Source organism: Arachis hypogaea, chromosome 13 (genome assembly GCF_003086295.3).
Source record: "Arachis hypogaea cultivar Tifrunner chromosome 13, arahy.Tifrunner.gnm2.J5K5, whole genome shotgun sequence".
NCBI lineage: Eukaryota > Viridiplantae > Streptophyta > Magnoliopsida > Fabales > Fabaceae > Arachis > Arachis hypogaea.
Genome location: NC_092048.1, coordinates 100,424,221 through 100,496,309, shown reverse-complemented (window position 1 = coordinate 100,496,309; position 72,089 = coordinate 100,424,221). Strand labels below are relative to the sequence as shown.

General features: G+C 39.0%; 4 non-coding genes across 4 annotated transcripts; 2 read left to right on the top strand and 2 right to left on the bottom strand.

Moving 5' to 3' along the window:
• Positions 1-12,297: 12,297 nt before the first annotated feature.
• On the bottom strand, positions 12,298-12,405 carry LOC112739411 (small nucleolar RNA R71). Its single transcript, XR_003170348.1, has one exon. It is a non-coding gene; the product is annotated as a small nucleolar RNA R71 (small nucleolar RNA).
• Positions 12,406-33,089: 20,684 nt separating this feature from the next.
• On the top strand, positions 33,090-33,193 carry LOC112739831 (small nucleolar RNA R71). Its single transcript, XR_003170768.1, has one exon. It is a non-coding gene; the product is annotated as a small nucleolar RNA R71 (small nucleolar RNA).
• An 11,477-nt stretch (positions 33,194-44,670) lies between these two features.
• On the top strand, positions 44,671-44,778 carry LOC112739535 (small nucleolar RNA R71). The gene has a single exon (XR_003170469.1). It is a non-coding gene; the product is annotated as a small nucleolar RNA R71 (small nucleolar RNA).
• A 17,906-nt stretch (positions 44,779-62,684) lies between these two features.
• LOC112739307 (small nucleolar RNA R71) lies at positions 62,685-62,792 on the bottom strand. The gene has a single exon (XR_003170239.1). It is a non-coding gene; the product is annotated as a small nucleolar RNA R71 (small nucleolar RNA).
• Positions 62,793-72,089: the final 9,297 nt, after the last annotated feature.

Genomic DNA, 72,089 nt, shown 5'->3' with positions numbered 1-72,089 from the left:
TTCTCAAAAATCTATTGATCCAAGAAGCAGCAAACAAAACAAAAGAAAGAAAAGAAAATACAAAAACAAAAAGAATATGGCCTAAGGCTCTGAGCATCAATTACTAGGCAGAAAAAGAAAGAATGAAACAAAAACTCAAAGAGTTGTTATCCTAGTAAATGCTTGTGGTTGAAGTGTGTCAAGGAAAGAGGCTTGAGCAAATAAATCCTTAGGGGTGCTTTAACACCTAATACCTTAAAACCAACTGGTTTAGGAGTATTGATTGAAAGCTTATCTAAAGAGCCGCTTTGAGACATGATACTTAGAGTCGAGGCCAAAGCACAGAAACTATAAACTGCTTCAAGGTGATTACATATAATAGAGATCTCCATAATACCATTTGGATGAAAATTCTAAGACCTACGACTCCCAATATGTAAGGACTAGTGAGCACTGAAGCCCTTGCATGAGCATATGATTTAGAGTTCACCCCACTGATACTTGATCACTTCACTCACTGTACTTTACAAGTGTTCCACAATCCATCTTAATTTAAAGAATCTCTGAGCATAATTCATTTCTTGCTTGAGGACAAGCAAGCTTTAAGTTTGGTGTTGTGATGACAAGTCATCCTAGCCTGTTTTAACTAGTCTTTTTCTTTTGTTTTCATTAGAATTATGCACTTTCTTGAGCTACAAGCAAGCTAATTGAGTAGATTTTCATGTTTCCCTTGATTGAATCAACCATATATGAATTCATGCCATTTCATGAGGTTTTATGCTATATTTGTTGCATATTATGAAAGAATGAATATCTCATGATTTTGAGCATAGCTTTGATGAGTTTGGTTGATTAATGATAGGTGAAGAAAGCTTGGAGAAAGGTTGAAGCAAGAAGGAATGGCTAGGAGTGAAGAGAGGACAATGGAATAAGTGAAATTGAACCAGGAAGCAAGAAGCTGGACCTAAAGTTAGCATCAAACTTTTGCACAAACTTTTGGTTGAAAAGTTAGCCCCAACGTTAGCCCCCTAACTTTGAGGCTAACGTTGGAACATGGATTTCTCCCCTGGGCACCAAAAGTTTGCGCCAACGTCAGCCCCCTAACTTTGAGGCTAACGTTGGCACATGAATTTCTCCCCTGGGCACCAACGTTTGCGCCAACGTTAGACCCCTAACTTGGAGGCTAACGTTGGCGCATGAAAATTCAAGGAAGAGGAGCAAAAGTTTGCGCCAACGTTAGCCCCCTAACTTGGTGGCTAACGTTGGTGCCACTAGCACACAAGGCAAGGCCAACGTTAGGGTCAAAGTTAGACCCCTAACGTTGGCACCAACGTTCATACCAGCAAGTTTTGTGGGCTGCTATGAAAAGTTGGAGCCAAAGTTAGACCCCTAACTTTAGCTCCAACTTTTGGTCCAACTTTTGCTAACCTCAAAACCGGTTCAATTGGTTCACTTTGGTTCTTCTCCAAACTTCAAGAGCAATCAACCAAGGCCTCTTTCAACCCAATTCCACCAAGAGAAAGGCCCAACTCAAGGCTTGAAGATCATGGGAAGAAAGTGTATAAATAGGGTAGAATTCAAGTTCTTCGGGGAGCTTTCCTTTTGGAATTTTCATAATAGTTTTCGGAGAGCTTTTGATATTGAGTGAACTTTAATTTCTTTGTCTTAGGGAAGGAGAATTGACTTCTCTTCCTCTCAGTTTTATTGCTTTCAATTTCAATTACAATTGTCTTGAATCTTGGATTGGAGAATTGAAGAAATTCTGTTTCAATCTCAATCTTGGATCTCTGTTTCTTTACTGCTAATTGAATTTCATTTCCGGTTAATTGCTCTTCATCTATTTTCCTTGCAATTTACAATTTCCTTGCAATTGTTCTTGTTGGATCTAGGAAGTCATTGAGATCTAGACTTGGTTTTCTAGTCTCTGGGTCCTGAGATCTGAATTTCCCATTTCACTTCTCTGTTTACTGCTTTCTATGTTCATTTACTTTTCTGCTTCATATCCAGTTCAATCCCAATTCCCTTTCCCTCTTCTGTTTAATGCAATTCAACTTTTCCTTGTTTAAATTCTCCAAATCCATTCCCCAATTCCCTTTACAATTCCAGCTGTTTACATTTCTTGCACTTTAAGTTTCCGTAATTTACATTTCTTGCACTTTAAGTTTCTGCCATTTAATTTCTTGTCCTTTATGTTTCAGCACTTTAATTCCCTGTTCTCTTTACTTCCATGCAATTTAATTTCTGCACATCACAAAACACTCAACCAAATCTTGATTCGCTTGACTAAATCAACCACTAAGCTAAAATTGCTCAATCCTTCAATCCCTGTGGGATCGACCTCACTCCCGTGAGTTTTTATTACTTGATACGACCCGGTACACTTGCCGGTTAGATTTGTGTGTTTTGGGAGAGATTTATTTTTCCTCCAAAATATCTCATCAAGTTTTTGGCGCCGTTGCCGGGGATTGAATAGATTGACAATGATTAAGTGAGGTGGTGATTTAGATCAAGCACTTTTTCTTTAATTTTTGACTGACACACTAACTGTTTGAATTTTTGCCTGAGCTAATTGAAACCTCACTTTAGCAATAGAGTGAAGTTTTCTTGGTTTATCTTGCTGAATATGATTCTCATAGCTTGATAAATAAAAGAGAGAAGTGATTTTCGTTCATTAATCTCTCAAGTTTACCAACTGTTTGACACATGGTGTCAACTAATCCTCTGACTACATTCTGGCATGAGAATACCCAATTTTCATTTGGATTGTTTGTGATTGTGCAGGTCATGGAGGAAAGGAATCCTACAGCGAGAGGAGAAAAACTGAGGCATTATGATTTTCAACCTCCATGATCAAAGAATGGAGGATGTCAAGCTAGTGACAATAAAAGAGCGCTTGTTGGGAGGCAACCCAACCCGAGGTAGTTTTCTGTTCATAGCTATTTTAATAAAGAGGTTAATTAGTTTTATCTATAATGCAAGAAGCTAAGTTTGGTGTTGCACACCAAAATAATCTAAGGGAGAATGAAGGATTCTAAGTTTGGTGTCCACCAAAACCCCATTGAAACACACATTCTCACTTTCTGCATAATGTAGGCTTCAAGCATAATGGATGAACTAGTTAACCATTTTACTGTTTTTTCTTAGTTTTCAGTTCTATCACTTTTGAAAAAGAAAAAGAAATTATCACACATGGTTAACCATTGGCAAGGTACTAAGTTTGGTGTTCCCATACCAAAGTAAGTTCAAAAGGCCCGCAAATAAATCATGAAAATTAACCATTGTTTCCAAGTGCTTGGGGAACAAGCAACTTTCAATATCACTGCAGAGTATCATACAAGCTTTTGGAGATGTTTAGCATCATCAGTCAAAGAGGTGAAAGATGAACATAAAGGCCAGCAATGATGATGATGAGAAGAAGGAAAGCAAGCGAACTCCAAAAGGTTGTATTGTTAAGTGATTGTTTTACATCAAATATTGCTGTGATTGAAAGTTGGATTGAATCCTGATCTGCCCTGCCTATCTGCATAGCATAGTTTTTTTTTTTTTACCCCTGCATGCCTGCATAGCATAGTCTTTCTTTATAATTCAATAAGCAAGGTGTTTGATCATTCACAACATTCTTATCTTCAAAACTTGTTTGCACTCAATTTTCAAGAAATGCATCATATGAAAGTTCTTTGAAAAGAAGGTTGAGGAATCAAACAATTTTGAGGGAAGCATAAGGTCAGGAGAAGTGGTGGTTCTGGTTATATGATTTTGTATTGAGGTTACATGCTTGTGAAAACTTGCATAGGAGCTCATAGGCGGGACATGAAGTTCAAAGAAGTATTGTGGAGATTCTCAAAAATCTATTGATCCAAGAAGCAGCAAACAAAACAAAAGAAAGAAAAAAAAATACAAAAACAAAAAGAATATGGCCTAAGGCTCTGAGCATCAATTACTAGGCAGAAAAAGAAAGAATGAAACAAAAACTCAAAGAGTTGTTATCCTAGTAAATGCTTGTGGTTGAAGTGTGTCAAGGAAAGAGGCTTGAGCAAATAAATCCTTAGGGGTGCTTTAACACCTAATACCTTAAAACCAACTGGTTTAGGAGTATTGATTGAAAGCTTATCTAAAGAGCCGCTTTGAGACATGATACTTAGAGTCGAGGCCAAAGCACAGAAACTATAAACTGCTTCAAGGTGATTACATATAATAGAGATCTCCATAATACCATTTGGATGAAAATCCTAAGACCTACGACTCCCAATATGTAAGGACTAGTGAGCACTGAAGCCCTTGCATGAGCATATGATTTAGAGTTCACCCCACTGATACTTGATCACTTCACTCACTGTACTTTACAAGTGTTCCACAATCCATCTTAATTTAAAGAATCTCTGAGCATAATTCATTTCTTGCTTGAGGACAAGCAAGCTTTAAGTTTGGTGTTGTGATGACAAGTCATCCTAGCCTGTTTTAACTAGTCTTTTTCTTTTGTTTTCATTAGAATTATGCACTTTCTTGAGCTACAAGCAAGCTAATTGAGTAGATTTTCATGTTTCCCTTGATTGAATCAACCATATATGAATTCATGCCATTTCATGAGGTTTTATGCTATATTTGTTGCATATTATGAAAGAATGAATATCTCATGATTTTGAGCATAGCTTTGATGAGTTTGGTTGATTAATGATAGGTGAAGAAAGCTTGGAGAAAGGTTGAAGCAAGAAGGAATGGCTAGGAGTGAAGAGAGGACAATGGAATAAGTGAAATTGAACCAGGAAGCAAGAAGCTGGACCTAAAGTTAGCATCAAACTTTTGCACAAACTTTTGGTTGAAAAGTTAGCCCCAACGTTAGCCCCCTAACTTTGAGGCTAACGTTGGAACATGGATTTCTCCCCTGGGCACCAAAAGTTTGTGCCAACGTCAGCCCCCTAACTTTGAGGCTAACGTTGGCACATGAATTTCTCCCCTGGGCACCAACGTTTGCGCCAACGTTAGACCCCTAACTTGGAGGCTAACGTTGGCGCATGAAAATTCAAGGAAGAGGAGCAAAAGTTTGCGCCAACGTTAGCCCCCTAACTTGGTGGCTAACGTTGGCGCCACTAGCACACAAGGCAAGGCCAACGTTAGAGTCAAAGTTAGACCCCTAACGTTGGCACCAACGTTCATACCAGCAAGTTTTATGGGCTGCTATGAAAAGTTGGAGCCAACGTTAGACCCCTAACTTTAGCTCCAACTTTTGGTCCAACTTTTGCTAACCTCAAAACCGGTTCAATTGGTTCACTTTGGTTCTTCTCCAAACTTCAAGAGCAATCAACCAAGGCCTCTTTCAACCCAATTCCACCAAGAGAAAGGCCCAACTCAAGGCTTGAAGATCATGGGAAGAAAGTGTATAAATAGGGTAGAATTCAAGTTCTTCGGGGAGCTTTCCTTTTGAAATTTTCATAATAGTTTTCGGAGAGCTTTTGATATTGAGTGAACTTTAATTTCTTTGTCTTGGGGAAGGAGAATTCACTTCTCTTCCTCTCAGTTTTATTGCTTTCAATTTCAATTACAATTGTCTTGAATCTTGGATTGGAGAATTGAAGAAATTTTGTTTCAATCTCAATCTTGGATCTCTGTTTCTTTACTGCTAATTGAATTTCATTTCCGGTTAATTGATCTTCATCTATTTTCCTTGCAATTTACAATTTCCTTGCAATTGTTCTTGTTGGATCTAGGAAGGCATTGAGATCTAGACTTGGTTTTCTAGTCTCTGGGTCCTGAGATCTGAATTTCCCATTTCACTTCTCTGTTTACTGCTTTCTATGTTCATTTACTTTTCTGCTTCATATCCGGTTCAATCCCAATTCCCTTTCCCTCTTCTGTTTAATGCAATTCAACTTTTCCTTGTTTAAATTCTGCAAATCCATTTCCCAATTCCCTTTACAATTCCAGCTGTTTACATTTCTTGCACTTTAAGTTTCCGTAATTTACATTTCTTGCACTTTAAGTTTCTGCCATTTAATTTCTTGTCCTTTACGTTTCAGTAGTTTAATTCCCTGTTCTCTTTACTTCCATGCAATTTAATTTCTGCACATCACAAAACACTCAACCAAATCTTGATTCGCTTGACTAAATCAACCACTAAGCTAAAATTGCTCAATCCTTCAATCCTTGTGGGATCGACCTCACTCCCGTGAGTTTTTATTACTTGATACGACCCGGTACACTTGCCGGTTAGATTTGTGTGTTTTGGGAGAGATTTATTTTTCCTCCAAAATATCTCATCAAGTAGTTGTAGATGTCGGGGTGTACCCCGTTGGACTTTACAATATCACATATCCTCAAGAACGTGTTGAGATGTTGATTAGGGTCTTCTTGGGCACTTCCTCCATATGAGCAATTATTCTGAACAAGTGTGATGAGCTGAGGTTTCAGCTCAAAATTATTGGCATGAATTGTTGGCTTGAGGATGCTGCTGCCACAATTTCCTGGATTTGGGTTGATGTAGGAGCCTAAGACTCTCCTTTCTTGCCCATCATGATTTACTGGGCCTTCCCTAGCATTGTGAGCTTCTTCTTCATGGTGGTTCTCCATGTCCTCCTCTATGTTTGTTTCAAAATACTCTTCCTCTTCCTCAGTACCAACGACTCCTTTCCCTCTTGCTTCCCTCCTTAATCTAAGGAAGGTCCTCTCAGGTTCAGAATCAAAGGAAGTTGAAGCACCGCTTCTTCTACCTGTCATTCAACCAACAAGGAAAAAAGTAAGAAAGAAAATGAATGAATAAATTACTCTTGTTAGAGTGGTTGTTAGTGTGAGTGGTGCAATTAATCGAACAGTTAGAGGAGTGGGAATATGTAATAAAAAAAACTCAAAGAAGAAAGAAATATAACTCAAAATAAAAGAAAATAAAAAGGTGCTAAATAAAATAAAATAACAAAGAATTTAAATTGCTTAATCTAGCTCTCCAATCGATTTAATCACTGTCAAATTTAAGCCAATCCCCGGCAACGGCGCCATAAAACTTGATGACCGGAATTCACACCCCATTCAAAATTGGTGAATTAGTCCTTTTGGCAAGCGCACCAAAATTATCGTCAAGTAATAACCCACAGTGGAGTGGGATCGTATCCACAGAGATTGGCAAATTCGAGCAGTTTTAATCAATTGATGAATTAGTCAAGCGGATCAATAGGATTATAGAGTGCAGAATCGTAAATGACTTAAATGTAGGCTAGAATATAAAGAAAAGCAATAAAGTGTAGAAATATAAATGGCAGAAAGTAAAGGGCAGAATCATAAATGACTTGAATGTAAATGGGTATGGGGAATTGTTGAATGTAAAAATAAGCAGTAAAGAAATGGATAGATAAGAATGGGGATATTCATTGAGATTGGGAGATGTTGTCTCTATAGATTGAATCTAGCTTATATCCCCTTCAATCATGCAACTCATTGACCTCTTGGCAATCATGATTGATTGAGCCCCAATCACTTGGTGACTCAATCTCTCAGATCTTGATCAATAGCCAATTCCTTGGTCTAATTGCTCATGAAGAGAGATATGCTTGGTCCCTGATTATACCTCACACCATTATAGGTCCAAGTAGAGGGAGGATTATATGTCACATATCCAAACACCAAAACCCAGATTCTACTCTAGTGTGAGAAGGGATTTCAAGCATGGTTTCATGTTTCCTTTCCCAAGGTTCCCATGAAACCCAATTGCATTCAATCTCTTTCCCAAGATAATTGAATACTAAGCATTAAGAACGAAATTCCTTCTAGCAAATCAAAGAGAAGATGAAGAGAAGAAGGATTTCACTATCATCAATCCATCAGGTACAACAGAGCTCCCTCTCTTAATGAGAGGGAAGTTAGCTACTCATAGCTCAAAAAGTACTCAAAAGTGAAGTGTAAAAGTGGATCTAAAACTAACTGCTTAACCCCCTTCTTCAGTACTCCTTGGGGGTATTTATACTACTCCTAGTAAAATAAAATAATTACAAAAGTGAAAAAGGAAAATTACATTTTGGAGGGAAAAGAAAACACTCAATAAGTATGACTTCTCAGCTAGTGTGTGGCTGGCACTTTTCTGGCATGTCACGTGCCCTTCATTTCCAGCTTGGCGTGCCACGCCTACTCCTTCAAGTGGCACGCTCGTCCCTCTCTCAACCTTGGCATGCCACGCCTTCGAACTCAAGTGGCACACCATAGTGGACTTCTTGTGTTGGCGTGCCATGCTGATGAGCGGATAATTTATACGCTTTTTGGCATTGTTTTTAGTATGTTTTTAGTAGAATCAGGCTACTTTTAGGTATGTTTTCATTAGTTTTTATGTTAAATTCACATTTCTGAACTTTACTATGTGTTTGTGTGTTTTTCTGTGATTTCAGGTATTTTCTAGCTGAAATTGAGGGACTTGAGCAAAAATCAGATTCAGAGGTTGAAGAAGGACTGCTGATGCTGTGGATTCTGACCTCCCTGCACTCAAAATGGATTTTTTGGAGCTACAAAACTCAAAATGGCGCGCTTCCAATTGCGTTAGAAAGTAGACATCCAGGGATTTTCAGCAATGTATAATAGTCCATACTTTGCCCAAGTTTAGATGACGCAAACTGGCGTTCAACGCCAGCTCTCTGCCCAATTCTGGCGTCCAGCGCCAGAAACAAGTTGCAAAGTGAAGTTCAACGCCCAAAATGGCACAAAAGCTGGCGTTCAACTCCAAGAATGACCTCTCCACGTGTAGACTTCAAGCTCAGCCCAAGCACACACCAAGTGGGCCCCAGAAGTGGATTTATGCATCAATTACTTACTTCTGTAAACCCTAATAGCTAGTTTATTATAAATAGGACTTTTTACTATTGTATTAGACATCTTTGAACATCTTGGACCATCTTTGGATTATATTTTTATCCTTGGATGCCTGGTTCTGAGATCAGAGGGGCTGGCCATTCGGCCATGCCTGGACCTTTCACTTTTGTATTTTCAAACGGTAGAGTTTCTATACTCCATAGATTAAGGTGTGGAGCTCTGCTGTTCCTCAAAGATTAATGCAAAGTACTACTGTTTTCTATTCAATTCATCTTATTTCGCTTCTAAGATATTCATTCGCACTTCAACCTGAATGTGATGAACGTGACAATCATCATCATTCCCTATGAACGCGTGCCTGACAACCACTTCCGTTCTACATTAGATTGAATGAGTATCTCTTAGATCTCTTAATCAGAATCTTCGTGGTATAAGCTAGATTGATGGCAGCATTCATGAGAGTCCGGAAAGTCTAAACCTTGTCCGTGGTATTCCGAGTAGGACTCTGGGATTGAATGACTGTGACGAACTTCAAACTCGCAAGTGCTGGGCGTAGTGACAGACACAAAAGGATAGTAAATTCTATTCCAGTATGATCGAGAACCTCAAAGATGATTAGCCATGCAGTGACAGCGCATCAGACCATTTTCACAGAGAGGAATAAGATGCAACCATCGACAAGGGTGATGCCTCCAAACGATTTGCCGTGCTGTGACAGAGCATTTGGACCATTTTCCCGAGAGGATTGAAAGTAGCCATTGGCACCGGTGACATCCTTACAAAAAGCCAGCCATAGAAAGGAGTAAGACTGATTGGATGAAGACAGCAGGAAAGCAGAGGTTCAGAGGAACGAAAGCATCTCTATGCGCTTATCTGAAATTCTCACCAATGATTTACATAAGTATTTCTATCCTTTTTATATTATCCTTTTTCGAAAACTCCATAATTATTTTATATCCGTCTGACTGAGATTCACAAGGTGACCATAGCTTGCTTCATACCAACAATCTCCGTGGGATCAACCCTTACTCACGTAAGGTTTATTACTTGGACGACCCAGTGTACTTGCTGGTTGGTTGTATCGAAGTTGTGACAAATTATGAATTGAGATTAGAGCACCAAGCCTTTGGAGCCATTACCAGAGATCACAATTTCGTGCACCATGTTTTTGGCGCCATTGCCGGGGATTGTTCGAGTTTGGACAACTGACGGTTCATCTTGTTGCTCAGATTAGGTAATTTTCTTTTTGTTTTATTTTCAAAAAAATTTTTCAAAAATCTTTCAAAAATTTTCTCCTTTGTTTTCGAAAAAAAAAATTTAAAATAAATGTTTTCAAAAATATATTTTTCTTCAAAATTTTTAAGAATGAATTCTAGTGTTTCATGAAGCATGTTGAAGCCTGGCTGGCTGTAAAGCCATGTCTAATTCTTCTGGATAGGACATGTCAGGCGTGTCATGTCTGAGTTACATACTAAAGCTTGGCTGGCTATTAAGCCATGCCTGACCCTTTGATTGGAGCTTTAGACTAAAGAGCATAAGATTCTTGGAATTCATATTAAAAATTTTGGAATCCTTATTTTTCTTTTTTCAAAATGATTTTCAAAAAAAATTAAAAGAAAATACAAAAAAATTATAAAATCATAAAAATCAAAAATATTTTTGTGTTTCTTGTTTGAGTCTTGAGTCATGTTATAAGTTTGGTGTCAATTGCATAATCATCTTGCATTTTTCGAAAATTTTCATGCATTCATAGTGTTCTTCATGATCTTCAAGTTGTTCTTGGTAAGTCTTCTTGTTTGATCTTTGCATTTGCATGTTTTGTGTCTTTTCTTGTTTTTCATATGCATTCTTGAATTCTTAGTATCTAAGCATTAAAGAATTCTAAGTTTGGTGTCTTGCATGTTTTCTTTGCATTAAAAATTTTTCAAAAATATGTTCTTGATGTTCATCATGATCTTCATAGTGTTCTTGGTGATCATCTTGACATTCATAGCATTCTTGCATGCATTCATTATTTTGATCTAAAAATTTTCATGCATTGCATCATTTCCATGTTTTTCTCTCTCATCATTAAAAATTCAAAAATCAAAAAAATTATCTTCCCCTTTTTATTCTCATCAAATTCGAAAATTAGATTTGACTTTTTCAAAAATTTAAAAAAAAAAATCTAGTTGTTTTTATAAGTCAAATCAAATTTTCAATTTAAAAATCTTATCTTTTTCAAAAATCAAATCTTTTTCATTTTTCTTATTTATTTTCAAAAAATCTAAAAATATTTTTCAAAAATCCTTTTTTTATTTTATATCATAATTTTCGAAAATAACATCATCAATTAATGTTTTGATTCAAAAAATTTCAAGTTTGCCACTTACTTGTTAAGAAAGATTCAAACTTTAAGTTCTAGAATCATATCTTGTGATTTCTTGTGAATCAAGTCATTAATTGTGATTTTAAAAATCAAATATTTTTCAAAACTAATTTCAATCATATCTTTTCAAAAATATTTTCTTATCTCATCTTTTTCAAAATTTGATTTCAAAATATCTTTCCAAACTTCTTATCTTTTCAAAATTTGTTTCAACTAACTAACTAACTTTTTGTTTGTCTCTTATCTTTTTCAAAACTACCTAACTAATTCTCTCTCTCTAATTTTCGAAAATATCTTCCCTCTTTTTCAAAAATTCTTTTTAATTAACTAATTATTTTAAATTTTGATTTCAATTTTCGAAAATTACTAACCCTTTTCAAAAACTATTTTCGAAAATCACTAACCCTTTTTTCAAAAATAATTTTCGAAAATCCTTCTCCCTCATCTCCTTCTTATTATTTATTCATCTACTAACACTTCTCTTCATCTCACATCACTGCTCTTATCCTTACCCTTGTGTTTGGATCCTTCATTTTTCTTCACCCCTATTCCTTTTCTTCTTCTACTAACAATAAGGAACCTCTTTACTGTGACATAGAGGATTCCTCTTCTTTTCTTGTTCTCTTCTCTTTCTTATGAGCAGGAACAAGGAAAAAGGCATTCTTGTTGAAGCTGATCCAGAACCTGAAAGGACTCTGAAGAGGAAACTAAGAGAAGCTAAATTACAACAATCCAGAGACAACCTTATTGAAATTTTTGAACAGGAGGAGGAGATGGCAGCCGAAAATAATAATAATGCAAGGAGGATGCTTGGTGACTTTACTGCACCTAATTCCAATTTACATGGAAGAAGCATCTCCATTCCTGCCATTGGAGCAAACAATTTTGAGCTGAAACCTCGGCTAGTTTCTCTAATGCAGCAGAACTGCAAGTTTCATGGACTTTCATCTAAAGATCCTTTTCAGTTCTTAACTGAATTCTTGCAGATCTGTGATACTGTTAAGACTAATGGAGTAGATCCTGAAGTCTACAGGCTCATGCTTTTCCCTTTAGCTGTAAGAGACAGAGTTAGAGTGTGGTTGGAATCTCAACCCAAAGACAGCCTGAACTCTTGGGATAAGCTGGTCATGGCTTTCTTAGCCAAGTTCTTTCCTCCTCAAAAGCTGAGCAAGCTTAGAGTGGATGTTCAAACCTTCAGACAGAAAGAAGGTGAATCCCTCTATGAAGCTTGGGAAAGATACAAGCAGCTGACCAAAAAGTGTCCTTCTGACATGCTTTCAGAATGGACCATCCTGGATATATTCTATGATGGTTTATCTAAGCTATCAAAGATGTCATTGGATACTTCTGCAGGTGGATCCATTCACCTAAAGAAAACGCCTGCAGAAGCTCAAGAACTCATTGATATGGTTGCTAATAACCAGTTCATGTACACTTCTGAGAGGAATCCTGTGAGTAATGGGACACCTATGAAGAAGGGATTTCTTGAAATTGATACTCTGAATGCCATATTGGCTCAGAATAAAATATTGACTCAGCAAGTCAATATGATCTCTCAGAGTCTGAATGGAATGCAAGCTGCATCCAACAGTACTCAAGAGGCATCTTCTGAAGAAGAAGCTTATGATCCTGAGAACCCTGCAATAGCAGAGGTAAATTACTTAGGTGAACCTTATGGAAACACCTATAATCCATCATGGAGAAATCATCCAAATCTCTCATGGAAGGAACAAAAGCCTCAACAAGGCTTTAATAATGGTGGAAGAAACAGGTTTAACAATAATAAACCTTTTCCATCATCCACTCAGCAACAGACAGAGAACTCTGAACAAAATACCTCTAATTTAGCAAACTTAGTCTCTGATCTGTCCAAGGCCACTGCAAGTTTCATGAATGAAACAAGGTCTTCCATTAGAAATTTGGAACCACAAGTGCGCCAGCTGAGTAAAAGGATCACTGAAATCCCTCCTAGTACTCTCCCAAGCAATACAGAAGAAAATCCAAAAGGAGAGTGCAAGGCCATTGAATTAATCACCATGGCCAAACCTGTAAGGGAAGGAGAGGACGTGAATCCCAAGGAGGAAGACCTCCTGGGATGTCCAGTGATCAATAAGGAGCTTCCTTCTGAGGAACCAAAGGACTCTGAGGCTCAATTAGAGACCATAGAGATTCCATTGAACCTCCTTATGCCATTCATGAGCTCTGATGAGTACTCCTCTTCTGAAGAGAATGAGGATGTTACTGAAGAGCAAGCTGCCAAGTTCCTTGGTGCAATCATGAAGCTGAATGCCAAATTATTTGGCATTGAGACTTGGGAAGATGAACTTCCCTTGTTCACCAATGAACTAAGTGATCTGGATCAACTGACATTGCCTCAGAAGAAACAGGATCCTGGAAAGTTCTTAATACCTTGTACCATAGGCACTATGATCTTTAAGGCTCTGTGTGACCTTGGTTCAGGAATAAACCTCATGCCCCTCTCTGTAATAGAGAAACTGGGAATCTTTGGGGTGCAAGCCACTAAAATCTCATTAGAGATGGCAGACAATTCAAGAAAACAAGCTTATGGACAAGTAGAGGACGTGTTAGTAAAGGTTGAAGGCCTTTACATCCCTGATGATTTCATAGTCCTAGATACTGGGAAGGATGAAGATGAATTCGTCATCCTTGGAAGACCCTTCCTAGCCACAGCAAGAGCTGTGATTGATGTGGACAGAGGAGAATTGATCCTTCAAATAAATGAGGACAACCTTGTGTTTACAACTCAAGGATCTCTCTCTGCATCCATGGAGAGGAAGCATAAAAAGCTTCTCTCAAAGCAGAGTCAAACAAAGCCCCCACAGTCAAACTCTAAGTTTAGTGTTGGGAAGCCACAACCAGACTCTAAGTTTGGTGTCAAACCCCCATATCCAAACTCTAAGTTTGGTGTTGGGAGGTCTCAACAAAGCTCTGCACATCTGTGAGGCTCCATGAGAGCCCACTGTCAAGCTATTGACATTAAAGAAGCGCTTGTTGGGAGGCAACCCAATGTTTATTTATCTAATTTTCACTGTTTTTCATGTTTTATTAGGTTCATGATCATGTGGAGTCACAAAATAAATAAAAAAATTGAAAACGGAATCAAAAACAGCAAAAGAAAAATCACACCCTGGAGGAAGACCTTACTAGCATTTAAACGCCAGTAAGAAGCATGTTTAGGGCGTTCAACGCCAGAACAGAACATGGTTCTGGCACTGAACGCCAGAAATGGGCAGCATCTGGGCGTTTGAATGCCAGAAATGCACCCTGGAGAAGAGCTGGCGCTGAACACCCAGAACGAGCATGGTTCTGGCGTTCAACGCCAGAAATGGGCAACAAATGGGCGTTCAACGCCCAAAACAAGCACCAATCTGGCGCTGAACGCCCAGAGTTGTGTGCAAGGGCATTTTGCATGCCTAGTTTGGTGCAAGGTTGTAAATCCTTGAACACCTCAGGATCTGTTGACCCCACAGGATCCCCACCTACCTCCACTCACTTCTTCTCACCCTCTTTCACACAATCCCATAAACACCCTTCCCCAAAACTCTTCACCAATCACCTCAATCTCTCTTCCCTATCACCACTTCACCACTCACATCCATCCACTCTTCTCCATAAACCTACCTCATAAACTCCACCTACCTTCAAAATTCAAAATCAATTTCCCACCCAACCCACCCTAAATGGCCGAACCTAACACCCTCTCCCCCCACTATATAAAGCCGTCCATTCTTCTTCATTTTTACACAACACAACCCTCTCTTCTCTTCTTGGCCGAAACACAACCCCTTCTCCCTCTCCTCCATTTTCTTCTTCTTCTTCATCTATTCTTTCTTCTCTTGCTTGAGGGCGAGCAAAATTCTAAGTTTGGTGTGGTAAAAGCATAAGCTTTTTGTTTTTCCATTACCATTGATGGCACCTAAGACCGGAGAATCCTCTAGAAAAGGAAAAGGGAAGACAAAAGCTTCCACCTTCGAGTCATGGGAGATGGAAAGATTCATCTCCAAAGCTCATCAAGACCACTTCTATGATGTTGTGGCCAAGAAGAAGGTGATCCCTGAGGTCCCTTTCAAACTCAAGAGAAATGAGTATCCGGAGATCCGACATGAAATCCAAAGAAGAGGTTGGGAAGTTCTAACAAACCCCATCCAACAAGTCGGCATCCTAATGGTTCAAGAGTTTTATGCCAATGCATGGATCACTAGGAACCATGATCAAAGTAAGAACCCGAATCCAAAGAATTATGTTACAATGGTTCGGGGGAAATACTTAGATTTTAGTCCGGAGAATGTGAGGTTGGCGTTTAACTTGCCTGTGATGCAAGGAGATGAGCGCCCCTACACTAGAAGGGTCAACTTTAATCAAAGGTTGGACCAAGTCTTCATGGACATATGCGTGGAAGGAGCTCAATGGAAGATTGACTCCAAAGGCAAGCCGGTTCAACTGAGAAGACTGGACCTCAAGCCTGTGGCTAGAGGATGGTTAGAGTTCATCCAACGCTCCATCATCCCCACTAGCAACCGATCTGAAGTTACTGTGGATCGGGCCATCATGATCCATAGCATCATGATTAGAGAGGAAGTAGAAGTTCATGAAGTCATCTCCCTTGAACTCTACAAAATAGCCGAAAAGCCCTCCCCTGGGGCAAGGCTAGCTTTTCCTCATCTTATTTGCCATCTATGTTACTCAGCTGGAGCTTTCATAGAAGGAGATATTCACATTGAGGAAGAGAAGCCCATCACTAAGAAAAAGATGGAGCATGCAAGAGAGCCCATTCATGGAGCTCAAGAGGCGCAGGAAGCTCATCACCATGAGATCCCGGAAATGCCTCAAATGCATTTTCCTCCACAAAACTATTGGGAGCAAATCAACACCTCCCTAGGAGAATTAAGTTCCAACATGGGACAACTAAGGGTGGAACATCAAGAGCACTCCATCATCCTTCATGAAATTAGAGAAGATCAAAAAGCAATGAGGGAGGAGCAACAAAGACAAGGAAGAGACATAGAAGAGCTCAAGGACAACATTGGTTCCTCAAGAAGAAAACGCCACCATCACTGAGGTGGACTCATTCCTTGTTCTTACATTCTCTGTTTTTGTTTTCTCTATGTTAAAGTGCGTATCTATGTTTGTGTCTTCATTACATGATCATTAGTAGTTAGTAACTTTGTCTTAAAGTTATGAATGTCCTATAAATCCATCACCTCTCTTAAATGAAAAATGTTTTAATTCAAAAGAACAAGAAGTACATGAGTTTCGAATTTATCCTTGAACTTAGTTTAATTATATTGATGTGGTGACAATGCTTCTTGTTTTCTGAATGAATGCTTGAACAGTGCATATATGTTTTGAAGTTGTTGTTTTAGAATGTAAAATATGTTGGCACTTGAAAGAATGATGACAAGGAGACATGTTATTTGATAATCTAAAAAATTATAAAAAATGATTCTTGAAGCAAGAAAAAGCAGCAAAGAACAAAGCTTGCAGAAAAAAAATAGCGAAAAAAAAATAGAAAAAGAAAAAGCAAGCAGAAAAAGCCAAAGCTCTTAAAACCAAGAGGCAATAGCAAAAAGCCAGTAACCCTTAAAACCAAAAGGCAAGGGCAAATAAAAAGGATCCCAAGGCTTTGAGCATCAGTGGATAGGAGGGCCTAAAGGAATAAAATCCCGGCTTAACCAGCTAAACCAAGCTGTCCCTTACCATGTGCTTGTGGCGTGAAGGTGTCAAGTGAAAACTTGAGACTGAGCGGTTAAAGTCAAGGTCCAAAGCAAAAAAAGAGTGTGCTTAAGAATTCTGGACACCTCTAATTGGGGACTTTAGCAAAGCTGAGTCACAATCTGAAAAGGTTCACCCAATTATGTGTCTGTGGCATTTATGTATCCGGTGGTAATACTGGAAAACAAAGTGCTTAGGGCCACGGCCAAGACTCATAAAATAGCTGTGTTCAAGAATCATCATACTGAACTAGGAGAATCTATAACACTATCTGAACTCTGAGTTCCTATAGATGCCAATCATTCTGAACCTCAATGGATAAAGTGAGATGCCAAAACTATTTAAGAGGCAAAAAGCTACAAGTCCCGCTCATCTGATTGGAGCTATGTTTCATTGATAGTTTGGAATTTATAGTATATTCTCTTCTTTTTATCCTACTTGATTTTCAGTTGCTTGGGGGCAAGCAACAATTTAAGTTTGGTGTTGTGATGAGCGGATAATTTATACGCTTTTTGGCATTGTTTTTAGTATATTTTTTGTAGAATCAGGCTACTTTTAGGGATATTTTCATTAGTTTTTATGTTAAATTCACATTTTTGGACTTTACTATGAGTTTGTGTATTTTTCTGTGATTTCAAGTATTTTCTGGCTGAAATTGAGGGACTTGAGTAAAAATCAGATTCAGAGGTTGAAGAAGGACTGCTGATGTTGTTGGATTCTGACCTCCCTGCACTCAAAATGGATTTTCTGGAGCTACAGAACTCAAAATGGCACGCTTCCAATTTCGTTGGAAAGTAGACATCCAGGGCTTTCCAGAAATGTATAATAGTTCATACTTTGCCCAAGTTTAGACGACACAAACTGGCGTTCAACGCCAGCTCTCTGCCCAATTCTGGCATCCAGCGCCAGAAACAAGTTGCAAAGTGGAGTTCAACGCCCAAAATGGCACAAAAACTGGCGCTCAACTCCAAGAATGACCTCTCCACGTGTAGACTTCAAGCTCAGCCCAAGCACACACCAAGTGGGCCCCGGAAGTGGATTTATGCATCAATTACTTACTTCTGTAAACCCTAATAGCTAGTTTATTATAAATAGGACTTTTTACTATTGTATTAGACATCATTGAACATCTTGGACCATCTTTGGATTATATTTTGATCCTTGGATGCCTAGTTCTGAGATCAGAGGGGCTGGCCATTCGGCCATGCCTGGAACTTTCACCTGTGTATTTTCAAACGGTAGAGTTTCGACACTCCATAGATTAAGGTGTGGAGCTCTGCTGTTCCTCAAAGATTAAAACAAAGTACTACTATTTTCTATTCAATTCATCTTATTTCGCTTCTAAGATATTCATTCGCACTTCAACCTGAATGTGATGAACGTGACAATCATCATCATTCCCTATGAACGCGTGCCTGACAACCACTTCCGTTCTACATTAGATTGAATGAGTATCTCTTAGATCTCTTAATCAGAATCTTCGTGGTATAAGCTAGATTGATGGCGGCATTCATGAGAGTCTAGAAAGTCTAAACCTTGTCCGTGGTATTCCGAGTAGGACTCTGGGATTGAATGACTATGACGAACTTCAAACTCGCAAGTGCTGGGCGTAGTGACAGACGAAAAAAGATAGTAAATTCTATTCCAGTATGATTGAGAACCTCAAAGATGATTAGCCATGCAGTGACAGCGCATCAGACCATTTTCACAGAGAGGAATAGGATGCAACCATCGACAAGGGTGATGCCTCCAGACGATTAGCCGTGCTGTGACAGAGCATTTGGACCATTTTCCCGAGAGGATTGAAAGTAGCCATTGGCACCGGTGACATCCTTACAAAAAGCCAGCCATAGAAAGGAGTAAGACTGATTGGATGAAGACAGCAGGAAAACAGAGGTTCAGAGGAACAAAAGCATCTCTATGCGCTTATCTGAAATTCTCACCAATGATTTACATAAGTATTTCTATCCTTTTTATATTATCCTTTTTCGAAAACTCCATAATTATTTTATATCCGCCTGACTGAGATTTACAAGGTGACCATAGCTTGCTTCAAACCAACAATCTCCGTGGGATCGACCCTTACTCACGTAAGGTTTATTACTTGGACGACTCAGTGCACTTGCTGGTTAGTTGTATCGAAGTTGTGACAAATTATGAATTGAGATTAGAGCACCAAGCCTTTGGAGCCATTACCAGAGATCACAATTTCGTGCACCACACGCCTTCGAACTCAAGTGGCACGCCCCTTGCCTTTCTCACTTCTCTTTGCCTCTGGAAACTTGTACTGGCTTGCCACGCCCAAGGTCTGGCATGCCACGCCCTTGCTTTATGCTTGGCTAGGCTTCTCTGGAAAGTTGAACTAGCATGGCACACCCAGGGTCTGGCGTGCCACGCCCCTTTTGTGAGTGAGTGGTTCCTCTGTTTGGCGTGCCACACCACGAGCTCAAGTGGCACGCCCCAATGCTTCTCTCTGAATGACACTGGCGTGCCATGCCTGGTTGCTCAAGTGGTATGCCTAAGTGAAGAATGGTGAGTGGCGTGCCACGCCCTCGATACAAAGTGGCACGCCCCATGTAATTGGCCACCTTCATCCTCTCTGGAAACTTATACCAGCGTGCCACGCCTAAAGGCTGGCGTGCCACGCCCATGATCTTGTCTTGGTTCCAGTAGTTGGCGTGCCACGCCTCAATCTTCAAGTGGCACGCCATAGTGAAATGCTAAGGTTGGCGTGCCATGCCTTCGATACCAAGTGGCACGCCCAGTCCTTGCTTTTGGTCCTTTGTGCATTGGCGTGCCACGCCTGGTTGCTCAAGTGGCATGCCCAGTCTTCAATTGCCTTCAGCCCCTTCTCTGGATTGTTGTACCAGCATGCCACGCCATGCTGCTCAAGTGGCACGCTCATGGATTTGTGAACTCTTCAAGCTTGGCGTGCCACGCCTGGGTTCTCAAGTGGCACACCCAAGTGACTTCTTGGGGCTGGCGTGCCACGCCTTCGACACCAAGTGGCACGCCATAGTGAAGGTTCTTCTTGTAATGGTGAGTTGGCGTGCCACGCCCCTTTGCTCAAGTAGCATGCCCATAGTAATTGATGGGCCAGGCGTGCCACGCCCTTTTTGTGTCCTCCATTGTAGCTCTCTGGAATTTTGTATTAGCGTGCCACGCCTAGTCTCAGGTGTGCCACGCCCACATGCATGCTTGGACTTCTTCTCTAAACTTTAGTACTGGCGTGCCACGCCCAGCTCCTGGCGTGCCACGCCAGTGCATTTTTGTGGCGTTTGCTTCAAGTGGCATGCCAGTTTCACACGCCCAGCTTCTTGTTTATCTTCTACCCAATTTTTTATGCTTTTCTCACCTGAAATTCAACACAACTCATCTCAAAGTAGTGTACCATAATATTCATCAAATAATGCATGAATTGTACTTATCAAATGAGATTTATGCTCTTTTATGGTCTTCTTTATGCAAGAAAGAAGGGTAGATGATGCAAGTCATCATTACCTCTAGAAAGCACAAGAAACCTTAGCCCTCCACTCTTTCTCCCTACTATGACTATGCAAAGAACCCTCTAAATGATGAGTACAAAGCAAACCAGCAACTGCCGCCTACAGAAGCGTATAGGTTTCCTAACCTATATTGTGAGCTTTGCTTTTCGACATACCGGAAGAAGAATCTGAATATAGAGAAGAAACTGGTCCTCCCGACTGACGTGAGATGAACCATTACGACACGTATTCAGGGGATGGGCATGGGCTTTATTGATAGGGAGCTAGGCAGGGTGAACTCCTCCTGGGTGAAGGAATTTTACTGTAACTTCTTTAGACACACCCTTGAGTCAGTTCACCTGCGAGGTGGGCAAGTATTGGTTACAGAGGCACCATCACAGACATAGGCCACCCCGGAGGCACAGCAGCCCCCTAAGGAGCCACAGCCTAAGACCCATCCAGATGCGACAGTTGACCCTCACACCGTGTCTGAGCAGTAGCATCGAGGACGATGCTCCATTTTAAGTGTGGGGAGGTCACCGTCGTCGCCATCGGTGGAGTTGCCGTTTTGGATGATAAGTTCGGACATTTATCACTTGTTTTATGTCGTTTTTAGTATACTGCACTTTTTGGATTGTTGTACATATTTGTTAGTTTGACACTTTTATTTGACACTTTTATTCTAGTTGTTACATTTTGCACCTTAGTTAGTAGATATTTCATACTTTTAGTTAGATTTGCTTTATGTAGTTGTAAGCAAGTGAGATTTGAGCCTAATGATGTGGTTACATCTTATAATCACTTATTTTCCTTCTTGTGTGCAATTGTTCTCTTTTTATGATTGTGATCCTTGATTTGCTTAATTCTTTATGTCCATTATTCCTTGTATTCATGCATTTATATGATTAAGGCCATTGTTTCATTAGCTCACTTACCCAAAAAGTCTACCTTTTACATTCCATTGTTAACCAATTTTGAACCTATGCTTAACCCAATTGTTCTTTATTTTAGCACATTACAAGCCTAAAGCGGAAAACAATAAAAGTCCCTTGTTTGGATCTTTGATTGGCTTAGGATAGTGAGAGTGTTCATTGTTCAAGTTTGGGGAAATTTGGGACATTAGTTGGGATAAAAGGGTGCTTTGTATTTTTATATTTGGGAATTGGGTACATACTCATGTATTAATCAAATGTTAAACCTTATGCATTGATGTTCTTGTATATAGTTTTGAAAGAAAGAAAAATGAGAAAAACAAAAAAAAAGAATATATGTAAAAGAAAAGAAAAATAAATAGAAAAAAGAAAGAAAGAAAAGAAGAAAGAGAAAGAAATATAAAAAGGGGGGAAAATGTCCCAAAGTAAAGATCAATAAGAATCAACGCATAAGAGTTGTGGGTAGTTAGGTTAGAACTTAATTGTATAGGTATTCATAGGTTAGGTTGGAAAGTCTAGGTTAATCAAAGACTCAAAATCTAGCCCACTTAACCATATATGACCATACCTTTACAACCATAAGAAAGACCTCATGATAATTGTATGCATGTATTGAATAATTGTTGATTGTTAGATGAAGAACAAATCTTGAAAAGCATGATTAGGGGGGAATTGAGTGAATCAACCCCTAAACGCTTGAGTGACTAGAGCAAATACACACCCGGTGAGGGTTCGATTGCTCAATTACATATTTTCACCATAATCATCTTTATTCATGCAAGTTTGTAAATCATTTTTGATTATTCAGTACAATTGTGGGTTGGATTTTGATTTTCATTACTTTAGCCCTTGTGCTTGCATATATCTCTTGGAGGTTGATTTGTTTTGACCAAGCATTTGCATTCATGTAGGTAGTTGTATTTAGATAGGTTGCACATAGTTTAGTTGCATTAAATAAATGCCACACCCTTTACTTCATTCTAGGTATAGCATGAGGACATGCTATGATTTAAGTGTGGGGAGGTTGATAAACCCCATTTTCAGGGTTTATCTTGTGTTGAATTTAGAACATTTTATCAACCTTTCCTCACATTTATTCAATGAAATAGCATGGTTTTGTGATCCTTCCTTAAATTTTGCTTAATTGTGAAAACATACTTTTAGACCTTTAATTTGATGATTTTTTTTTCACCTTTGATTCCACTAGATGCCTTGATTTGTTTGTCGAGTGATTTCAGGTTGAAAAGGCTAGGAATAGATCAAAGGAGTGAAGAGAAAAGTATGCAAAGTAGAGAAATCATGAAAAGCCAAAGATTCGGAGTACATTCATCCACGCGCACGCGCACTGGACGCGCACGCGTGGATCACGAAAACTTCAGGGACACGCACGCGTGCTGTACGCGTACACGTTGGTGGCCGCACGTGATTTTTAAGAGGAAAACGTGCCCAGCGAATTCTAAGAAGCTGTGGGGCCCAGTCTGTAACCAACTTTGGCGCCAAAATGCCAAAAAGACCAAGGATTGAAGAGCAAAGGGGGATTCGATCATTCTACACACATTAGGATTAGTTTTAGTTAGTTTTAGAGAGAGAAGCTCTCACTTCTCTCTAGGAATTAGGATTAGGTTTAGTTCAATAATTTTAGATCTAGGTTTTAGTTCATGCTTTCATCTACTTCTACTTCTCAATTCTTTGTTGTTACATGTTGTTCTTCTATTCTTTTGATTGTAATTTCTTCTACTTTGTTTCTACACTTTGTTGTTGATCTACTCTTATTTCTTTTATTTTCTTTCAATTCAATTTTGAGGTAATTCATGTCAATAATGTTCTTTTTTATTGTTGTTGTCAATTCTTTGTAATAGTTGTTGTTAGATTTCATTCTTGTTATCAATTTACTATGCTTTTCTTTTTTGCCTTCCAAGTGTTTGTCAAAATGCTTGAGAAGATATTAGAGTAGAATTTTATGTTCTTGGCTTGGGAAGGTAATTTAGGAATTTTTGAGTTGCTAATGTCCAAGTGGTTGATAGTTGATAGCCATTGACTCTAGTTCTCATTAATTCAATTAGTGAATAGCTAGGACTTATGGACTTGGATTGATATAGCTCATTTGACTTTCCTTTATTTGTTAGAGGATGACTTAGTGGGATTGATCCTTGCAAATATCATATTGTGGTTAGTGATAAGGATAGAGATCCTTGACCACCAAACCTTGTCAAGACCTCTTTGTCAATTGATTTCCTTTATCATTTACTTTTCTTGTTTCCTAATCAAAACCCCAAAATATACATGTCCATGACCAATAACAAGAACATTACCCTGCAATTTCTTTGAGAGACGACCCGAGGTTTAAATACTTTGGTTTATAATTTTAGGGGTTTGTACTTGTGACAAACAAATTTTTGTATGAAGGGATTAGTGTTGGTTTAGAAACTATACTTCGACGAGATTTCATTTGTGAAATTCTAAACCGTCAAAAATCAATTCATCAGTGCCACACCCTTTTTAGGAGAGGAATTGGCATGCCACGCCCATAGACACGCCCAGCTTATGATGCTGAAAGAATGGTCTTTTTCACCTTCATATTTAATGACCACTATAAAGTGTTATATATCTTTGGAAAGCTCTAGTTGTCAGCTTTCCAAATCCACCAAAATCACATCATTTGAACCTCTACAACTCAAGTTATGTTCCTTTGAAGATGAAGAGGTCAGGCTGATAACTCTGCAGGGACGTGTTGTGCTCCTTTGTGTTTTCGGGGTCAATATCTTCCTCAATTCCAGGGCCCACCATAAAGTATTATATATGGTTGGAAAGTTTTGAATGTCTATATTATAATGGCACTAGAATCAATGCATTTAGAGTTGTGTAGCTCAAATATATTATAATGGCATATACCCCAGCGTGCCACGCCAATGCTTGGCGTGCCACGCCCATAGTGCAGGACAAAATCACTTCTCTAGAACTCAAGCCTGGCGTGCCACACCCAAAGCACAAAGTGGCACAAGTCCACGCGTCACCCGTACTTTCTGCATTCCACGCGTACGCGTGGACGATGCTTACGTGTCGCTTGTCCCTCCTACCACCCACGTGCACGCGTGGACGGTGCTTACGCGTTGATCCACCATCCTACCTAATGATGCCTACGCGTCGCCGAAGCGCACGCATCGCCCTCCGCGCCCTGTTTTCCTGTTCTGCCCTGTTTCTTTTCTCTTCTTCTCTTCTTTTCTTTCTCCTTTCTTCTTTCTCCTTTCTTCTTCTTTCCTTTTCTTTTCTTCTTCTTTCTTTCTACCTTTCTTCTTCTCTCTTCTTCCTTTCTTACTTTTCTCTTTTCCCTCTCTTCAAAAAAAATTTTCACTTTTTATTTTTCTTATTTTCATTTTCTTTTATATGTTGCATTTGCATACTATCATTCATTGCATTTTAATTTTGTTTTTATAGCTTGTTCTTATTTTCTTTTCTAAATTTCTTATTTTAATAATGGTGTTGAATTCTCCTACTCAATTGTTGAGAATTTCTTGGTTAGTTTTGGTGCTTCTTGACTTGTTTGGTATTGTTGGGTGATGAAATTTTTAAGTCAATACTCAACCTTTGATGACTCTTGTGTTCTTTGTGCATTGATATGAACTCATAATGTCTTTCATGACCCACTCTTTCTTGTTTGAACTTGATGCTCAACATGCTCTTCATGGCTACGATTTAGGAAATTGCACGATCGGCAAAATTCCTTCCGGCAAGTGCACCGGTTATCGTCAAGTAAAAACTCACAATAGAGTGAGGTCGAATCCCACAAGGATTGGTTGAATGAGCAATTCGGATTAGAAGTGTGTTCTAGTTGAGCGGAATCAAGATTGAGATGAGTATTGCGGAATGTAAAATTGGCGGGAAAAGTAAATGACAAGAAATTGAAATGGCGGAATCTTAAATTGCATAAATTAAAGGGCAGAAACTAAATTGCTGAAATTAAAAGGGGAATGGGGATGATTGCATGAATTGAGTGGCAGAATGTAAAGAGAAGATGGAAATCAGAAATGGGGAATTCATTGGGTTATAGGAGATATTGAGATCTCCGAATCAAAACATGTTTATCTCTTCCTCAACCAATGCGTTCATTGAATTTTGCTTGGCAATCTTATATGATTGGATCCCAATCCCTTGGCTCACCAATGCTCTCTAAAAACAAACAAATTCCCAATCCCTTGGTTTAAATGTTCATAAGAAGAGATGATGCTTGATCACTGATTATACCACACAATTTCATGAACCATAATTTGGTAGGATTACATGTCACAATATCCATCCAAACCCCAATCCAATTCACTGTGAGAAAGCTTCTCTAGCATGAATCCTCCATTCCTTTCCCAAGGCTCCGAAGGATTCCAAGTATGGGTAGTTTCTTTCCCAAGACAACTACTCAATGGAATTAGATTGAGAAGCTTTCTAACAAAATTCAAGAGAAAAGATTGAAGAAGAAGATAAACTATTATTGATTCATTGAATTACAATAGAGCTCCCTAACCCAATGAAAGGGGGTTTAGTGAATCATAGCTCTGAATTCCATTACAAAGAAAAGGAAAACTAGCTAAAAGTGAAAGTAAAAGTCCCCTCTAACTTAACTTCTATCCTATTTATACACTTTCTATATTGAGCTTCAGTTGTGCTTCTTGGGCTTTGAGGCCTCTCCTTGCTTTCCTTTTGCCTTGGGTTTATGATCCATAATCTTGATGAGGTTGTTGATCCAAATCCTGTAACATTTATTGAGCCAACTTAGTGATAATCAAATAATGACACATGACTCAATAAATTGAGATTTCAAACACATCAATCCTTCAGGCCCAATCCCATAAACCATGATATTCAATTGGGTTTCATACCAAAGTAAGTTTAAGTTAATATTTGTGCTCAAAGACTAACTTAAATCACAATATTTTTGGCCCAGAAACCTTTTCCAAGAGTGGCGTTTAAGTTGTAGTTTAAGCTTAAACTGCAGCTTAAACGCTAGACACTTCCAGTGAGGCCTTTTGTAGAAGCACGTTTAAGCTTCAGTTTAAGGTTAAACTGAAGCTTAAACGTGGAAATGGAAGAAGGTAGCCCTGGAGAGTCATGTAGTCGAACACGTTTAAGATTCAGTTTAAGGTTAAACTGAAGCTTAAACGTGGAAATAGGAAGGGCAGCCCTGGAGGTCGAACACGTTTAACCTCCAGTTTAAGGTCAAACTGGAGGTTAAACGTGGAAAAGGGTGGAGGCATACTGGAGGTCGAACACGTTTAACCTCCAGTTTGAGGTCAAACTGGAGGTTAAACGTGGAAGCTTAGAATGGTAGCCCTGGAGGTGTCGAACACGTTTACCCTCCAGTTTGAGGTCAAACTGGAGGTTAAACGTGGAAATGGAGAGAGCAACCCTGGAGGAGAAAAGCTGTCGAACACGTTTAAGCTCCAGTTTGAGGTCAAACTGGAGCTTAAACGTGGAATGGCTCCCTGGTACTCTTCCTGGTTCTGGCGTTTAACCTCCAGTTTGAGGTCAAACTGGAGGTTAAACGTGGAACTCCTCCCTGAGTGGCATTATCATTCTGGCGTTTAACCTCCAGTTTAAGGTCAAACTGGAGGTTAAACTTCAATTCCAGCATTTCTTATCCTTCATGATTTTGACGTTTAAGCTCCAGTTTAGGCTTAAACTGGAACTTAAACTCCACATGTGATATTCAAGCTTCCTTCATTGATTTTGTTGCTTCCTTGCTTAGCCTCTTCTTCCCTGAAATCATTCAAACAATTGCATCAAAGTCTTGCAAAATTTCATGAGAAATCTTCCATTCATAGCATTTAAGTATTATAACTAAAACTCATGGAATATGCATCAAAATCATGTTGTTTGGATGGTTCATTGCTTTGTTCTTCATTTAACCATTTTTGGTTACTTTAAGCTCAAGAAAATGCATAAAACAACTAAAACTAACAGAAAAATGCTAGTGAAACTAGCCTATGATGCCTTGGCATCACAACACCAAACTTAATACTTGCTTGTCCCTAAGCAAGTCCTGAGTTATTTGAGAAGAAAGTATGAAACAGAAAGCAATTACATTGGCTATATTAGCAAGCATTTGAAGTTCATCAGAAGGGTTTTATGCAGAAAGTTGCAGCATCACTTTTTCATACTTATCAGGTAGGATTATCACTTTTTCATTGCATCCATCAAACATTGCTATGGCCTCTTGTTATTCTTATGTCCTTGGCACTTTTCTCTTCTTTGTTTTCTTTTCTTTTTTTTTTAGAGCTCCTTTGCTCCTTGTTTGCTTAGTGTCATGTGTTGCACAAGCCTTTGGCATTTTCTTTTTCTTATCAGTGCACTACACATATCCACTTTAGGCATTTTAGTTCACATTTCTTCTTGAGACATTGGTGCCCAGCACCTCTTTGTGTGACTAAATGTTTTGTATTTAGGTTGCTCTTGATAATGGACTTTTGGTTGATAATCCCGGGTTAGTTAACCCAAGTTACCAAGTGTTGAAACACTCCTCAGAACCTATTCATCCAAGCATATCCTTAATACATAAACACCACAGGCATTTGTCTCAGAAGTTCAAACCATTGGTACCTAGCTTATTTTCTCAATTTTTTTTTTTGCTTTTTGGTTGCCCTTTGGCTTTTTCTTCTTCTTTTTCTTTCTTTTTCATGGCCAAAGACATTTATTCATCAAGATCCATAGACAATTTTTACTTTCTACATAAAAAATGATAATTCTACACTCTAATTCTAGTGATCTGACTAAACAATCAAGCATGCATACCACCACTTAATTCTACTTGATTTGTCACTAATTTAGCCAAGTTACTTTTGTTCAAACTTTTCTTTTATTTTTGGAAACAGAACAAGCATGGCAAGCACTCGTTTAAGAAGGTGAAGTTATATCCAAACATCTAGGCATTCACTTTATTCAAAGCAATAAACAGACACTCATACTAAAAAAAACAAACGACTCAAAAAAAAAAGAGACTCCACATAACACTTAAATGACTTATGATGAAAACAAGTTCATAAAGACAATTCACCAATTATCATTTGATTATTAAGGAACGAGACCACCTCTTATTTATTGCTTGGTTCTTCTTAATTCTTGGGATCCTGCTTCTTCTTGCTTCCTGCCTCTTTTTGACCACTTGTGCTTCCTTTGTCTTTTCTTATGAGCTTTTTCCAGAATCCAGCCTTTTTCATCGTTTCTTCCACTCATTTTTCAAGGATCATTGCCTTGTTTATTTCTCCTTCTTTCCTCCCTTTGAAATACTCATCATAAGCTGGGAATGCTGGGTCCATCTTGTGTAGATGTTCCCCTATGTAGTTAAGCTTGATTTGCGAACTGATGTTGTAATCAGCTTGGACTGAGTATCTTGCATTCTGTAAAGTGGTGGCTTCCTTGATTGCCAAGACATTGGCATCTTGGTGTTGGCATATGTGGCTGAAGGATTCCTGTAAGTGTAAATTTTGTTCCCTTTGCAGATCGAAGAATCTTGATTCAAAGTTCCTTTGTATATCCATCATTTTTAGGTGAAAGTCCTCTTGTCTCTCCTGAGACCTCATGTATTGTTGAGACATTCCTTCCATGATTTCCTCCATTCTGCTCATATCCATGGGGTCTCTGGGAATTCTTTGTCTTCTTTCTGGAATTGCTTGCTCTTCTTGCTCTTCTTCTCTGTCTTCTCCTTCTTGTCCTTCTTGTTCTGCTTCTTGCTCGGGTTCCACTTGTTGCCCTTCTTCATTTCTTCTTCTTGTGTGTCTTGGAGGGGTTGGGCCAAGAGTCATTCTGTGCGCAGTTATGGCCAATCCAGGATATAACCAATTAGGTCTTTCATCCTCAAGTGGTACTTGGGCATCGATGCATAGTCTAATGATAGTGCTAGGGAAGTGGAGCCAGGATTCAGGGTCACTTTTCTCACTAAACTCTTGTATCTGTTCAGCAATGAGTTTATGAACTTTGATCTCCCCTCCAACCATAATGCAATGCAGCAAGATGGCTCTTTTAGGGACTATTTCTGAAGAGTTTGCAGTGGGTAGGATGGATCTCCTAACTATTGCATACCACCCTTTAGCTTCAGGTGTTAGGTCTCCCCTTCTCAAGACTCTTGGAGCCCCTCTTGTTTTTCTCACCCATTCAGCTCTGATGGCACAAAGGTCTTCAGCAATAGTTGTATAGTCAGGTTCTCCTATCATCCTTTCTTTATAACTTGCTTGGCTGAAATGTATGTTTTTCAGGCCAAGAGTTTTCATGATTGCTTTGGGACTGAAGTCAACTTCCACCCCTCTCACATAGCTTTTGTATGTGGGTTTCTTGGTTTGATCCTCCCTTACTGCATTTGCATAAAACTCTTTCACCAAGTTGATGTTGATTTTAGTGATTGGCTTAGTCAGGAGCTCCCACTTCCTCTTTTTGATCTTTTCCCAAACACCTGGGAACTCATCCTTTTCAAGGTCAAAGGGAACCTCAGCTAGTACCGTTTTAGGTCTCATCCATTCGGCTTGAATCTCATGGAAAACTGATCTGTATCTCCATGCATCGAATTCCCTGTTTTCCTCCATTGGCTGCTTGTCTTTTCTTCTTTTGTGGCTAGATGAAGCTGCCATTGGTTCTTTAGTTTTGGTAAGTGACAAGCTAAAGTTGACAAGGTGAAGCAAGAAGTGTTGTTGGAAGTGTGGTAAGGTTGTTTTCGGCAAGAGATAGTTATGCTATGATGAAGGAAAATGTGTATGAAGGAGAATTGGTGGTGTGGGACTCGTTCCCCAAGTGGTTCTTTATAGTGCCCATGAGTGAAAAATGGACGGCTAGGGTGGTTTGTGAAGGGTGGCTTGATGGTAAATATAGGAATTGTGGAGAAGGACGATTTGCTTTTCATTTTCTTGGAAGTATTCTGGGTGCATTAGGTTGTACATGTAGCTTTCTTTTCTTGCAGAACTTCCTTTTCCCATGTGTTAGTTTCAAAGATTTGTGAATTTTCTTTTTGACCAAGCACGTACCTCCCTTTGTCTTTTTCCTCCATTTTTGTCTTTTCTTTTGTACCTGCACAAACAAACAAATTTGCTATCATTTTTCGGTCCATGTGAATTATGAATAGTATTTGCACATGTAAATCAATGCTTGTCTTTATGAGCTTATAGCCGTGACTTCTACATGTATGCACACTTATTATTTGGACACCAAACTTAGTGTTTGGTCAAGTCTCCTGATGACATGAAATCCATATTGGTTGTCCTTAATGAGTGTGCATAATTCTAATAAATCATAGTCACCTTGGCTCTTTGATTCTAAACAAAGTTACTACCCTAAGTAATTGAAACCAAAGTATTAAAACATGTGAATGGTATACTTGTCATGAATTTTGAAATCCAGAGGAACTTCTTGCTTTTCATAAACTGTGTTCAAAAAGAACACCAAACTTAATGTTTGGTTGTGCACCTTGAATGAAAGATGGAATTTAATTTGAGTAAGATTTGGGAGTGCCATCAGGCACACCAAACTTAGAGACCAATTGTAATTTACATGCAAGGTTTAGTGCACTTAATCAATAGTTGTCCTGAGGATTCAAGTTCATGCATAAGAAACCATGCTTTATTAGATGTAAAGCAAAGCACTAAAGATTAAGGATACTAAAAACATGGGTTGCCTCCCATGAAGCGCTTCTTTAACGTCACTAGCTTGACGGTTGTCCCTTGTTAGGGTGGATTGTAGTGCTTGACGTCTTCTCCTCTCACTATGAAAACGTCCCCACTTGATTCATTCATGACCTCTAAATGTTCCATAGAAAGAACTTTCCTGATTGCGAACACTTGAGGGAGCTGGGAAGGAATGGTTTTGAGGCCAGGTGGGATTGGCAGATAATGACTTGATATCACTTTATCTCCCGGAGAAAAACCTTCAGTGGGAATTTTCTTGTTTCTCCACCCTCTTGGCAATCTCCCTATCACTCTTCCCTTTCTCTTGAGGATTTCTTCATTGACCCTTATGTCAGGAGGATCCTTCTGATCTGTTTCCACTGATTCTTGTGGCTTTAACTCTTGCAGCTCTTGTTTGCCTTCCAAGAACTGTTTTAGAGTTTCAGTTGCTAGATTACTTTCCTCCAGACACAGATGGCTACTATCATCCTTAAGCTTTTCAGGTTCTGGTTCAGGCTCAGATGCAGTTTTGAAAACTTTAAAAATGAGCTGTTCATCATGTATTCTCAGAATTAGCTCTCCTTGTTCTACATCTATGAGCGCTCTAGTTGTGGCTAGAAATGGTCTGCCCAGAATTATAGGGTGTAAGTAGCTCTCCTCCATGTCCACAATGACAAAGTCTGTGGGGAAATAATAATCCCCCACTTTCACCAGCACATTTTCAACTACCCCTTCAGCTTGCTTCTGAGTTTTGTCAGCCAGTTGTATGATTACATCAGTGGATCTCACCTCATTCAGTTGTAGCCTCTTCATAAGAGTTAGAGGCATCACATTTATGCTAGCTCCTAGATCACAGAATCCTCTGTCAATTTTTGTTTCCCCTATGATGCAAGGGATATGAAAACTTCCTGGGTCCGTTTTCTTAGAGAGTGTGTCCTTCTTGATGAGAGCACTGCATTCTTTGTTCATTGTTACCGTTTGTCCTCCCTTCAAAACTCTTTTCTTGCTTAACAATTCCTTTAAATACTTGATGTGTGTGGGCATTTGATGAAGAATCTCAAGAAAGGGAATATTGACATGAAGAGAGTTAAATGTCTCTAGAAACCTTGAATAGGTTTTCCTTTTTTCACCTCCTCCTAACCTCTCAGGAAATGGTGCTTTTGGTTGGTATATTTCCATCATGCCTTTTTGCAGTTCCTTGGCTTGCTCAGTTCCACCTTCCTGCTTAACTTCTTCCACACCTTCCTTCAAGATTTCTGGTTCCTGCTCTGAGGGCCTGATTCCTTCTTCTTCTGAGACCTCCTTCAATATGGTGATGGCCTTGCATTCTTCCCATCTTACTCTCTTTTGTTCCCCTTTAGGATTCTTTTCTGTGTCACTAGGGAACACTGCAGTTGATTTGGGTGCCTGTTGAGATAGCTCTCCTACTTGAGATTCCATCCTCTTGAGTTTTTCACCATGGTTTCTTAAGGTAGTTCTCACATCATCCCTGAAGCTCTTCAATTCAATTATGTCTTGACTCATGGTTGCCATCATTCCTTCTATCCGGTTTAATTAATCTTGAAATTGTTGGTTCGGATTAGGTTGGGTAGGTTGATTATTTTGGCCATGATATGGTGGTTGGGAGTAGGTGTTTTGTGTGGCTTGGTATGATCTTTGGTTGGAGTTTTGGTATGTGGAATTGTTATGTTGGTTGTGGTTGTAAGGTTTGTGGTTTTGTGGTTGGGTTTGTTGGTTTCCCCACCCAAAGTTTGGGTGGTTTCTCCAGCCTGGGTTGTAAGTGTTGGAATGTGGATCATATGATTGCCTTTGTTGGTTTCCCACATAGTTAGCCTCATCCCAATCACCTCCTTCAATGCTTACTTCCTCTTGATCTTGTGTGTGTATTGCAGCCACTTGCTTTGTTTCTAATTGCCTGGTAAGCTCTGCTAGTTGCTTGGCAAACACCTTGTTTTGGGCTAGAATTGTATCAACATGGTTCAGCTCCATGACTCCCTTAGTGTTGTGCCTCTCTGATGCATAGTAGTACTCATTCTCAGCCACTGTCTCGATCACTTCAATGGCTTCTTCCACAGTCTTTTTCCTGTTCAATGAACCTCCTGATGAATGGTCTACAGCCTTCCTTGATTCATAAGAGAGCCCATCATAGAAGATGTGCAATTGCACCCAATCATGGAACATGTTTGGCGGGCATTTCCTTGTCAAGTCCTTGAATCTCTCCCATGCCTCGTAGAGAGTTTCACCATCTTGTTGTCTAAAAGTCTGAACCTCAGATCGAAGCCTATTGACCTTTTGTGGAGGGTAGAAACGTGCCAGAAACTTGCTTTCCACCTCATCCCATGTTGTTAGACTCCCCCTTGGGAATGATTCCAGCCACTTAGCTGCTTTGTCCCTAAGTGAAAATGGGAACAAAAGCAGTTTATAGGCATCTTCCTGGACTCCATTGGACTTCACAGTGTCATAAATTCTCAGGAATTTTGTGAGATGTTGGTTTGGGTCTTCATTAGCACTTCCTCCAAAGGAACAATGATTCTCCACTAGTGATATTAGCTGTGGCTTGAGCTCAAAATTGTTGGCCTGAATGGGTGGTTTCTGGATGCTACTACCACAATTCCCAGAGGTTGGGTTTATGTATGAACTAAGAACCCTCCTCTCAGGAATGGCATCGTTTCCATCAGCTCTCTCATGGTTGTGAACTTCTCTATCCATGTTGAGATCTAAAGCTTCCTCAAAATTGTCCTCAGATTCTCCTTCAGATTCCTCTTCTCCCACTACTCTCTTCCCTCTTGCTTCCCTTCTAAGTCTATGAAGGGTCCTCTCTGGTTCGGTATATGGAGGAGTTGATGTCTCTCCTCTCCTACCTGTCATACAAGAACACAGCTCAAACACAAACAAGTGAAATACTCTTGGTTAATGGAAGAGTATGGTTAGATCAATTGAGGAATTAATTCAAACAGTTAGTGAGTCAGTGAGTTAGTTGCATGAATTTAAAGGCATAAAGAAGGAAAGCATATAACCGAGTGCAGAAATTAAAATTCAACAAGTATCTTGGACAGAATTAACAAAGCAAGAGAAAATTGCTCAATCTAGTTAGCTTCCAATTTGAGAATTGTCAATCGAAAACCAATCCCCGGCAACGGCGCCATAAACTTGATGCGCATAAACTAGTTATGCTACGATTTAGGAAATTGCACGATCGGCAAAATTCCTTCCGGCAAGTGCACCGGTTATCGTCAAGTAAAAACTCACAATAGAGTGAGGTCGAATCCCACAAGGATTGGTTGAATGAGCAATTCGGATTAGAAGTGTGTTCTAGTTGAGCAGAATCAAGATTGAGATGAGTATTGCAGAATGTAAAATTGGCGGGAAAAGTAAATGACAAGAAATTGAAATGGCGGAATCTTAAATTGCATAAATTAAAGAGCAGAAACTAAATTGCTGAAATTAAAAGGGGAATGGGGATGATTGCATGAATTGAGTGGCAGAATGTAAAGAGAAGATGGAAATCAGAAATGGGGAATTCATTGGGTTATAGGAGATATTGAGATCTCCGAATCAAAACATGTTTATCTCTTCCTCAACCAATGCGTTCATTGAATTTTGCTTGGCAATCTTATATGATTGGATCCCAATCCCTTGGCTCACCAATGCTCTCTAAAAACAAACAAATTCCCAATCCCTTGGTTTAAATGTTCATAAGAAGAGATGATGCTTGATCACTGATTATACCACACAATTTCATGAACCACAATTTGGTAGGATTACATGTCACAATATCCATCCAAACCCCAATCCAATTCACTGTGAGAAAGCTTCTCTAGCATGAATCCTCCATTCCTTTCCCAAGGCTCCGAAGGATTCCAAGTATGGGTAGTTTCTTTCCCAAGACAACTACTCAATGGAATTAGATTGAGAAGCTTTCTAACAAAATTCAAGAGAAAAGATTGAAGAAGAAGATAAACTATTATTGATTCATTGAATTACAATAGAGCTCCCTAACCCAATGAAAGGGGGTTTAGTGAATCATAGCTCTGAATTCCATTACAAAGAAAAGGAAAACTAGCTAAAAGTGAAAGTAAAAGTCCCCTCTAACTTAACTTCTATCCTATTTATACACTTTCTATATTGAGCTTCAGTTGTGCTTCTTGGGCTTTGAGGCCTCTCCTTGCTTTCCTTTTGCCTTGGGTTTATGATCCATAATCTTGATGAGGTTGTTGATCCAAATCCTGTAACATTTATTGAGCCAACTTAGTGATAATCAAATAATGACACATGACTCAATAAATTGAGATTTCAAACTCATCAATCCTTCAGGCCCAATCCCATAAACCATGATATTCAATTGGGTTTCATACCAAAGTAAGTTTAAGTTAATATTTGTGCTCAAAGACTAACTTAAATCACAATATTTTTGGCCCAGAAACCTTTTCCAAGAGTGGCGTTTAAGTTGTAGTTTAAGCTTAAACTGCAGCTTAAACGCCAGACACTTCCAGTGAGGCCTTTTGTAGAAGCACGTTTAAGCTTCAGTTTAAGGTTAAACTGAAGCTTAAACGTGGAAATGGAAGAAGGTAGCCCTGGAGAGTCATGTAGTCGAACACGTTTAAGCTTCAGTTTAAGGTTAAACTGAAGCTTAAACGTGGAAATAGGAAGGGCAGCCCTGGAGGTCGAACACGTTTAACCTCCAGTTTGAGGTCAAACTGGAGGTTAAACGTGGAAAAGGGTGGAGGCATACTGGAGGTCGAACACGTTTAACCTCCAGTTTGAGGTCAAACTGGAGGTTAAACGTGGAAGCTTAGAATGGTAGCCCTGGAGGTGTCGAACACGTTTAACCTCCAGTTTGAGGTCAAACTGGAGGTTAAACGTGGAAATGGAGAGAGCAACCCTGGAGGAGAAAAGCTGCCGAACACGTTTAAGCTCCAGTTTGAGGTCAAACTGGAGCTTAAACGTGGAATGGCTCCCTGGTTCTGGCGTTTAACCTCCAGTTTGAGGTCAAACTGGAGGTTAAACGTGGAACTCCTCCCTGAGTGGCATTATCATTCTGGCGTTTAACCTCCAGTTTAAGGTCAAACTGGAGGTTAAACTTCAATTCCAGCATTTCTTATCCTTCATGATTTTGACGTTTAAGCTCCAGTTTAGGCTTAAACTGGAACTTAAACTCCACATGTGATATTCAAGCTTCCTTCATTGATTTTGTTGCTTCCTTGCTTAGCCTCTTCTTCCCTGAAATCATTCAAACAATTGCATCAAAGTCTTGCAAAATTTCATGAGAAATCTTCCATTCATAGCATTTAAGTATTATAACTAAAACTCATGGAATATGCATCAAAATCATGTTGTTTGGATGGTTCATTGCTTTGTTCTTCATTTAACCATTTTTGGTTACTTTAAGCTCAAGAAAATGCATAAAACAACTAAAACTAACAGAAAAATGCTAGTGAAACTAGCCTATGATGCCTTGGCATCAATACTCATTCAATCTGATGTAGAACGGAGGTGGTTGTCAGACACACGTTCATGGATTGAGGAAGGTGATGAGTGTCACGGATCATCACCTTCTCTATAATTAAGCGCAAATGAAAATCTTAGATAGGAACACGCATGTTTGAATGGAAAACAGAAATAGTTGCATTAATTCATCAAAACACAACAGAGCTCCTCACCCCCAACAAGGGAGTTTAGAGACTCATGCCGTCAGAGATTACAAAGTTCAGATCTAAAAATGTCATGAGATAAAAATTAAATCTCTAAAAGTTGTTTAAATACTAAACTAGTAACCTATGTTTACAGAAAATGAGTAAACTATGATAGATAGTGCAGAAATCCACTTCTGGGGCCCACTTGGTGTGTGCTGGGGTTGAGACTAAAGCTTCTCACGTGCCTGGGCTGTTTTGGGCGTTCAACGCCAGGCTGTAACCTATTTCTGGTGTTGAACTCCAACTTGTAACGTGTTTCTGGCGCTGGACGCCAGACTGCAACATGGAACTGGCGTTGAACGCCAGTTTACGTCATCTATCCTTGAGCAAAGTATGGACTATTATATATTGCTGGAAAGCCCTAGATGTATACTTTCCAACGCAATTGGAAGCGCGTCAATTAGACTCCTGTAGCTCCAGAAATTCCATTCCGAGTGCAGAGAGGTCAGGATCCAACAGCATCAGCAGTCCTTTTTCAGCTTGAATCAGATTTTTGCCCAGCTCCCTCAATTTCAGCCAGAAAATACCTGAAATTACAAAAAAACACACAAACTCATAGTAAAGTCCAGAAATATGAATTTTTCCTAGAAACTAATGAAAATAAACTAAAAACTAACTAAAACCTACTAAAACTATATGAAATTAACCCTAAAAAGCGTATAAAATATCCGCTCATCACAACACCAAACTTGAATTGTTGCTTGTCCCCAAGCAACTAGACAAATAAAATAGAATACAAATGAGTCAAGAAATAATAATATCTCAGAGTTTTTGAGTGAAGCTCAGATTCTAATTAAATGAGCGGGGCTAGTAGCTTTTTGCTTCCGAACAGTTTTGGCATCTCACTTTATCCATTGAAGCTCAGAATGATTGGCATCTATAGGAACTTAGAATTCAGATAGTGTTATTGATTCTCCTAGTTTAGTATGTTGACTCTTGAACACAGCTACTTTTATGAGTCTTGGCCGTGGCCCTAAGCACTTTGTTTTCCAGTATTACCACCGGATACATAAATGCCACAGACACATAATTGGGTGAACCTTTTCAGATTGTGACTCAGCTTTGCTAAAGTCCCCAATTAGAGGTGTCCAGGGTTCTTAAGCACACTCTTCTTTTTGCTTTGGACCTTGACTTTAACCGCTCAGTCTCAAGTTTTCACTTGACACCTTCACGCCACAAGCACATGGTTAGGGACAGTTTGGTTTAGCCGCTTAGACCAGGATTTGATTCCCTTAGGCCCTCCTATCCACTGATGCTCAAAGCCTTGGATCCTTTTTATTATCCTTGCCTTTTGGTTTTAAGGGTTATTGGCTTTTTCTGCTTGCTTTTTTTTTTTTGCAAGCTTTGTATTCACTGCTTTTTCTTGCTTCAAGAATCATTTTTATGATTTTTTAGATTACTAATAACATGTCTCATGTTTATCATTCTTTCAAGAGCCAACATATTTAACATTCAAGAACATCGAATTCCAAAGACATATGCACTGTTCAAGCATTCATTCAGAAGGCAGAAAGCATTGCCACCACATGTAATTAATCAGAATTTCTTGTATTAAAAACTCGAAAAATATTGCCTCCTTATCCTAAAGAAAATCTTCTATTTTATTCATGTTTAATGATGATGAGAAAAATAAATTATAGCTTAATTGGAGATAAAATAACTACGAATTACCACTATAACTACTAAGGTAGAACTCAAATAAGAACAATTATCACAGAGTTAAGGCTAAGATTAGGGCTCAACAACCTTGAGTTTAGGATGTGGTTGTTCCTCTAGTCTGTGGAGTGCTTGGTCCTTCAAGAGATAACTTCTGACGCTTCAGTTCCTTTAAGTCACGCCCCTGCTCTTCTTGTTCCCTGAGCAGTTTGCAGAGCATACTGTTTTGATTTTGCTGTTCTTCCTTTATTTGGTCCATAGATTCTTGCAACTTGGTAACAGATGCTTCAAGTTGTTCCCAATATTCAAATTGAGGGACTTCTAGGAGGAATTCTTGCACCCTCTTCTTGATGGGGTCATCCTGCATTTGTTGTTTTTCCATTGTGATTTTAGTGATCGGTTGCTCCACTGAGATATACTCTGTTATTCCCATCTTTACTCCAGCATCTTTGCAGAGCATAGAGATTAAGCTTGGATAAGCCAACCTGGCATCCTTGGAGTTCTTGTTAGCAAGTATGTAAAATTCAGATGGGATCAGTTGATGAACTTCTACTTCTTTTCCCAACATAATGCAATGGATCATCACTGCTCTTTTAACAGTGATTTCAGAACGGTTGCTTGTGGGCAATATAGAACGCCCAATGAAGTCCAGCCAACCTCTGGCGACTGGTTTGAGATCTTCTCTCTTGAGTTGATTTGGGACACCCTTGCTGTTGGTGGTCCACCTGGCTCCAGGGATGCATATATCCTCTAGAATCTTATCCAGGCCCTTGTTTGTTCTCATCATTCTCCTATTGAAGGAGTCTGGGTCATCTTTCAGCTGAGGTAGTGGTGCACAAAATTGTGATCACATTAATGTAGTACTCTTTGTTATTGTATGGAATCATTACTATGGCTCTTTACTATGTGTGGACACAACTCCGTTCAACTAACCAGCAAGTGTACTGGGTCGTCCAAGTAATAAACCTTACGTGAGTAAGGGTCGATCCCACAGAGATTGTTGGCTTGAAGCAAGCTATGGTCACCTTGCAAATCTCAGTCAGGCGGATTTAAACATGATATTTTATTAGATTAAAATAAACAATAAAAGGGATAGAGATACTTATGTAGATTCATTGGCAGGGATTTCAGACAAGCGAATGGAGATGCTTTTCGTTCCTCTGAACCTCTGCTTTCTTGCTATCTTCATCCAATCAGTCTTACTCCTTTCCATGGCTGGCTTTATGTGATACATCACCACTGTCAATGGCTACTTTCGGTCATCTCTCGGGAAAATGATCCAATGCCCTGTCACGGCACGGCTAATCGTCTGGAGGCATCACCGTTGTCAATGGCTTCATCTTATCCTCTCAGTGAATAATATGCTCACGCACCCTGTCACGGCACGGCTATTCATCTGTCGGATCTCGATCATGCAGGAATAGGATTTACTATCCTTTTGCGTCTGTCACTAACGCCCTGCAATCGCGAGTTAGGAGCTCGTCACAGTCATTCAATCATTGAATCCTACTCGGAATACCACGGACAAGGTTTAGACTTTCCAAATTCTCTTGAATGCCGCCATCATTCTAGCTTACGCCACGAAGATTCTGGTTAGGAGATCTAAGAGATACTCATTCTAGCTTAATTCATGTAGAACAGAAGTGTTTGTCAAGCACGCGTTCATAAGGGAGAAGGATGATGAGCGTCACACATAATCATCACCTTCATCACGTTCTTGGGTGCGAATGGATATCTTAGAAGAGAAATAAGAAGAATTGAATAGAAAACAGTAGTACTTGCATTAATCTTTGAGGAACAGCAGAGCTCCACACCTTAATCTATGGAGTGTAGAAACTCTACCGTATGAAAATACATAAGTGAAGGTCCAGGCATGGCCGAGATGGCCAGCCCCCTAAACGAGATCAATAGTCTCCTAAGATGAACAATGGAATAAAACTGAGACCAAAGATGCCTAATACAATAGTAAGAGGTCCTATTTATAATAAACTAGTCACTAGGGTTTACATGAGTAAGTAATTGATGCATAAATCCACTTCCGGGGCCCACTTAGTGTGTGTTTGGGCCGAGATTATGTGTAGCACGTGCAGAGGCCATTTGTGGAGTTGAACGCCAGTTTCTGTGCCAGTTTGGGCGTTCAACTCTGGTTTTGGATCCTTTTCTAGCGCTGGACGCCAGATTTGGGCAGAAAGCTGGCGTTGAACGCCAGTTTACGTCGTCAATTCTTGGCCAAAGTATGGACTATTATATATTGCTGGAAAGCCCTGGATGTCTACTTTCCAACGCAATTGGAAGCGCGCCATTTCGAGTTCTGTAGCTCCAGAAAATCCACTTTGAGTGCAGGGAGGTCAGAATCCAACAGCATCAGCAGTCCTTTTTCAACCTCTGAATCTGATTTCTGCTCAAGTCCCTCAATTTCAGCCAGAAAATACCTGAAATCACAGAAAAACACACAAACTCATAGTAAAGTCCAGAAATGTGAATTTAACACAAAATCTATTAAAAACATCCCTAAAAGTAACTAGATTCTACTAAAAATATACTAAAAACAATGCCAAAAAGCGTATAAATTATCCGCTCATCACAACACCAAACTTAAATTGTTGCTTGTCCCCAAGCAACTGAAAATCAAAATAGGATAAAAAGAATAGAATATACTATAAATTCCAAACTATCAATGAAACATAGCTCCAATCAAATGAGCGGGACTTATAGCTTTTTGCCTCTTGAATAGTTTTGGCATCTCACTTTATCCATTGAGGTTCAGAATGATTGGCATCTATAGGAACTCAGAGTTCAGATAGTGTTATTGATTCTCCTAGTTCAGTATGATGATTCTTGAACACAGCTATTTTATGAGTCTTGGCCGTGGCCCTAAGCACTTTGTTTTCCAGTATTACCACCGGATACATAAATGCCACAGACACATAATTGGGTGAACCTTTTCAGATTGTGACTCAGCTTTGCTAAAGTCCCCAATTAGAGGTGTCCAGGGTTCTTAAGCACACTCTTCTTTTACTTTGGACCTTGACTTTAACCGCTCAGTCTCAAGTTTTCACTTGACACCTACACGCCACAAGCACATGGTTAGGGACAGCTTGGTTTAGCCGCTTAGACCAGGATTTTATTCCTTTAGGCCCTCCTATCCACTGATGCTCAAAGCCTTGGGATCCTTTTTATTTGCCCTTGCCTTTTGGTTTTAAGGGTTATTGGCTTTTTCTGCTTGCTTTTTCTTTCTATTTTTTTTCTTCTACATTTTTTTTTCGCCTATTTTTTTTTCTTTCTTTCTTTTTTTTTTCTGCAAGCTTTGTTCTTTCCTGCTTTTTCTTGCTTCAAGAATCATTTTTATGATTTTTCAGATTATCAAATAACATGTCTCCTAGTCATCATTCTTTCAAGAGCCAACATATTTAACATTCTTAAACAACAACTTCATAAGACATATGCACTGTTCAAGCATACATTCAGAAAACAAGAAGCATTGTCACCACATCAATATAATTAAACTAAGTTCAAGGATAAATTCGAAACTCATGTACTTCTTGTTCTTTTGAATTAAAACATTTTTCATTTAAGAGAGGTGATGGATTCATAGGACATTCATATCTTTAAGACAAAGTTACTAACTACTAATGATCATGTAGTGAAGGCACAAACATAGATAAGCACATAACATAGAAAACGACAAACAGAGAAAGTAAGAACAAGGAATGAGTCCACCTTAGTGATGTTCTTGAGCTCTTCTGTGTCTCTTCCTTGTCTTTGCTGCTCCTCCTTCATTGCTTTTAGATCTTCTCTGATTTCATGAAGGATGATGGAGTGCTCTTGATGTTCCACCCTTAGTTGCTTCCAATAATTGTGTGGAAGAAAATGTATCCCCTGAGGTATCTCAGGGATCTCTTGATTTGCAGTCAAATGTTCTACCACTGAGCTATAGACCCTTGATGGAAGCTTTTGTCTTCCCTTTCCTCTTTCTAGAGGTTTCTCTGGCCTTAGGTGCCATCAATGGTTATGGAAAAAACAAAAAAAGCTATGCTTTTACCACACCAAACTTAGAATGTTGCTCGCCCTCGAGCAAAAGAAGAAAGACTGAAGAATAAGAAGAAGATATGGAGGAGATGGATGGGAGTGTGTGTTCGGCCATAAGGGTGGGATTGGGTGGGAGAGAGATGTTGAATTTTGAAGGTAGTGGTTGTATGGGTGTGAGTGGTAAATGGAAGACAGAAGGGATGAGTGTTTATTGGAAATAGAGGATGATTGAGAAGAGAGAAGAGAGTGAGTGAAGGTAGGTGGGGATCCTGTGGGGTCCACAAATCTTGGGGTGTCAAGGCATTTACATCCCTGCACCAATTTAGGCATGCAAAATGCCCTTGCACACAACTCTGGGCGTTCAACGCCCCTTTGCTGCCATTTCTGGCGTTGAACGCCAGAACCATGCTTGTTCTGGGCGTTCAGCGCCAGGATGCTCCCATTCTGGGCGTTCAGCGCCAGAACTATGCTTTGTTCTGGCGTTTGAACGCCAGACAGATGCTCCTCCAGGGTGTGATTTTTCTTCTGCTGTTTTTGATTCCGTTTTTGAATTTTTTGTTTATTTTGTGACTCCACATGATCATGAACCTAAGAAAACATGAAAACAATAAAAATAAGAATTAGATAAACATTGGGTTGCCTCCCAACAAGCGCTTCTTTAATGTCAATAGCTTGACAGTGGGCTCTCATGGAGCCTCACAGATGTGCAAAGCTTTGTTGAGACTCTCCAACACCAAACTTAGAGTTTGGATATGGGAGTTCAACACCAAACTTAGAGTTTGGTTGTGGCCTCCCAACACCAAACTTAGAGTTTGACTGTGGGGGCTCTGGTTGACTCTGCTTTGAGAGAAGCTTTTCCTGCTTCCTCTCCATGGTTGCAGAGGGAGATCCTTGAGTTTTGAATACAAGGGAGTTCTCATTCCATTGAAGGACTATTTCACCTCTGTCAACATCAATCACAGCTCTTGCTGTGGCCAGGAAAGGTCTTCCTAGGATGATGGATTCATCCTCTTCCTTTCCAGTATCCAGGACTATGAAATCAGTAGGTATGTAAAGGCCCTCAACCTTTACTAATACATCTTCTACTTGTCCATAAGCCTGTCTTCTTGAGCTGTCTACCATCTCTAGTGAGATTTTAGTAGCTTGCACTCCATAGATTCCCAGTTTCTCTATTACAGAGAGGGGCATGAGGTTTATTCCTGAACCAAGATCACACAGAGCCTTAAAGATCATGGTGCCTATGGTACAGGGTATTATGAACTTTCCAGGATCCTGTCTCTTCTGAGGCAATGTCAGTTGATCCAGATCACTTAGTTCATTGATGAACAAGGGAGGTTCAACTTCCCAAGCATCAATGCCAAACAATTTGGCATTCAGCTTCATGATTGCACCAAGAAACTTGGCAGTTTGCTCTTCAGTGACATCCTCATTCTCTTCAGAAGAGGAATACTCATCCGAGCTCATGAAGGGCATAAGGAGGTTCAATGGGATCTCTATAGTCTCTAGATGAGTCTCAGAGTCCTTTGATTCCCCAGAGGGAAGCTCCTTATTGATCACTAGACGTCCCAGGAGGTCTTCCTCCTTGGGATTCACGTCCTCTCCTCTCCTCACAGGTTCGGCCATGGCGCTTATGTCAATGGCCTTGCACTCTCCTTTTGGGTTCTCTTCTGTATTGCTTGGGAGAGTACTAGGAGGGATTTCAGTGATCCTTTTACTCAGCTGGCCCACTTGTGCTTCCAGATTTCTAATGGAAGACCTTGTTTCATTCATGAAACTTACAGTGGCCTTAGATAGATCAGAGACTAGATTTGCTAAATTAGAAGCATTTTGTTCGGAGTTCTCTGTCTGTTGCTGAGTTGATGATGGAAAAGGCTTGCTATTGCTAAACCTGTTTCTTCCACCATTATTAAAGCCTTGTTGAGGCTTTTGATCCTTCCATGAGAAATTTGGATGATTTCGCCATGTTGAGTTATAGGTGTTTCCATAAGGTTCACCTAAGTAATTTACCTCTGCTGTTGCAGGGTTCTCAGGATCATAGGCTTCTTCTTCAGGAGAAGCCTCTTGAGTACTGTTGGATGCAGCTTGCATTCCATGCAGACTCTTTGAAATCATATTGACTTGCTGAGTCAATATTTTGTTCTGAGCCAATATGGCATTCAGAGTATCAACTTCAAGAACTCCCTTCTTCATAGGCGTCCCATTACTCACAGGATTCCTTTCAGAAGTGTACATGAACTGGTTATTAGCAACCATGTCAATGAGTTCTTGAGCTTCTGCAGGCGTTTTCTTTAGGTGAATGGATCCACCTGCAGAAGTGTCCAGTGACATCTTTGATAGCTCAGATAAACCATCATAGAATATATCCAGGATGGTCCATTCTGAAAGCATGTCAGAAGGACACTTTTTGGTCAACTGTTTGTATCTTTCCCAAGCTTCATAGAGAGATTCACCTTCTTTCTGTCTGAAGGTTTGAACATCAGCTCTAAGCTTGCTCAGCTTTTGAGGAGGAAAGTACTTGGCTAAGAAAGCCGTGACCAGCTTATCCCTAGAGTTCAGGCTGTCTTTAGGTTGAGAATCCAACCATAATCTAGCTCTGTCTCTTACAGCAAAAGGGAAAAGCATGAGCCTGTAGACTTCAGGATCTACTCCATTAGTCTTAACAGTATCACATATCTGCAAGAATTCAGTTAAGAACTGAAAAGGATCTTCAGATGGAAGTCCATGAAACTTGCAGTTCTGCTGCATCAGAGAAACTAATTGAGGTTTCAGCTCAAAGTTGTTTGCTCCAATGGCAGGAATGGAGATGCTTCTTCCATGTAAATTGGAATTAGGTGCAGTAAAGTCACCAAGCATCCTCCTTGTATTATTATTATTTTCGGCTGCCATCTCCTCTGCCTGTTCGAAAATTTCTGAAAGGTTATCTCTGGATTGTTGTATTTTAGCTTCTCTTAATTTTCTCTTCAGAGTTCTTTCAGGTTCTGGATCTGCTTCCACAAGAATGTTCTTATCCTTGCTCCTGCTCATATGACAAGGAAGAATGGCCAGAAAAATGATAATAATAGAGATCCTTTATACCACAGTATAGGGATCCCTTTGTAAGTAGAAGAAGAGGGGGAGATAAAGGATGTGATGTAAAGGAAGAAACACAACTGTGAGGAGGCTTTGAGATGTGAGATGAGATGTTAGGATATGAATGAATAAGTAGAATGAGATGGGGGAAGGAAAATTTTCGAAAATTATTTTGAAAAAGAGTTAGTGATTTTTGAAAAATAGTTTTTGAAAATTGTTAGTATTTTTTTTCAAAATTTTTTTTAATTTTAAAAATAAAAACAATTAGTTAATTAAAAAGAAATTTTTGAAAAAGGGAGAGATATTTTCGAAAATTGAGAGAGAGAGAGTTAGTTAGGTGGTTTTGAAAAAGATAAGAAACAAACAACAAGTTAGTTAGTTAGTTGAAACAAATTTTGAAAAGATAGGAAGTTAGGAAGTTAGAAAAGATATTTTGAAAAGATATTTTTGAAAAAGAAGGAAGATATTTTCGAAAATGATAGAGAGAGGGTTAGTTAGGAGGTTTTGAAAAAGTTAAGAAACAAACAAAAAGTTGGTTAGTTAGTTGAAACAAATTTTGAAAAGATAAGAGGTTAGGAAGTTAGAAAAGATATTTTGAAAAGATATTTTTTTTGAAAAAGATAAGATAAGAAGATATTTTGAAAAGATATGATAGGAATTAGTTTTGAAAAAGATTTGATTTTTAAAATCACAATTAATGACTTGATTCATAAGAAATCACAAGATATGATTTTAGAACTTAAAGTTTGAATCTTTCTTAACAAGCAAGTAACAAACTTCAAATTTTTGAATCAAATCATTAATTGATTAGTTATTTTCGAAAATTTTATATAAAAGTAAGAAAAAGATTTTTGAAAAATATTTTTGGAATTTTCGAAAATAGCTAAGAATTTTGAAAAAGATTTGATTTTTGAAAAAGATTTTGAAAAAGATAAGATTTTCAAATTGAAAATTTGATTTGACTCATGAGAAACAACTTGATTTTAAAAATTTTTGAAAAAGTCAACTCAATTTTTCGAATTTGATGAGAGAAAAAGGGAAAGATATTTTTTTTGATTTTTTGAATTTTTATGATGCAAGGGAAAAACAAGAAAATTGATATAATGCATGAAATTTTTAGATCAAAACAATGAATGCATGCATGAATGATATGAGTGTCAAGATGAATACCAAGAACACTTTGAATGTCAAGATGAACATCAAGAACATAATTTTGAAAAATTTTTAATGCAAAGAAAACATGCAAGACACCAAACTTAGAATTCTTTAATGCTTAGACACTAAGAATTCAAGAATGCATATGATAAACATGAAAAGACACAAAACAAAAAATCATCAAGATCAAACAAGAAGACTTACCAAGAACAACTTGAAGATCATGAAGAACACTATGAATGCATGATATTTTCGAAAAAATGCAAGATGCATATGCAATTGACACCAAACTTATGATATGACTCAAGACTCAAACAAGAAACACAGAATATTTTTGATTTTTATGATTTTCTAATTTTTTTGGATTTTCTTTTAATTTTTTCGAAAATTATTGTGAGAAGTAAGAATAAGGATTTCAAAATTTTTAATATGAATTCCAGGAATCTTGCCATGTTAGTCTTAAAGCTCCAATCAAAGGGTCAGGCATGGCTTAATAGCTAGCCAAGCTTTAATAAAAATATGAGTGTAATTCAGACATGACAAGCCTAACATACCCTATCCAAAAGGATTGGGCATGACTCCACTGAAGTGATTAGCCAATCCCAAAGCAGTTTGGGTATGGCTTTACAGCCAGATAGGCTTCAGCATGCTTCATGAAACACTAGAATTCATTCTTAAAAATTTTGAAGCCATAGAATAATTTATTTTTGAAAACATTATTTTTAGTAAATTTTTTTTTTCGAAAACAAAGGAAAATATTTTTTGAAAGATTTTTGAAAACAAAACAAAAAGAAAATTACCTAATCTGAGCAACAGGATGAACCGTCAGTTGTCCAAACTCAAACAATCCCCGGCAACGGCGCCAAAAACTTGGTGCTGTTGCCGGATCAAAAGGGAATCTGGCACTGATGTTACCGGACCAAAAGCTTGCCGAAAACTCAAACAATCCCCGGCAACGGCGCCAAAAACTTGGTGGACGAAATTGTGATCACATTAATGTAGTACTCTTTGTTATTGTATGGAATCATTATTATGGCTCTTTACTATGTGTGGACACAACTCCGTTCAACTACAGCAAGTGTACTGGGTCGTCCAAGTAATAAACCTTACGTGAGTAAGGGTCGATCCCACAGAGATTGTTGGCTTGAAGCAAGCTATGGTCACCTTGCAAATCTCAGTCAGGCGGATTTAAACATGATATTTTATTAGATTAAAATAAACAATAAAAGGGATAGAGATACTTATGTAGATTCATTGGCAGGGATTTCAGACAAGCGAATGGAGATGCTTTTCGTTCCTCTGAACCTCTGCTTTCTTGCTATCTTCATCCAATCAGTCTTACTCCTTTCCATGGCTGGCTTTATGTGATACATCACCACTGTCAATGGCTACTTTCGGTCATCTCTCGGGAAAATGATCCAATGCCCTGTCACGGCACGGCTAATCGTCTGGAGGCATCACCGTTGTCAATGGCTTCATCTTATCCTCTCAGTGAATAATATGCTCACGCACCCTGTCACGGCACGGCTATTCATCTGTCGGTTCTCGATCATGCTGGAATAGGATTTACTATCCTTTTGCGTCTGTCACTAACGCCCTGCAATCGCGAGTTAGGAGCTCGTCACAGTCATTCAATCATTGAATCCTACTCGGAATACCACGGACAAGGTTTAGACTTTTCGGATTCTCTTGAATGCCGCCATCATTCTAGCTTACGCCACGAAGATTCTGGTTAGGAGATCTAAGAGATACTCATTCTAGCTTAATTCATGTAGAACAGAAGTGTTTGTCAGGCACGCGTTCATAAGGGAGAAGGATGATGAGCGTCACACATAATCATCACCTTCATCACGTTCTTAGGTGCGAATGGATATCTTAGAAGAGAAATAAGAAGAATTGAATAGAAAACAGTAGTACTTGCATTAATCTTTGAGGAACAGCAGAGCTCCACACCTTAATCTATGGAGTGTAGAAACTCTACCGTATGAAAATACATAAGTGAAGGTCCAGGCATGGCCGAGATGGCCAGCCCCCTAAACGAGATCAATAGTCTCCTAAGATGAACAATGGAATAAAACTGAGACCAAAGATGCCTAATACAATAGTAAGAGGTCCTATTTATAATAAACTAGTCACTAGGGTTTACATGAGTAAGTAATTGATGCATAAATCCACTTCCGGGGCCCACTTGGTGTGTGTTTGGGCCGAGATTACATGTAGCACGTGCAGAGGCCATTTGTGGAGTTGAACGCCAGTTTCTGTGCCAGTTTGGGCGTTCAACTCTGGTTTTGGATCCTTTTCTGGCGCTGGACGCCAGATTTGGGCAGAAAGCTGGCGTTGAACGCCAGTTTACGTCGTCAATTCTTGGCCAAAGTATGGACTATTATATATTTCTGAAAATCCCTGGATGTCTACTTTCCAACGCAATTGGAAGCGCGCCATTTCGAGTTCTGTAGCTCCAGAAAATCCACTTTGAGTGCAGGGAGGTCAGAATCCAACAGCATCAGCAGTCCTTTTTCAACCTCTGAATCTGATTTCTGCTCAAGTCCCTCAATTTCAGCCAGAAAATACCTGAAATCACAGAAAAACACAAAAACTCATAGTAAAGTCCAGAAATGTGAATTTAACACAAAATCTATTAAAAACATCCCTAAAAGTAACTAGATTCTACTAAAAATATACTAAAAACAATGCCAAAAAGCGTATAAATTATCCGCTCATCAGGTAGCTTAAAGATCTCCCTGATTTTGTCAGGGTGGATGTGAACAATCTTTCCTCTGACCAAAGTTCGATAGTCATAGAAGGCAGTTCCAGATATTCTCTGCCTGTCTGTTTGCCACAGATTAGCGTAGAATTCCTGAACCGTATTCCTTCCCACTTTCGTTTCAGGATTAGCTAGGACTTCCCAGTTCCTGTTTCGAATCTGCTCTTGGATCTCCGGATATTCATCTTCTTTTAGATCGAACTTGACTTCCGGGATCACTGATCTTAGACCCATTATTTTGTAGTAATGGTCTGAATGTTATTTGGTTAAGAACCTCCCTTGATTCCAAAGTGGTTTTGGAATGCTCTCTTTCTTGCCTCTTGGAGTCGGTTGTTTTCCTTTAGGAGCCATGATCTTAGTGGGTATGGCTTAGTGATCACGGATAAACACACCAAACTTAGAGGTTTGCTTGTCCTCAAGCAAAATAAAAGAAAGGAGATGGGTAGAAGGAGAGCTTGTGTTGAATGGTGGATGAGAGGAGGGAGGCCGAATGTGTTTTTAAAAGGGAAGGGGGGTGGGTTTTCAAAAATAAGGAGAAAGATAAGATAGAAGATATGATTTAAAAGGAAATAAGTATGATAAGAAAAGATATAATTTAAAATTGAAGAGATATGAAAGATATTTGAAAAAGATAAATTTGGATTTTTGAAAAAGATAATATGGAGATTTGAAAAAGATATTGATTAGTTGAAAAGATTTTAGAATGAACAGAGATAGATTTGTTTTGAAAATTTGAAAAAGAGTTGAATTGGATTGAAAAAAGGATTTGTGCTTATGGATTAAGATACATTTGATTTTTAAAGTAGGGTTTTTAGAAATTAGGGATTTTAGAAATCAGGGTTTGTAACATGTTTATGCAAGAAATCATGAATTGAAACATGAAATTTGAAATTAAAATGAAAAATATGAAGTAAAAACGAAATTACCTCCTCCCCACCATCCTGGCGTTAAACGCCCAAACGTTGCATGTTTTGGGTGTTTAACACCCAATTGCTGCTTCTCCTGGGCGTTCAACGCCCAGCTGTTGCTTCTTTCTGGCGTTGAACGCCAGGAACTCCTTTGTCACTGGGCGTTTTTCTGAACGCCCAGGACGCTGTAAATCTGGCGTTAAACGCCCAGAAGGAGCTTCTTTCTGGCGTTCAATGCCCAGAAGATGCTTCTTTCTGGCGTTTAATGCCCAGATAGCTATCCTTACTGGCGTTTAACGCCCAGTGGATGCTTCTTTTGGGCGTTGAACGCCCAATTGTTTACTGACGTTTTCTTGCTAGTGAGCTCTTTTTCTCTGTTTTGTGTGCTGAATCCTTCTGTAACCCTGTAAACTTATGCAATTGACTCTTTACCTTAGTATCAATGAACTTTATGTAAACAAATAAAATCAAGAATAGGGCAAAATGCTTAGAGGAAGTGATGCCAATGGCTGGGTTGCCTCCCAGCAAGCGCTTCTTTATTGTCTTTAGCTGGACCTTGCTGAGCTTTTTAATCTAGCCTCAGCCTTGAGCATTCTTGCGAAACATTACTTTCAAGATAATGCTTGATTCTCTGTCCATTAACAATGAACTTCCTATCAGAGTCAATGTCTTGAAGCTCCACATAACCATATGGTGATACACTTGTAATCACATATGGTCCCCTCCACCGGGACTTCAGTTTCCCGGGGAATAGCCTGAGCCTAGAGTTAAACAACAGAACCTTTTGTCCTGGTTCAAAGATTCTAGAAGATAGCTTTCTGTCATGCCATCTTTTTTATTTCTCTTTATAAAGCTTGGCATTTTCGAAAGCAATGAATCTGAATTCCTCTAGCTCATTCAGCTGGAGCAATCTTTTTTCTCCAGCTAGTTTGGCATCAAAGTTTAGGAATCTGGTTGCCCAGTAGGCCTTATGTTCCAGTTCCACGGGCAGGTGACAAGCCTTACCATACACAAGTTGGTACGGAGAGGTCCCTATAGGAGTCTTGAATGCTGTTCTGTAAGCCCATAGAGCATCATCCAAGCTTCGTGCCCAATCCTTTCTACGGGTAATTACAGTCCATTCCAGGATTCTTTTTAGTTCTCTGTTAGAAACTTCAGCTTGCGCATTTGTCTGTGGATGATATGGAGTCACCACCTTGTGGCGAATCCCATACCGAACCAGGGCGAAGTAAAGCTGTTTGTTGCAGAAGTGAGTGCCCCATCACTGATTAGTACCCTAGGGACACCAAATCTGCTGAATATATGTTTCTGGAGGAACTTCAGTACTATTTTAGTATCATTGGTAGGTGTGGCAATGGCCTCTGCCCATTTTGATACATAGTCAACTGCCACTAGAATATAAGTGTTTGAGTATGATGGTGGGAAAGGCCCCATGAAATCAATTCCCCATACATCAAACAACTCAATCTCCAAGATTCCTTGTTGAGGCATGGCGTAACTATGAGGCAAATTACCAGCTCTCTGGCAACTGTCACAGTTACGTACAAACTCTCGGGAATCTCTGTAGAGTGTAGACCAGTAGAAACCATATTGGAGGACCTTGGTGGATGTTCGCTCACCTCTGAAATGGCCTCTATATTGTGATCCATGGCAATGCCATAGGATCCTCTATGCTTCTTCTCTAGGCACACACCTACGGATTATTCCGTCTGCACATCTCTTAAAGAGATAGGGTTCATCCCACAAGTAGTACTTTGCATCAGAAATTAATTTTTTCTTTTGTTGCCTGCTGTATGCCTTGGGTATGAACCTTGCAGCTTTATAGTTTGCAATGTCTGCAAACCATGGTATTTCCTGAATGGCGAACAAATGCTCATCCGGAAAGGTTTCAGAGATCTCAATAGAGGGGGAGGACGCCCCTTCCACTGGTTCTATCCGGGACAGATGATTAGCCACTTGGTTTTCTGTCCCTTTTCTGTCTCTTATTTCTATATCAAACTCTTGCAGAAGCAATACCCATCTTATAAGCCTGGGTTTCGAATCCTGCTTTGTAAGTAGATATTTAAGAGCAGCATAGTCAGTGTACACAATCACTTTTGATCCTACTAAGTATGATCTAAACTTGTCAATGGCATAGACCACTGCAAGCAATTCCTTTTCTGTGGTTGTGTAATTTTTCTAGGCATCATTTAGAACACGGCTAGCATAATAAAAGACATGCAGGAGTTTGTCATGCCTCTGCCCCAGTACTGCACCAATGGCATGATCACTGGCATCACACATTAATTCGAATGGTAATGTCTAGTCTGATGCAGAGATAACTGGTGCTGTGACCAACTTAGCTTTCAGAGTTTCAAACGCCTGCAGGCACTCTGTGTCAAACAAAAATGGCGTGTCAGCAGCTAGCAGGTTGCTTAGAGGCTTTGCAATTTTTGAAAAATCCTTTATAAACCTCCTATAGAATCCTGCATGCCCCAAAAAACTTCTGATTGCCTTAACATTGGCAGGTGGTGGTAATTTTTCAATTACCTCTATTTTAGCTTGATCCACCTCTATTCCCTTGTTTGAAATTTTATGCCCAAGGACAATCCCTTCAGTCACCATAAAGTGACATTTTTCCCAGTTTAAAACCAGGTTGGTCTCTTGGCATCTTTTCAAAACCAGTGTCAGGTGATCAAGACAGGAGCTGAATGAGTCTCCATATACTGAGAAGTCATCCATGAAGACTTCCAGAAATTTTTCTACCATATTAGAGAAAATAGAGAGCATGCATCTCTAAAAGGTTGCAGGCGCATTACACAGCCCAAAAGGCATCCTTCTGTAAGCAAATACTCCAGATGGACATGTGAATGCTGTTTTCTCTTGATCCTGGGGATTTATTGCAATTTGGTTTTAGCCTGGATAGTCATCCAAAAAGCAGTAATAATTATGACCTGCTAGTCTTTCTAGCATTTGGTCTATGAATGGTAAAGGAAAATGATCCTTTCTGGTGGCTGTATTGAGCCTTCTGTAATCAATACACATGCGCCACCCTGTAACTGTTCTTGTAGGAACCAGTTCATTTTTTCATTATGAATCACTGTCATGCCTCCCTTTTTAGGGACAACTTGAACAGGACTCACCCAGGGGCTATCAGAAATAGGATAAATAATCACAGCCTCTAGTAATTTAGTGACCTCTTTCTGCACCACTTCCTTCATGGCTGGATTTAGCCGCCTCTGTGGTTGAACCACTGGCTTAGCATCATCCTCCAATAGGATTTTGTGCATGCGTCTAGCTGGGCTTATGCCCCTAATGTCACTTATGGACCACCCAAGAGCTGTCTTGTGTGTCCTTAGCACTTGGATTAGTGCTTCCTCTTCCTGTGAATTTAAAGCAGAGCTTATGATCACTGAAAAAGTGTTACCTTCTCCCAGAAATGCATATTTCAGGGATGGTGGTAATGGTTTGAGCTCGGGTTTAGGAGGTTTTTCCTCTCCCTGAGGAAATTTTAGAGGCTCTTTCAATTCCTCTGAATCCTCTAGATCAGGCGGAACATCCTTAAAAATGTTTTCCAGCTCTGATTCGAGACTCTCAGCCATGTTGATCTCCTCCACCAGAGAGTCAATAAGATCAACTTTCATGCAGTCTTTTGGTGTGTCTGGATGCTGCATGGCATTGACAGCATTCAACTTAAACTTATCCTCATTGACTCTCAGGGTTATTTCCCCCTGTTAGACGTCAATGAGAGTTCGTCTGGTTGCTAGGAAAGGTCTTCCTAGAATGAGAGTAGCACTCGTGTGCTCCTCCATTTCCAGCACAACAAAGTCAGTGGGAAAGGCGAATGGCCCAACCCTGACAATCATGTCCTCAATCACGCCTGATGGGTATTTAATGGAGCCATCAACAAGTTGGAGACATATCCGGGTTGGTTTAACTTCTTCAGTTAAACCAAGCTTTCTGATGGTGGATGCAGGTATTAAGTTGATGCTTTCCCCAAGATCACATAAGGCTGTCTTGGTGCAGTTACCCTCTAATATGCATGGTATCAGAAAGCTTCCGGGATCTTTAAGCTTTTCAGGAGAGCTTTTCAGAATGACTGCACTGCATTCTTCAGTGAGGAGAACTCTTTCAGTTTCTCTCCAATCCTTCTTATGACTTAAAATTTCTTTCATGAACTTGGCATAAGAAGGTATTTGCTCAAGTGCCTCTGCAAACAGAATCTTTATTTCAAGAGTCCTGAGATAATCTGCAAAGCGAGCAAATTGCTTATCCTGCTCCTCGTGGTGGAGTTTTTGAGGATAAGGTATCTTGGCTTTTATATTCTTCAACCTTGGTTGCTGCAGGTTTATTTCCTACAGAAGTGGTTGAAGAGGCCTTTTTGGAGGGGTTGTCATCAGCACTTGTGTGTGTCTGATCCCTCACTGGCATATGAGTGCCAGGGTTGGAAGCTGGAGTGACGTTAGACGCCAAATCCTCATATGCTCCTGGCGTCTGAACGCCAGAACTGTGCTTCCTTTGGGCATTCAACGATCAGTTCCTTGCTTGTTTCTGGCATTGAACGCCAGTCCTGAGCATGGTTTGGGCGTTCAGCGCCAGTCTTCCACCCAATCTCTGGCGTTTTAGCGCCATAATTATTTCTTTCCGGGCTCTTACTGTTCTCAGATGGATTTTGGATAGTTTGCTCATTTCTTGGCTTCCTGCTACCTTGAGGTGGGGTATTTAATGTCTTCCCACTTCTTAATTGAACTGCTTGGCATTCTTCTGTTATTTGTTTTGACAGCTGCTGCTTTGTTTGCTTTAATTGTACTTCCATATTTACATTAGCCATCCTTGTCTCTTGTAGTCTCTCCTTGAATTCGGCTAACTGCTTTGTTAGAAAATCCAATTGCTGATTGAATTCAGCAGCTTGTTCTACAGGACTGAGTTCAGCAGTTACTCTTTCATGGAAGGGTCACTGCTTAGGTACAGATGCTAATTTCTGGCAACTATATCAATGAGCTCTTGAGCTTCTTCAATTGTCTTTCTCATGTGGATAGATCCACCAGCTGAGTAATCTAGAGAAAGCTGAGCCCTTTCTGTAATCCCATAATAGAAGATGTCTAACTGAACCCACTCTGAAAACATTTCAGAGGGGCATTTTCTTAGCATCTCTCTGTATCTCTCCCAGGCATCATAAAGAGATTCATTATCTCCTTGTTTAAAGCCTTGGATGTCGAGCCTTAGCTGTGTCATCCGTTTTGGAGGAAAGTATTGATTCAGGAATTTTTCTGTCAGCTATTTCCATGTCTTTATGCTAGTCTTAGGTTGTTTATTTAACCACTTCTTAGCTTGGCCTTTTACAGCAAATGGGAACAGTAATAATTTGTATACATCCTGATCTACTTCCTTATCATGTACTGTGTCAGCAATTTGTAAAAACTGTGCCAGAAACTCTGTAGGTTCTTCCTGTGGAAGACCGGAATACTGGCAACTTTGCTGCACCATGATAATGAGCTGAGGATTCAACTCAAAGCTACTGACTCCAATGGAGGGTATACTGATACTACTCCCATATGAAGCAGTAGTGGGGTTAGCATATGACCCCAGAGTCCTTCTGGACTGTTCATTTCCACTTAGATCCATGATGGAGAAAGGGAGATGATGTAAAATAAAAAAATATATTTTTATTTATTTATTTAAAAAATAAAATAAAATAAATAAAAATAGGTGAAGATTTTTGAAAAATGGAGAGAGAAAAAAAATGGTTAGGAAGTTTTGAAAAAGATAAGATTGAAAGGATTTGATTGGAAAAGATATGATTTGAAAAAAAGATTTTAAATTTTGAAAAAAAATCTGAATTTTAAAAGTAAATTTCGAAAATTTGCTTTAAAATAGAGAGAAAAGATATTTTTGAATTTAAAGAGGAAAGAGAAAAACAATAAGATATCACAAGATTTAAAATTTTTAGATCTAATGCTCCTTGTTTTCGAAAATTTTGAAGGGAAAACACCAAAGAACACCAAACTTAAAAATTTTAAGATCAAGACATAAGGAAAAACTCAAGAACACTTTGAAGACTCACAAGAACACAAGAACATGAAGAAAGAACACCAAACTTAAAATTTTTAGAAAACCAAGGAACACCAAACTTAAAATTTTTAGAAAATCAAACTAAACTTTTCGAAAATTATAGAAAGATTAACAAGAAAACACCAAACTTAAAGTTTGGCACAAGATCAAGAAAAATTATTTTTGAAAAAGATTTTTAATAGAACCGGTGCCCAATCATCAAGAACATAAACCAATGCTCTAGCCAATTGAGCTGTAAATGTAACACTTGTTTTGAAGAAGTATTTTTTAAAAACTAAGAAAAAATATTTTTTTTGAAAACTAATGTTTTGAAAAGGCACATGAAAAACAAGAAAAGAAACAGAACAAGAAAAACTAATAAAGAAAAATAATATTTTTGAAAAATTTTTGAAAAGAATATAAAAGACTCTGACCCAAAAGACAAAATTTTCCTAATCTAAGCAACAGGATTCACCGTCAGTTGCTCAAACTCAAACAATCCCCAGCAACGGCGCCAAAAACTTGGTGCACGAAATTGGAAATCACAATTCTTCACAAATTCGCACAACTAACCAGCAAGTGCACTGGGTCATCCAAGTAATACCTTACGTGAGTAAGGGTCGATCCCACGAAGATTGTTGGCTTGAAGCAAGCTATGATTATCTTGTAACTCTTAGTCAGGATATAATATCAATAATAATTTTTTAGTTTGAATTGTAAAAAGTAAAAGGGCAGAACACAAATAATACTTGTTATGCAGTAATGGAGAATATGTTGGAGTTTTGGAGATGCTTTGTCCTTTGAATCTCTGCTTTCTCCCTATCTTCTTCTTCACGCACGCACGTCCCTCCTATAGTAAGCTGTATGTTGGTGGATCACCGTTGTCAATGGCTACCATCCTTCCTCTCAGTGAAAATGGTCCAGATACGCTGTCACCGCATGGCTAATCATCTGTAGGTTCTCGATCATATCGGAATAGGATTTGCTATCCTTTTGCGTCTGTCACTACGCCCAGCACTCGCGAGTTTGAAGCTCGTCACAGTCATCCAATCCCAGAATCCTACTCGGAATACCACAGACAAGGTTTAGACTTTCCAGATTCTCAAGGATGCTGCCAATGGATTCTAGCTTATACCACGGAGATTCTGATTAAGGAATCTAAGAGATACTTATTCAATCTGATGTAGAACGGAGGTGGTTGTCAAACACACGTTCATGGATTGAGGAAGGTGATGAGTGTCACGGATCATCACCTTCTCTATAATTAAGCGCAAATGAATATCTTAGATAGAAACACGCATGTTTGAATGGAAAACAGAAATAGTTGCATTAATTCATCAAAACACAGCAGAGCTCCTCACCCCCAACAAGGGAGTTTAGAGACTCATGCCGTCAGAGATTACAAAGTTCAGATCTAAAAATGTCATGAGATAAAAATTAAATCTCTAAAAGTTGTTTAAATACTAAACTAGTAACCTAGGTTTACAGAAAATGAGTAAACTATGATAGATAGTGCATAAATCCACTTCTGGGACCCACTTGGTGTGTGCTGGGGCTGAGACTAAAGCTTCTCACGTGCCTGGGCTATTTTGGGCATTCAACGCCAGGCTGTAACCTGTTTCTGGCATTGAACTCCAACTTGTAACGTGTTTCTGGCGCTGGACGCCAGACTGCAACATGGAACTGGCGTCGAACGCTAGTTTACATCGTCTATCCTTGAGCAAAGTATAGACTATTATATATTTCTGGAAAGCCCTGGATGGCTACTTTCCAACGCAATTAGAAGCGCGTCAATTGGACTCCTGTAGATCCAGAAATTCCATTCCGAGTGCAGAGAGGTCAGGATCCAACAGCCTCAGAAGTCCTTTTTCATCCTGAATCAGATTTTTGCCCAGCTCCCTCAATTTCAGCCAGAAAATACCTGAAATTACAGAAAAACACACAAACTCATATTAAAGTCCAGAAATATGAATTTTGCCTAGAAACTAATGAAAATAAACTAAAAACTAACTAAAACCTACTAAAACTATATGAAATTAACCCCAAAAAGCGTATAAAATATCCGCTCATCACACTCACATGTGTAGCTACCATGTAATTGAGAATCATACTCTTATTTGGTAGTATCCCCCGCCTATGTTCTATTTCTCTGATATCTTTGTTGTAGGCTTAATTTTTCTTTCTTTTTCTTTCCTTTTGGGTTGGCCACCAAAAGAGGAAAAGGAAAATCTTCAAAATGGGGTAACAAATAAGTCCCTCCGCACAATCTTTTGAAGAAACTAATCAGTTGTAGCAACCCATCCACCTTGCTCTTCTTTACAAGCTCCGATGACGGTGCAATCTTCAAGTGTGGGGAGGTGATGAGCGGATAATTTATACGCTTTTTGGCATTGTTTTTAGTATGTTTTTAGTAGGATCTAGTTACTTTTAGGTATGTTTTTATTAGTTTTTATGTTAAATTCAAATTTCTGCACTTTACAATGAGTTTGTGTGTTTTTCTATGATTTCAGGTATTTTCTGGCTGAAATTGAGGGACTTGAGCAAAAATCAGATTCAGAGGTTGAAGAAGGACTGCTGATGCTGTTGGATTCTGACCTCCCTGCACTCAAAGTAGATTTTCTCGAGCTACAAAACTCCAAATGGCGCGCTCTCAACGGCGTTGGAAAGTAGACATCCAGGGCTTTCCAATAATATATAATAGTCCATACTTTGCCCGAGTTTAGACGACGCAAAAGGGCATTGAACGCCAGTTCTACACTGTAGTCTAGAGTTAAAAGCCAAAAACACGTCACAAACCAGAGTTGAACGCCAAAAACACGTTACAACTTGGCGTTCAACTCCAAAAGAAGCCTCTGCACGTGTAAACTTCAAGCTCAGCCCAAGCACACACCAAGTGGGCCCCGGAAGTGGATTTATGCATCAATTACTTACTTCTGTAAACCCTAGTAGCTAGTCTAGTATATATAGAACTTTTTACTATTATATTTACATATTCGGATCATTTTAAGTCTTGGTTACTCCGGTTTCCCTCTGGGGCCGAGACCAATGAACTCCATTATCACTTATGTATTTTCAACGGTAGAGTTTCTGCACTCCATAGATTAAGGTGTGGAGCTCTACTGTTCCTCATGATTTAATACAAAGTACTACTATTTTCTACTCAATTCAACTTATTCCGCTTCTAAGATATCCATTCGTACCCAAAAACATGATGAATGTGATGATTATGTGACGCTCATCATCATTCTCACTTATGAACGCGTGCCTGACAAACACTTCCGTTCTACATGCAAACAAGCTAGAATGAGTATCTCTTAGATGTCTAATACAGAGGACCGAGTCCGAGATATTAGAATCTTCGTGGTATAAGTTAGAACCCATGGATGGCCATTCCTGAGATCCGGAAAGTCTAAACCTTGTCTGTGGTATTCCGAGTAGGATCTGGGAAGGGATGATTGTAACGAACTTCAAACTCGCGAGTGCTGGGCGTAGTGACAGACGCAAAAGGAGGGTAAATCCTGTTCTAGTATGATCGAGAACCTCCAGATGATTAGCCGTGCCGTGACAGAGCATTTGAACCTTTTTCACAGAGAGGATGGGATGTAGCCATTGACAACCGTGATGCCTTACAGAAAGCTTGCCATGGAAAGGAGTAGGACTGGTTGGATGAAGACAGCAGGAAAGCAGAGGTTCAGAGGAACGAAAGCATCTCTATACGCTTATCTGAAATTCTCACCAATGAATTACATAAGTATTTTTATCTTTATTTTCTGTTTATTTATTATTATTATTCGAAAACTCCATAACCATTTGATATCCGCCTGACTGAGATTTACAAGATGACCATAGCTTGCTTCATACCAACAATCTCCGTGAGATCGACCCTTACTCACGTAAGGTTTTATTACTTGGACAACCCAATGCACTTGCTGGTTAGTTGTATCGAAGTTGTGACAAATTATGAATTAAGATTAGAGCACCAAGTTTTTGGAGCCATTACCAGGGATCACAATTTCGTGCACCAAGTTTTTGGCGCCGTTGCCGGGGATTGTTCGAGTTTGGAGAACTAACGGTTCATCTTGTTGCTCAGATTAGGTAATTTTCTTTTTGTTTTATTTTCAAAAAAAAAATTTGCTTTCAAAAATCTTTCAAAAAAAAAATTTTTCCCTTTGTTTTCGAAAATTATTTTAAAATTTTTAAGAATGAATTCTAGAGTTTCATGGTAACATGTTGAAACCTGGCTGGCTGTAAAGCCATATCCAAATTCTCTTGGATTGAGGCTTCCACTTGTCAACATAAAAGGCATGTATATGGAGTTGGATGAAGTATCAGCTGTTGCATGCCTGATTTATATCCTAAAGCTAGCTGGCTATTAAGCCATGTCTAACCCTTGGATTGAAGCTTTAGGCCAACATTAAAAGATTCCTGGGATTCTTATTAAAAATTTTGAATTTCTTATTTTCTTTTTCCATATGTTTTTTGAAAAAAAAAATAATTAAAAGAAAATACAAGAAAAAAATCATAAAATCATAAAAACCAAAAATATTTTGTATTTCTTGTTTAAGTCTAGAGTCAATTTTTAAGTTTGGTGTCAATTGCATTTTTTTTCTAAAAATTTATGCATTTTTTCGAAAATTCATGCATTCATAGTGTTCTTCATGATCTTCAAGTTGTTCTTGGCCAGTCTTCTTGTTTGATCTTCATATTTTCTTGTTTTGTATCTTTTCTTGTTTTTCATATGCATTTTCAATTTGTTAGTGTCTGAAGTTTGCAAATTTCTAAGTTTGGTGTCTTGCATATTTTCTTTGCATCAAAAATTTTTCAAAAATATGTTCTTGATGTTCATCATGATCTTCAAAGTGTTCTTGGTGTTCATCTTGACATTCATAGTGTTCTTGCATGCATTCATTGTTTTGATCTAAAAATTCTCATGCATTGAGTCTTTTTCATGTTTTTCTCTTTCTTCATTAAAAATTCAAAAATAAAAAAATATATATCTTCCCCTTTTTCTTCTCATAAATTCGAAAATTTGAGTTGACTTTTTCAAAACTTTTTTAAATTTAGTTGTTTCTTATGAGTCAAATCAAATTTTCAATTTAAAAATCTTATCTTTTTCAAAATCTTTTTCAAAAATTAAATCTTTTTCATTTTTCTTATTTATTTTCAAAAATTATAAAAATATTTTTCAAAAATATTTTTCTTAATTTTATATCATATTTTTGAAAATATCATCAACAATTAATGTTTTGATTCAAAAATTTCAAGTTTGTTACTTACTTGTTAAGAAAGATTCAAACTTTAAGTTCTAGAATCATATCTTATGATTTCTTATGAATCAAGTCATTAATTGTGATTTTAAAAATCAAATCTTTTTCAAAACTAATTTCAATCATATCTTTTCAAAAATATCTTTTTATCTTATCTTTTTCAAAATCATATCTTTTTAATCATACCTTTTCATATCATATCTTTTTCAAATATCTTTTCTAACTTCTTATCTTCTTATCTTTTAAAAATTGATTTTCAAAATTTGTTTCAACTAACTAATTAACTTTTTGTTTGTTTCTTATCTCTTTCAAAACTACCTAACTAACTATCCCTCTCTAATTTTCGAAAATACCTCCCTCTTTTTCAAAAATTCTTTTTAATTAATTAATTGTTTAAATTTTAATTTTAATTTTAATTATCCTTTAATTTTCGAAAATCATTAACTCTTTTTCAAAATTTAATTTTCGAAATTCTCTCTTTCATACCCTTCTATTTATTTATTCATCTACTAACACTTCTCTTCACCCAAAATTCGAACCCCTTCCTCTCCTCTGAGTTCGAATTCTTCTCTTCTACATTCTTATTCTTCTTTTCTTCTACTCACACAAGGGAACCTCTATACCGTGGTAAAGAGGATCCCTGGTATCTTTAGTCCTCTTCTTTTTCACATGAGCAGGAGCAAGGACAAGAACATTCTTGTTGAAGCAGACCCTGAACCTGAAAGGACTCTGAAGAGGAAACTGAGAGAAGCTAAAATACAACAATCCAGAGACAATCTTACAGGAATTTTCGAACAGGAAGAGGAGATAGCAGCCAAAAATAATAATAATGCAAGGAAAATGCTTGGTGACTTTACTGCACCTAATTCCAATTTACATGGAAGAAGCATCTCAATTCCTGCCATTGGAGCAAACAACTTTGAGCTGAAACCTCAATTAGTTTCTCTGATGCAGCAGAACTGCAAGTTTCATGGACTTCCATCTGAAGATCCTTTTCAGTTCTTAACTGAATTCTTGCAGATCTGTGATACTGTTAAGACCAATGGGGTTGATCCTGAGGTCTACAGGCTTATGCTTTTCCCGTTTGCTGTAAGAGACAGAGCTAGAGTATGGTTGGACTCTCAACCTAAAGATAGCCTGAACTCTTGGGATAAGCTGGTCACGGCTTTCTTAGCCAAGTTCTTTCCTCCTCAAAAGCTTAGTAAGCTTAGAGTGGATGTTCAGACCTTCGGACAGAAAGAAGGTGAATCCCTCTATGAAGCTTGGGAGAGATACAAGCAACTGACAAAAAAGTGTCCTTCTGACATGCTTTCAGAATGGACCATCCTGGATATATTCTATGATGGTCTGTCTGAGCTATCAAAGATGTCACTGGACCATTCTGCAGGTGGATCCATTCACCTAAAGAAAACGCCTGCAGAAGCTCAAGAACTTATTGACATGGTTGCAAATAACCAGTTCATGTACACTTTTGAAAGGAATCCTGTGAGTAATGGGACGCCTCAGAAGAAGGGAGTTCTTGAAATTGATACTCTGAATGCCATATTGGCTCAGAATAAAATATTGACTCAGCAAGTCAATATGATTTCTCAGAGTCTGAATGGAATGCAAGCTGCATCTAACAGTACTCAAGAGGCATCTTCTGAAGAAAAGGCTTATGATCCTGAGAACCCTGCAATAGCAGAGGTAAATTACATGGGTGAACCTTATGGAAACACCTATAACCCCTCATGGAGAAACCACCCAAATTTCTCATGGAAGGATCAACAAAAGCCTCAACAAGGCTTTAATAATGGTGGAAGAAACAGGTTTAACAGTAGTAAACCTTTTCCATCATCCACTCAGCAACAGACAGAGAATTTTGAGCAGAATCCATCTAGCTTAGCAAATTTAGTCTCTAATCTATCTAAGGCCACTCTAAGTTTCATGAATGAAACAAGGTCCTCCTTTAGAAATTTGGAGGCACAAGTAGGCTAGCTGAGTAAAAAGATCACTGAAACCCCTCCTAGTACTCTCCCAAGTAATACAGAAGAGAATCCAAAGAGAGACTGCATGGCCATTGATATAACCATCATGGCCGAATCCAAGAAGGAAGGGAAGGACATGAATCCCAAGGAGGAAGACCTCCTGGGACGTCCAGTGATCAACAAGGAGTTTCCCTCTGAGGAACCAAAGGAATCTGAGACTCATCTAGAGACCATAGAGATTCCATTGAACCTCCTTATGCCCTTCATGAGCTCTGATGAGTATTCTTCTTCTGAAGAGAATGAGGATGTTACTGCAGAGCAAGTTACCAAGTACCTTGGTGCAATCATGAAGCTGAATGCCAAATTATTTGGTAATGAGACTTGGGAAGATGAACCTCCCTTACTCATCAATGAACTGAGTGATCTGGATCAACTGACATTGCCTCAGAAGAAACAGGATCCTGGAAAGTTCCTAATACCTTGTACCATAGGCACCATGACCTTTGAGAAGGCTTTATGTGACCTTGGGTCAGGATAAACCTCATGCCCCTCTCTGTAATGGAGAAACTGGGAATCTTTGAGGTGCAAGCTGCCAGAATCTCATTAGAGATGGCAGACAACTCAAGAAAACAGGCTTATGGTCAAGTAGAGGACGTGTTAGTAAAAGTTGAAGGCCTTTACATCCCTGCTGATTTCATAATCCTAGATACTGGGAAGGATGAGGATGAATCCATCATCCTTGGAAGACCCTTCCTAGCCACAGCAAGAGCTGTGATTGATGTGGACAGAGGAGAATTGATTCTTCAACTAAATGAGGACAACCTTGTGTTTAAAACTCAAAGATCTCTCTCTACAACCATGGAGAAGAAGCATGAAAAGCTTCTTTCACTACAGAGTCAACTAAAGCCCCCACAGTCAAACTCTAAGTTTGGTGTTGGGAGGCCACAACCAAACTCTAAGTTTGGTGTTGAACTCCCATATGCAAACTCTGAGTTTGGTGTTGGGAGTCCATAAAATTGACCTGATCACCTGTGTGGCTCCGTGAGAGCCCACTGTCAAGCTATTGACATTAAAGAAGCGCTTGTTGGGAGGCAACCCAATTTTTATTTATCTAATTTTATTTTTATTTTATTATTCTTTCATGTTTTATTAAGTTCATGATTATGTGCAGTCACAAAATAAATAGAAAAACTAAAAACAGAATCAAAAACAGCAGAAGAAAAATCACACCCTGGAGGAAGGACTTACTGGCGTTTAAACGCCAATAAGGAGCATCTGGCTGGCGTTCAACGCCAGAACAGAGCATAGAGCTGGCACTGAACGCCAAAAACAAGCATAGAACTGGCGTTCAACACCAGAAACATGCTACATCTGGGCGTTGAACACCCAGAACAAGCATCAATTCAGCGTTTAAATGCAAGAATTGCATGCAAAGGCGTTTTACATGCCTAATTGGTGCAGGGATGTAAATCCTTGACACCTCAGGATCTGTGGACCCCACAGGATCATCTCAGCATCTGTAGACCCCACAGGATCCCCACATACCTCCACTCACCGTACCTCCTCATAATCCTATATCACCCTTTCCCAAGAACCCTTCACCAATCACCTCCAATTCCCCTCCAAAACCATCATACACCCACCTACACCCACCCACTCAAAATTCAAACCATCACTCCCTCCTTTTCACACATCATAACCACCCAATCCCACCCATATAGCCGAATACACACATTCCTCTATCTCCTCCATATCTTCTTCTTCTTCTATTCTTTCTTCTTTTGCTCGAGGGCGAGCAACATTCTAAGTTTGGTGTGGTAAAAGCATAGCTTTTTTTTTGTTTTTCCATAACCATTGATGGCACCTAAGGCCAGGAAAACCTCTAGAAAGAGGAAAGGGAAGACAAAAGCTTCCACCTTCGAGTCATAGGAGATGGAGAGATTCATCTCAAGGGTCTATAGCTCAGTGGTAGAACATTTGACTGCAAATCAAGAGATCCCTGAGATACCTCAGGGAATACATTTTCCTCCACACAATTATTGGGGACAACTAAGGATGGAACATCAAGATCACTCCATCATCCTCCATGAAATTAGAGAAGATCAAAGAGCAATGAGGGAGGAGCAACAAAGACAAGGAAGAGACATAGAAGAGTTCAAGGACATCATTGGTTCCTCAAGAAGGAAATGCCACCATCACTAAAGTGGACTCATTCCTTGTTCTCAAATTTTCTATTTTTCGTTTTCTTTATGTTAAGTGCTTATCTAGGTTAGTGTCTTATTACATGATCATTAGTATTTAGTGACTTTGTCTTAAAGTTATGAATGTCCTATGAATCCATCACCTCTCTTAAATGAAAAATATTTTAATTCAAAAGAACAAGAAGTACATGAGTTTCGAATTTATCCTTGAACTTAGTTTAATTATTTTGATGTGGTGACAATACTTTTTGTTTTCTGAATGAATTCTTGAACAGTGCATATGTCTTTTGAATTTGATGTTTAGGAATGTTAAATATGTTGGCTCTTGAAAGAATGATAACAAGGAGACATGTTATTTGATAATCTGAAAAATCATAAAAATGATTCTTGAAGCAAGAAAAAGCAGCAAAGAACAAAGCTTGCGAAAAAAAAAGGAGAAAAATGGCGAAAAAAATATAGAAAGAAAAAGAAAAAGCAAGCAGAAAAAGCCAAAACCTCTTAAAACCAAAAGGCAAGAGCAAAAAGCCAATAACCCTTAAAACCAAAAGGCAAGGGTAAATAAAAATGATCCAAGACTTTGAGCATCAGTGGATAGGAGGGCCTAAAGGAATAAAATCCTGGCCTAAGCGGCTAAACTAAGCTGTCCCTAACCATGTGCTTGTGGCGTGAAGGTGTCAAGTGAAAACTTGAGACTGAGCCGTCAAAGTCAAGGTCCAAAGCAAAAAAAGAGTGTGCTTAAGAACCCTGGACACCTCTAATTGGGGACTTTAGCAAAGCTGAGTCACAATCTGAAAAGGTTCACCCAGTTATGTGTCTGTGGCATTTATGTATCCGGTGGTAATATTGGAAAACAAAGTGCTTAGGGCCACGGCCAAGACTCATAAAGTAGCTGTGTTCAAGAATCAACATACTGAACTAGGAGGATCAATAACACTATCCGAACTCTGAGTTCCTATAGATGCCAATCATTCTAAACCTCAATGGATAAAGTGAGATGCCAAAACTATTCAAGAGGCAAAAAGCTACAAGTCCCGCTCATCTGATTGGAGCTATGTTTCATTGATAGTTTGGAATTTATAGTATATTCTCTTATTTTTATCCTATTTGATTTTCAGTTGCTTGGGGACAAGTAACAATTTAAATATGGTGTTGTGATGAGCGGATAATTTTTACGCTTTTTGGCATTGTTTTTAGTATGTTTTTAGTAGGATCTAGTTACTTTTAGGGATGTTTTTATTAGTTTTTATGTTAAATTCACATTTCTGGACTTTACTATGATTTTGTGTGTTTTTCTATGATTTTAGGTATTTTCTGGCTGAAATTGAGGGACTTGAGCAAAAATCAGATTCAGAGGTTGAAGAAGGACTGCTGATGCTGTTGGATTCTGACCTCCCTACACTCAAAGTGGATTTTCCAGAGCTACAAGACTCCAAATGGCACGCTCTTAACGGTGATGGAAAGTAGATATCCAGGGATTTCCAGCAATATATAATAGTCCATACTTTGCCCGAGTTTAGACAACGCAAAAGGGCGTTGAACGCCAGTTCTACGCTGCAGTCTGGAGTTAAACGCCAGAAACACGTCACAAACCAGAGTTGAACGCCAAAAACACGTTACAACTTGGCGTTCAACTCCAAAAGAAGCCTCTGCACGTGTAAACTTCAAGCTCAGCCCAAGCACACACCAAGTGAGCCCCGAAAGTGGATTTATGCATCAATTACTTACTTCTGTAAACCCTAGTAGCTAGTCTAGTATATATAGAACTTTTTACTGTTGTATTTACATCTTCGGATCATTTTGAGTCTTGCTTACTCCGCTTCCCCTCTGGGGCCGACACCAATGAACTCCATTATCACTTATGTATTTTCAACGGTAGAGTTTCTGCACTCCCTAGATTAAGGTGTGGAGCTCTGCTGTTCCTCATGATTTAATGCAAAGTACTACTGTTTTCTACTCAATTCAACTTATTCCGCTTCTAAGATATCCATTCGTACCCAAGAACATGATGAATGTGATGATTATGTGACGTGCATCATCATTCTCACTTATGAACACGTGCCTGACAAACACTTCCGTTCTACATGCAAACAAGCTAGAATGAGTATCTCTTAGATGTCTAATACAGAGGACCGAGTCCGAGATATTAGAATCTTCGTAGTATAAGTTAGAACCCATGGATGGCCATTCCTGAGATCTGGAAAGTCTAAACCTTATCTGTGGTATTCTGAGTAGGATCTGGGAAGGGATGGTTGTGACGAACTTCAAACTCGCGAGTGCTGGGCGTAGTGACAGACGCAAAAGGAGGGTGAATCCTATTCCAGTATGATCGAGAACCTCCAGATGATTATCCGTGCCGTGACAGAGCATTTGGGCCTTTTTCACAGAGAGGATGGGATGTAGCCATTGACAACCGTGATGCCTTACAGAAAGCTTGCCATGGAAAGGAGTAGGACTGGTTGGATGAAGACAGCAGGAAAGCAGAGGTTCAGAGGAACGAAAGCATCTCTATACGCTTATCTGAAATTCTCACCAATGAATTACATAAGTATTTCTATCTTTATTTTCGGTTTATTTATTATTATTATTCGAAAACTCCATAACCATTTGATATCCGCCTGACTGAGATTTACAAGATGACCATAGCTTGCTTCATACCAACAATCTCCGTGGGATCGACCCTTACTCACGTAAGGTTTTATTACTTGGACGACCCAATGCACTTGCTGGTTAGTTGTATCAAAGTTGTGACAAATTATGAATTAAGATTAGAGCACCAAGTTTTTAGAGCCATTACCAGGGATCACAATTTTGTGCACCAGGAGGTCGTCTGACCGATCTCTATGGATAACAATTTTCTTTTTCAACACCAATTCTTAATTTTCTTCGTAGTTAGTTGTTGCATTGCATGTTAGGGTGCATGTCAGTTAGAATTTGTACATATTCTACCACCTCTTTCTTGTTTGGACTACTTGGATAGGGTGATGATTTCTTTTTGGAGAAACTGTTTTTAGGGCACCCTGCCAATTTGAAAAAATTTTTTTGTTGAACTTGCTTGATGAATTTATTTTGGAACATGGTTTTTGAGCTAAGAACACAAGCACGTGAGTTTTGAGCCTAATTGTGTGGTTACATCTCATAACCACTTATTTTCATTATTGTGTGCATTATTCTCTTTCTATGATTGTAATCTTTGATTTGTTTGATTCTTTATGTCCATTATTTCATGTATAAATGCATTTATATAACTGAAGCCGTCATTTCATTTAGCTCACTTACCCAAATAGCCTACCTTTCATCAACCATTGTTAGCCAATTTTGAGCCTATTTAATCCCTTTTCTTCTTAATGTCAGCACATCACTACCCTGATGCACGGAAAACTTGTCTCATAACAAATTTCCTTCGGCAAGTGTACCGAATTTGTCGTCAAGTAAAAACTCACAATAGAGTGAGGTCGAATCCCACAAGGATTGATTGATCAAGCAACTTTAATTAGAGAAATGTTCTAGTTGAGCGAATCAGAAATTGAGTTGAGAATTGCAGAAAGTTAAATGCGGGAAAGTAAATGACAAAAAGTAAATTGCAGAATCTTAAATGGGAATGGGGGAATTGCTCATAAATGTAAATGACAAAAATTAAAGAGAATGGGTAAGATCAGAAATGGGGAGTTCATTGGGCTTAGGAGATATTGCATTCTCCGGATCAATCTCATTTACATCTCTTCCTCAATCAATGCACTCATTGATCTCCTTGGCAATCTTAAGTGATTGAATTACAATTTCTTGTAATTGAATCTCTCAAATCTTGATCAATAGCCAATTCCTTGGTCAATTTCTCATGAGAAGAGATGAAGTATGGTCACTGATTATACCACATGCATTTCCCAAATCAAGTATTGAGAGGATTATAGTCACATATCCATCCAAACCCAATTTGGTCCAGCATGAGAAAGCATTTCTAGCTTGATCTCTTTATTCCTCTTCCAAGGTTCAGAAGAGATCCAAGTATGAATAGTTTCTTTTCCAAGATCACTACCCAATTGGATGAAGATCGAAAGCTTTCAAGTAAAATCAAGAGAAAAGATAGAAGAAGAATAATGAAAACTAGTATTGATCCATCAAATTACAACAGAGCTCCCTAACCCAATGAAAGGGGTTTAGTTGTTCATAGCTCTGGAAAATGAAAACAAAGATGGAGAATACATAATGAAAACTAGAAGTGCAGAGAAAGTAAATACAGGAAGTAGTTCTATGCTATTTTCCAACTCCCGGAACTCCCAAAATAATTCAAAGCTACTCCTATATATACTAATCTTCTCATCTTCTAGTTGGCTCTTCAAGTCTTGGGCCTTTGGATTTTGAGTTTGAAGCAGTTCTTTTCTTCATTTGGGCTTGGCTTTACTTGCAGAGAGAAAGTGTGAAGTGGGCAGAGACTTTAGCTCAGGGCGTTAGGGGTGTTAACGTTTAGTGAAAATATGAGTTCGAGAATGTTAGTGACAATCAACTTTCTCATTAACGTTCCTAAGTAAAAGCCACGTTAACTTCAACGTTAGTGGCACAAACGTTGCCACTAACGTTGCCTCTAGGTCCTTCGCACACATTATTGGGGCTTAACTTTCCCAATAACGTTGAAAAGCCCCCATTGCTCCTACGTTAGAGCCCACGTTAACTTAGTTAATGTGGCTCTTTAACGTGGGCTTGCCATCCTTCGAGAACGTTAGTGACACTCAACATTGTCACTAACGTTCCAATGTGCCCCCATGTCTCACGTTAGAGCCCACGTTAACTTAGTTAACGTGGCTCTTTAACGTGGCATTGCTTAGCCATCCCCAACGTTAGTGACAATGTTGAGTGTCACTAACGTTGGCTCACCTTTTACTCATCCACGTTAGCTTCCACGTTAACTAAGTTAACGTGGGAGTTAACGTGGCTCATAGTGGCTTGTGTGGCTCCTTCCAACGTTAGTGACAATGTTGAGTGTCACTAACGTTGGCCATCACCTTCTTCTTTCACATTAGCCTCCACGTTAACTAAGTTAACGTGGAAGTCAACGTGGCTCCTTGGGGTTGTGTGGTTGCTTCCAACGTTAGTGACAATATTGGGTGTCACTAATGTTGTCGACCACCCTTGCCTCTTCACGTTAGCTCCCACGTTAACCAAGTTAACGTGGGAGTTAACGTGGCATTGTGCACTTAAGCCAACGTTAGTGACAACGTTGAATGTCACTAACGTTTGCTTCCTTTCCCCCTTTTAACGTTAGAGGCCACGTTAACTAAGTTAACGTGGACTCTAACGTGGCCACTTATGAGCATTGGCCAACGTTAGTGATAATGTTAAGTGTCACTAACGTTGGCTCAAATTTCCTTCTTCACATTAGAGTTCACGTTAACTTAGTTAACGTGACTCTTAACGTGGGTAATGATGGCTTTGAGAGCGTTATTGGCAGTCACTTTTCTCATTAACCCTGCAAGTTACCTCCCATTCCTTGCTTCCTTTGGTCCTGAAATCAGGCAATAGAGTGCATCAAAGTTCTAGTCCAAGTCATGGGTAATGCAGCATACAATTTGTCACTAAACTCATGCAAAATCCTCATGAAATCATGTAAAATGCACAATGTATGCTTGAATCCAGGTGTAAGTGAATATCTATCCAAAACTAGCTTATTTCCTAAGAAAATGCATGAAACTACCCTAAAAACAGTAAAGAAAAGGTCAGTGAAACTGGCCAAAATGCCCTGGCATCACAACACCAAACTTAAAGCTTGCTTATCCCTAAGCAAGTAATGGAACAAGAGAATGATGAATGAAATGCCAAGAGAAATGAGTCATTCTTGTGGAAGTCATGTCACTGATTTTATGGTGGTTTCATGCATAGCAACTTAGGTTCATTCCTGGCTTTCAGACCTTTATCATGCCCTACAATACTCACTTTGCTTACATCCCATGAGACTTTTATTCATTGATCCTTTTATTGTCATTTCAGGGCTTATTGGTGTTCTTCAGGCTAATTGTTCTGTAAGGGGGCAACTCTTTAAGATAAGCTTTCAGCCAACACTCCCGAACCAGTTGGTTCAAGGTGCTAGGTGTTGAGACACCCCTAAGGACTTACTCCCTCAAGTCTCTCCCCCATACATACACACCATAGGCATATAGTTTATTCATTTTCTTTTCTTGAGGCCTTGGTGTCCAGCACCTCTTTGGGTTACTAAATGTTCTGTGGTGAGGGTTACTCTTGATAGTGGACTTTCAGCTGATAATCCCGAGTTAGTTAACCCAAGTTACCAAGTGATAAGGCACCCCTAAGAGCTTATTCATCCAAGTAGATCCCTCACACAGGAACACCACAGACACATGCTTCAAGATTTAAAACCATTGGTGCCTAGCCTTATTGCTTAGTCTTTTTCTTTTGTTCCTCAACTTTGATTGTTCTTTCCCTTTTTCTTA